The sequence below is a fragment of the Tenrec ecaudatus genome, chromosome 10, assembly GCF_050624435.1.
Source record: "Tenrec ecaudatus isolate mTenEca1 chromosome 10, mTenEca1.hap1, whole genome shotgun sequence".
Lineage (NCBI taxonomy): Eukaryota > Metazoa > Chordata > Mammalia > Afrosoricida > Tenrecidae > Tenrec > Tenrec ecaudatus.
The window spans coordinates 54768862-54840950 of NC_134539.1; the positions used below are offsets into that span (position 1 = coordinate 54768862).

Genomic DNA, 72089 nt, shown 5'->3' on the forward strand with positions numbered 1-72089 from the left:
CAGGAGGGAAGTGGTTACTAAACAGAGTGCAGTAGAGAGTTGAGTAGAGAAGATCAAAGGCATAAAACTGACCTGAACAGTTAAACCGTGGTCAGCAGATGCCCCCCAGGATGCATGAGGACCTGACCTGGTTTCCAACATGTTCTGGATGCTCGGTTTGTATTGTTTTCTTTGTCCATATTAGAGTCTTTCTCAGAGGTGTTGTGACATTGGGGGCTCACTTTCTTTAAGTTGTGTTATATGTTTTTCTTTTTCTCGGTATATGAAACCCAGGATTGATGAACCCATAGGGACAGCAAGTAGAATAAGGGGCTTGGGGGCAGGAAGTACAGTGGTGGGGGTGGGGCATAAAATGGAGATGATGTCAAGGAGTCCAGGAAGAAAAAGAATGTTTGGAAACTGTGGTAGCAATTCTGCTTGATGTGATTGAGCTATGGAATTATATGATATATGTATTAACTCCGAATTAATAATAAATTTCTAAAAAGAGATAAAATTATATTGGTGAGAAAAAGGCCAATAAAGTCATGCCACAGATTTCTTTTCCATCATGAAATTTCCCTTGCTCATTTCTCAACTCCAGTGAGACATGTCCTATGAGAATTTTGTTGGGAAATCTTACCCCATCCACTCCACAGACCTTATTTTATCCCTTCAGCCTCAAAGAATATTTAAAAGGAAGATGATTTGATTCCCCGAGGATGTCCAAGCTACCATTGTGACATGGTTTAAATGGAATAAAAATGGAATATTTCCAGGGTTATATTTTTGTTTAATAAATGTTTCTGTGATTTTTATAGCAATACCTTTAGGCTTACTTTCATAAGTAAGAAATTTAGAGTTTAGGTTAAAATGGAGGCAGCATTTTAAAGGGCGTAATCACTCAGGAGGCAACACCATGTTACCCAGTGGGACCGCCCTAGCCCCTCCCTTTTTCTCGCTACCGTGCTGAGCTGGACATGACTTTTTAATGTGGTAGATAGCCCTGAAAGTGCAGCTTCCAGTTAGGGAACAACACATGCCCTTATTTTCAAAATGTTGATACTGGCAGGTGATGGTTACTTAATAACTGCTTATCAGAATGGAGTGTTTCTAAGCATTTAATTAATCTTTTTAGAAATTAATCTTAAACTTTCAGCAGCATGTAGCTCTGAGCATATGTCAGTAGTTTTGAACTTCATACCGAGGATGGAACTGTTCTAAGAATTGGTTGTACCTCTGGGTATAAAGTAGTGAGAGAGATTTGATTGAAGTTGTTTAAATGTTCTGACACCTGTATTTAGTATGACCTACTTTCTGTTGCTCACTGAATTCATTAGTAGTTATATCTGAGATTAAGATTTATAATAAAATGTGTGAATAAAGGAATAAAAATGTTAATGTTTCTTAAAATCTCGTAGAAGCTGATAGACTCCACAGCTGTGACTGTACAAAGGTTAGGATGCTGAGTGTTTGAATCCTTAGTCTTTTGCATCATTTGATTGTAATTAAATACAGAGAATACAGCAGTTTTCAACAAAACCAGGGTGACGTATACAACCCAGTCACATGACTCATGCTCATCATGTTGAGCAGCCGTCACTACTGCCCTTTTAAAATGTTTCCATCCCTCTTTTAAAGAAAACCTCAGTGTCCCTTAAACAATGTCTTTTCATTTCTCCTTCCTACTCGCCCCTGTACATGCGTATTCCTATGGACGTGACGTAACTCAACACGGGCCCTTTTGTGTCTGACATACTTTACTCAGTGTAATGTCGTCAAGGTGGATCTATGTTGGAGCATGTTTCAGAATCTCATTTCTGTTTATGACAGAATAGTAGTTCATTATATGTAAAGACTTCATTTTGTTTCCACTCATGTGTTGATGTACCCATGGGTTATTTACACCTTTGGTGAGTAACACCGCCCTGAACACTGGTGTACATGCTTGCTTTCTAGGTTGGTGACACCAGAGTGAACCTAAGAGAAAGGCCTGTGGACAGACATGCCTGTACAGTCTCTTATGGCTTACATTGCATAGGAAGCATCGTGCTACAGATAAAGACATACGTCTCTGGTTCATATAAAATAGACATGTGACTTCAATGCTGGAGCCTGGGCCATCTCTTCTCTGTTGGGTCTTATCCTGAAGATGATCTTGCTTCAATAAGCTGTTAGGCAGATTAAAGTAATGTGAACTAAAAAAGTAATTCTAAATCCAGAATTGTGACCCCTTGCAAAGTCTGTAGAAAGCAGACTCAGCATGTTGGTGAAATTACAGGCGAATGAGGCTTGGCTAACAAGATCCAGTCCTCGGCCCCAGAGCTATCACATCCTAACTTCACGATTCTCAGCAACTGACATTCAGATTGATCCCTACATTGGAGAGACCAGTGACCTCTACCTCAGAGACCAGTTGGGAGAACTACAATGAGTTATATGTACATGTGAAAAGCATTTTTGAAATTTCAAGTTGCCATATATGATCCTCCCCCCTTAATATCATCTAGGGAATGTTTGCAAGTTTAATCATATTTTATACCATCACGTGGACACTGTTGATATTTAAGATATGAGGATTTCTTGAAGATACGGATCCCCAATTAAAGGACCAGTGAATTTAGTGAACTTTGAAAGAGCCCTCTATGAACTGAGCTGTACACCTGCCCTTTTGTATTCTGTGTTTCCTTCAAGTAGGTTGTCAACAATGATCACTGTTTATCATCAAACATAAAGAGAAATACTTTGCTTCCGCTTCCTTTCTATCAAAAGAACCAGTGAAGAAAAGCTTCCCAGACACCCTAACAGGGATTTCTAATTTGGGCCCAGATAACTGTTTTACAGGATCTGAGAGCCACGCTCTCACTAGCGAGCACGATGGAGATATCCTTCCAGAGGAATGCAAAGAGACCAAACATTTACTAGTTCACTGAAGGCGCTCACATTTCATGCGCCATTACAAGTGGTTCTCAAATTGACCTTGGGCCAAAGAAGTTCTATAACTTTTACTTTTTAAAAATTAGATATAGGCATTGATAATCTTAAGTTATTTACTTACATTCTTATTGATGGTAATGTAAAGAGATGTCCCTCATGTGCATCCCCTTTAACTTCTATGTCAGTGGTCATTTCAGAAGACCAGGCTGCTTTTAAGAATAGTAAAACACAGCTTCTACCTGCCTCATGCCAACAGATTCCAAAGAAGGAACCAGAGAATGTGGTTCATCATGTTTTCTGCCATACCGTATACTTGAAAAACCATACAACTCCTTCTCACTTCAGCGTTCCCCATCCTTGCATATTTCTCCAGCTTCCAAATTCCAGACTCGCTGCCCTCAAGTAGAACTGCCCTGGTGGGTGTGTGAGTCTGGAACAATTCGTAGGGCTAGAGAGCCCATCTTTTTCCTACAGAGTGCTTACTGAGGGTTAAGTGGAATAATTGAAGCAGAACTGCTTGCTGGCTGTTGAAATTGATATTATCCAAAGAGACCTTATTAAGTTTTGTCTGATGTTTTAGAATCTGAGTGGGAATACCACTTATCTACTATTTCTCTTTTACCTCCCTAAATCTCATCTATGAGAAACCCTGGAGGCACAGTGGGTTACACATTATGTTGTCAGTTGTAAGGTCGATAGTTCGAAACCAGGAGTCACTTCCCTGAAGAAAGATGAGATTTCCTCCTTGAGGTAGTTGGCTTATTGTGCCACACTGGCCGGTAAACACATGAAGGGAGGAGAGATAAATGGCTCAGTGAGCCTCGCCTTTCTTGTCTCTCGCTCTTTGACTAGTGTGTGGCTGCCTTGCTTGTTCTGTGCCTCAATTTGCAAGCTACACTACCCATGGGATACCTAACCTGTGGACTGTGTCACTGTAATTTGAGGTTCCTTCAAAACCTGCTTTGGCACACAATTGGAATTTACATCTCTTAAGCTGGGGACTGACTGTTGGTGACCTGGCTGACTGTTGGTGACCTGCTTTGCTGTTTGCTGCCTGCACCGAGATAGCCTTTATCTCTCTACAGAGGACTACCTGGTGACCCTCAAGACTTGAAGGACTTCCAGTGTCTCACAACTCTTTCATGGGAGTGAGTTGCACTGAGCCATTTGTACTGCTTTATAATTTAAATATTCATTTCTTGAGTTATATATCTATCTGTATAAATACACATATATATGTGTTATATTACTATCTATCTGAATAAATAAACATATATAAAATTGTTAGCAATCTGGCTTTGTTTCTCTAGAGAACCCTGTCTAACACATTTTGGTACCAGGAGTGGGGTGTTCAAGAAGCATTACTAGTTTTAAGACTAATCAGGCTGGAGAGCCAATTTAAGAAGCCCATGTTTATGATTTTATTTCTCTCGAAGCACTCCTGTAAAGAGTTACAATATTAAAAACAGTAACTCTGTAATACCAGTAAAATCTCAGTTAGAGTGGCCACTCATTAATCAGATTTGCATGGGATTTATGGTAGAGGCTAGATTTAATGGTGACAGCACATCTACCAACCTCAGTATTAGTGTTAAGAAGTGTTTTCTGGACCCTGCTTCCCATTCTATTAATGTTTCAATGTGTACTAGAAGCAGTGATAAGCCTGTTGTGTCTCACTCTGCCTTACTGTTAGGATAAGAGATGTGATGGGAATATTTTAATCCTCAATTCATTAGGATCACATCCAGTAATAATATATGCACTTAAAGTTGGAAGGGAAAACTTACAGACCAAGTAATCATTAATATTAAGAACCTCTATGTGGTAGGTGTAGGAGCCCTGGTGGCATAGTGGTTACCCATTGGGCTGTGATCCACAAGGTCCAATGTTTGGAACCATCAGCTGCTCATTGAGAAAAAGATAGGGAATTATATTCCCATACACAGTTGCTCTCTTGGAAATTCAGAGGGGCAGTTCCACCATGTCCTACAGACTCTATGAATTGGCATCGACTCGATGGCAGAGGTGTGAGTATGTGGTTGGCCTCATGCTGTGGACTGGGCAGACAATGATGAAATGCTCACTTTACTTTTCTTGCATGCTACAGCTCAAAGCCTGGGGAAATAATATAAATTCTATATTTTATTTAAGTCATCTATTAGGTAGTGGTCAGATTGAAGGAAATAAAAGCAGCACACACTAAGTCAGACACATGTGCAGGTAGTTGTTTCCTCCAGAACTCTTTGGAAATATCTGGACATTGTTTTCTAAGGCTTGTATTCATTTCTCTGAATTTTAGAGTAACATGCACAGGAATACTTTGGCATCATCATTCATGGTTTGTTAGATGGCCGGGTCACCAGTCTATGTTAGGAAAGGATGTGGTGGAGAGGATGTCGTGCGTTTTGGAATGAGCCCTGTTTGCCTCCATCATATACTTGTTATGAGGCCTTGGTAATCATTTCATCCCCGAGAGATTTTTGTTTTCTCTTCTCTGTAATAAGGAGTACTAATATGTACCTGAGAGGGAGGTGGAGGAAGTTGAAATCAAATAATATATGTCAAATTGATAGTGAAATTTTTAGCACAAAGTACTTTCCAAAAAGCCCAGTTAATCCCCAGCTGAAACAGCCTAGTAAGAAACCAGGATCTTTCTGACTCTGATATGTGGTTTCCGTCAGACCTCAGGAAAGAACCGTTCTCTTTCCTAACCCTCATTTCTTCCTCTGAGTAAGGAAAACCACCCCCATTTCTTTGGGGGCGTTATGGCTTTTAGCTGTCATCAAGTCGACACAGACTCATACACAGCAGAAGGAAACTGCCCGGTCCTGTACCATCCTCGGGGTGTTTGAGTGAGTTATTGCAACTATTATGGAGTCCTTTCCAGTATACAGGGCTCATTTTCCAGAGCTACATTGTGTAATGTTCTGTTGGGATCCATACAACTCTCATTAACTAATTATCAAAAGCAGATTACCAGGCCTTTCTTAGTTTGTCTTGGTCGGGAAGCTGGCTGAAGACTGACCACCATGGCCTGCTTTTAAGTGAAGTACTAGTGGCACAGCTCCCAGAATTGAAGCAACACACAAGCTACCACAGCACTGCAAACTGATAGGGCTAGTGGGGGTTTCCATTTATTTGTCCGTTTATTTAATGTATACATGTTCAGCCCTGATCAGGTACTAGGAAATGTTCAGCAGGGATAAAGGGGATCTAATACATGTAAAGCACCTGAAAGATGGTAGGACATGAATAAATAAAAGCTAACCTCGTGTTATTAATAATTATAGTGCATCTGCTTTTAATATTCAAACTTGGCTGTAATAATAATTAGCATTAATTTATCTATTCCAAATTACAGTTTGCCCCATTAAACACATTTATTGCCTTGTACATGTGGGATTTTAATACACTGATGGTATGAACGGTCCATTGCAGGTTACAAAGACCACTGGGACCAAATATTAGAATTTGCAGACATTTGCGTGTATTTCAACCTCCCTGGGACCTTGCATTTGACCTCAACTCCAGCTTCTAAATCTCCATTTAATAAGAACTTGAGTGGAAAATCAGACCTTCACCCAAGGAAATCCCTATGCTTTCATGCATGTTTACAAAAATTATAGTGCATTACAAAGAACTTGCTACTCTCAACCATTTTCTCCTGACAATATTCATGGAGGATCGGCAATGGTAATTCAGTTCTAAGCCTTATCTCCCTTGATTTAAATGGTTGTGCTGGCAACTCCGAGTTTATTTTTCCCCTCAAGTACATCTATCTACCTTCAAGTGTATAAGATATGTATATTATCTCTCAGGAAATACGTTGGGCACCAAAGGTGAGATAATGCAAGGGCAGGAGAAATCTTTCTCTGTTACTCAGGATTGCCTTTATATTTTAGCTGACGGTAGAGCCACCCACAGATATGCTAGATCCCAGTGTGGAGCTGACTTGCAAGTTAAATGGTGCAAGCACTGATCCTTATCTAGTTTGCTGACCCTTATCTAGCATGTCTTATACATCAGACCCTGGTACATGATTAATTTGCTTACTTGGTTTAGCTAAATATAAGGTCATAAGGTCAGACCACTTCCCCTGTGGCTCACACATCAGACCTCAATTGAACTATAAACACAAGTGCTGTTGATCAGTGGTTTACAAATTAGGACTCTGAATTTTCCTGTTCTTCTCAACCAAGTTCTCCTGAAAATTTGTGTTGAGGATCAGCAATGTTACTTATCCCCCTTCACTTAAATGGCTGTACTGGCAACTATGAGTTTATTTTCTTTCTGGGAACATCTCCCTCTAGATGTATAAGGTCTGTGTATTAGGTCTTGGAAAGCACATCATTAGGGATCCAGGGTGATCTACTGCCTAGGGCACAGCATTGTTATCATAACATTGGTGTCAAACAGTGATGGGGTGTGTAAGTTCTCATTGGTAATCTTCAAACCATCCTTTATGTATATAACATAATGCCAAGCCAAAAACCAAATACAACACCATTGTTTGATTCTGACTTACAATGTCTCCATTTAAGGGTTCCAAGCTTACATAATTCTGGGAGCAATCTTTCTCTCATAAAGTCAGTGAATCGCTGATCTCATTCTCTGATAGCATCCCAGAATACCATTATCTCAATTCAGGGTTTTAAAACTTTGGGCATCCACAGAACTTGTGAATGATTTAGGACTTAGTCAGTAATTAAATAGGGTGTGTTTTGTGCAAAGGTGTTGCAGAGCAGTGATTTGTTCAATATGGCCATAATCTTTGAAGCTCTTCCCAAATGACTGTTTCCCCTAATGAGTCTGGATAGGAGAAGGTGGGGGAAGATACTGACAGGATTCAATTGTAAGAGCTTGCCCCCTATATTTTTTTGTGATTTCTCCTACTGTTGGGTATAAAATGAGCTATCTCAGAAACATGCCTGGAATATCATGGCCAGCAAATTCCAGGAGTGGAGAATGTCCTCTAGATCCCAAGATGACTGTCCAATGTACCCTCTACGATCCAGGGGACAGCTTTGACCCTAGAGGAAGACAGAGCAGCAGCAGCTGAACCAGGTACCAGAGAATGAGACAGTGGTAGATATTCCAGCCCACAGAGCAAGCAAAGGTGAGTGCTTTTGAGGAGGAGACTGGTTTGTGGGTGGGGTGCCTCTGGGCCCTTATTTGGTCAGCTGGGTTTGCTGACCCGTGGAACTTGACCTGGGTGCATTTGGGTTGTGGTTTAAAGTGGAATAGCATAACCTTTGGGCATGTATTTTCAACCACAGAAGAACAAGTCAACCTATCCTCACTGAACAACAGCATCCTGAGCATTACTCACTCGAACTATATACCCGAATGCATTATGTACCTGTTAACTTCCTTGATAAACCCCCAAACCCTGTGCATTATCTGTGAGCTCTGTGTGGCCATTGTGCTAAATTATAGAACCTAACCAAAAAGTAGAGTGTGCTTCGGAATCAAGTATCTTGGCAGCACAGTCTCATAGAATGATGCTGCAAAGCAAAACAAAAATAACTACCATGTGAAACTTCCATTATGCAATCTCATGTTTTCACTCTTTCACTACCTTAGTCCAATCAGATGTTGCACCCTATTGATCATCTGACTCTCACAATGATTCCAGCATTTAATTAACTGGATCCCTGTTTCCTGTCTTGAACCTAAAACCAAACTCACTGCCCTGGAGTCAATTCTGACTCCTGGTGACTCTATAGCCTACCTCAAATTCATTCTATGCAAGGTTCTACTTCTTTTTTCTGCACTAAGCATACACACACACACACACACACACATATATATATATATACATATATATATATATATACACAGGGTTATATAAATGAGATAATATCATCCACATCTCCGGCAATCTGCTTTTTGCCACCCACAATATGTTATTTTTCCATGTCAATAAATGTAGACTTACAGCATCCTGCAATTAACTACTTACTGTTTCTATGATGAAATATTCCTGCCATACTGGGAGACATTTAGATTGTTTTCAGGTTGTTTCTCCATTTTTAAAGAACACTGTGATGAATATTCTTGTACAGATATCTTTAGAACTTGGACAAGAGTCACCTGAGAATTTTTTTAAAATTAAGGTTGTTTTTATTTTGTCTTATACTTCTGGAATAATGATTATTTAATATGTTTTCAAAAACATAAGCACATTTTAGATGAAGCACTGAGTGATAATATATATGGGGGCTTCAAGAAGTTTGTGGAAAAGTAGAATTAAAATATAATAAAAGTTTTTCATAAATGTTTTGAAGCCTCTGTGTACTATTGGAAGTGTTAGAGAAATATTCAACTCCACCATCTGTTATTTAGTTACTTTCAGAAACTGAATTATATGATTGCTTTCCATTACATGAAAATTAATAAAGTACTTATATTATCATTAATGGAAATTAATAGAAATAAATTTTTCTTTTTATGGAGTCATTGCTTTTTATACTTTTCTTAAAGTAAACATACTTCTGGAAGATTTCAATGTACTATGGCATTTTCAGAGAAGTTTGTAAAGTATCACTGAGGGATGGACTAGGAAGTGGTTTGTTCATATGGGACGGGTTTGATACTGAGCAGGTTATCATGGTTTTAGATGCCATTCTTCTTTTTAAATAGTCTTTACATACATTAATGTTTTCAGTCTTCATCTACAGACCTCCTCCGTTTTAAAAAATTTTTTTTAATCATTTTATTGGGGGCTTTCACACAGACCTCGTCTTATTATTTTTTTAAATGATTCAAGTCAAACCATCATTTCATATCCTTGAAACTTTATATTGTCCCATCCTTCTCTCCTCTATACCACAATTATACTGAGGACTATCAATTAGACAACCCAACAACAAATTTTTACTTGATATGTTGGTTTTTATGCCTGCTTCTGGGGTTATTTGGATTGCTTGTTCAGAAAATTGCACTGGATAGACTGAATCAGCTCTGGTTTCTTAGACATGGTGTTTCCATATGTTTTCAGCTCTTTTATTAATTTATTAAATATGAGAAGAATCCAGACCTTCAAATTATAAAATAAGACAAAAAAGGTAAGATATATTTGAAAATAATTAGGTATTGAGTGACTTCCAAGGGAAGCTGTATTTGGACCCATTGTGGCTAGTTGGGTATGTTTTGAGCTGCCAATCATAAGGTCAGTAGTTCGAATCCACCAGAAAATCTACAACTTTTAAGTGATCTAAAGGTTTGGAAACTCAAAGGGGCAGTTCTTCTCTGTCTTACAGGGTCACTATGAGTTAAAACCAATAAGATGACAGCAGGTTTTTCTGATTAGTACAGCACACGGTGAAGTATATATAAAGACTATTAAGTTGGACACTGCAAAGCTAGAACACAGCTTCAGAAGAGCAGAAATGAAATAGAAAAGGCACATATATGGAAAGCGTGATGGCAATTTAGAGTCTTGAAAATGTAAAAATTTATAGCAATTTTAATAAATATTTTGAAATCTAAATGTTTCTTTTTCAAGTAATGCAGTAAACATTTCATAGCTCATTTTAACACATAGAAAGCAATGAATGCTTCATACTACATGTTTCAGAAGTGAGCTTGACACCAAGTGTCTTTATAAGAAAAAAATACTTTTCTGTTAGGGGTTTTGTGTACAGGTAGAGAAATTCTTCAATCTTACACCTAGATTGACCATTTTAATTTTAATAAATGAACTGATTACAATTAACAGAGGTTCAAATATTTTGAAACCCAGAATAGGACTGGCAGAGTTCACTATCAGTCAGTCAATTATGACTCAGCATAATTCTACAGGACAGAGTGGAAGATCTGTGGGCTTCTGAGGGTGTTATCCTTTATGTGAATAGGAAGTCTCATCTTTCCTTTGCAGAGTGGCTGGTGGACTCAAATAGCTGAGCATGTGGATAGCAATCAAACAGACAACACACCCTGCAATCAGGGACCCTTATCTATTATGTAGTAAATCTTATTTCTGGCCTCTTTTTAAGATAGCAAATTGATACCGCCTGCTATTTAGTTCCTAATAAAGGTGAAGTGAATCTTGGGGTAGATTCTAAGTTCATATAAGTTTCAGTGTTCAAATATATCTTTGGGTTGAAGAGGAGTGGCATGGTTTCAAAAAAGTGACACTAGTTTTCCCCCATCAGCTCCAGTGTTTAAGATTCAGAACATATACCATATATAGCCATTCACTTAGTTCCCCATAAATAAATCAGGATATTTTAACCACCCTGGCGTTAATCGCGAGTGTGGCTGGGGTAAATATTAACTGTCAGAAGCGGTAACCCTGAGCCACACTCGGGATTACAGTGCAGAGAAGTCCCTTATCTGCTCCCCGGTTGAGCAGGGTCCTCCACTGTGATCGCAGAGCGATCTAATTTCCTCATACCTGAAATGTCTACTAGAGAGATTAAAATGAGTAGTTTCTTAAGAATCACAGGCCTACAAAATAAAAGAACACATTTTATGCAAAACAATGTACCCCTTTGGGTACAAAGTTACTGACATAAGTAGACCACCAGGGAGGTTAATGTAGCTTTAGCTAGGCAGAGATAGAAGAAGGACACACTGGTTTTATTAAAGCTGTTTGCGTGTACTAAATATCTAGGTCAACTTATACTTCACATGTGATAGGGGAAAATGGTGTCATTTTTTGAATCAGCAAGTCAAATATACCCAGAAAAAAGCTAATAGTTAAGGCCCCCAAATATGTGTTGTTCAATGTTGTGAATCTGGAAAATAAGGCATTCATAAAATATCTCACAGTGGGGGGGGGTGTCAAGATGGCGACCAAGTAACACATACCAGCGGGACACTGCAGAAATCAGTGCTGGAGAGCCACTGAGAGGGAAATTCTACCAGATCACAGGAAGAGTATCACAAAGATAAGAAGACACAGATCCACTAGATTTTTGAGGAGTTGTGGGCTTTTGGCTTACCACTGTGAAGACCAGCTAAGCCTTAACCTTAGCCCTGCTATATTCTTGGCTAGAGCCGGGCTCCTTTGGCTGGCTCAAGGTCTCTACTTCAACACAGCCATAGCCCGCCACCACCTCTGGGCAGGGTTTAACCCCTCAAACCCCACAGTTAGATGATTGGGCTCAGCTAAATCTGTACTCTGCTTTCTCTCTCCTCTCTCTTCCACCCCTCAGTCTCAGCAGGCTCGTTTCTTTTTTTCTCTCTCTCCTCTTTCCTCACATGCCATTGCCAGCTTCTATACCATTCCTCTTTGCCTAGGGCAATTATGCCTGCCCTCCACCCAGCTGGAGAAGCTCCTACCCTTGGCAGCCCAACATGCACACCTTCTGCTTCAGGGGAACTCATGTCTACCCTCCAAGGCCCTTTAAGTGGCTGGGGGAAATCCTGAACCCTTGCTCTCTGCAGTGTTACACATGGCTGGGGAAATCCCACCCACAGTCTTCCACAAGAGAACCTCTGCATACCCTCCAAAGCCCTTTAAGTGGCTGTGGGAACATCCACCCACCCCTTGGGGTGCTCCACTTAGAGAACCTCTGCCTGCATTCCACAGCATTCCACGTGGCTGGGAAGCCCCTGTCTGTCATTGGTGGTCCCAGGTGACTAAAGGAACTTCATCCCATCTTCCGCAGTGCTTCAAAAGGCCTAAGGCAGCTCCGCCAACACTCTCTAGTACTCCATGTGGCTGTGGGAAACTCTTCCTGACTTACGTCATGACCTAGCCAACTAGAGAAATAAAAAAAAAAAAATCAGAAAGCAAAAAGGGTTGGATAGGCTGTGGTGAGATAGGAATTCTCATCCACTCCTGGTGGTCCTGTGGGTATGTACAGCCACTCTGGAACTTGATTTAGCAATATCTAAAACAGATGGAAATTGAGCTACCATGTGACCCAGCAATCTCCATATATGGCCAGAAATCTGTGCTCCAATGTTCATCACGGCATAGTTTACAATTGCAAGGAGTTGGAAACAACCCAAATTTCCATCAACAGACAAATGGATTAAAAAACTGCGATACACACATACAATGAAGTACAATGCAGCCCTTAAAAAGCAGTGGTGAATACATGAAGCACATTGCTGCATAGGAAGAACTGGAGGAAATTATGCTAAACTAAGTAAGCCAAGCACGAAAGGACAAGTACAACATGAGTTCACTGAGGTAAGCTTACAGATGCAAGAGGGGCATAGGGGGAAAACTACTGTGTACATACATTCCTGGGGTAAGGTTCAGTTAATATGACACAGGCCAGACCCAATCCAGGGATATATATGACATCCAGCTAAAAAGGAGGGGAAAAGAAAGAAAGAAAGAAAAAAATTCCCAAAAAGACATGAGTATCATGGGAATAGGGTACTAACCCACCCAAAGGAGATTGTTGTTTTATTTCCACAGGAGAGGGAGAGAGGGACCAGAATTCAACCCAGTGTGGCACGACATGAATGCAACATATCGACATGAAGCAGGGAATCAATAGAAAGGTCTGCAGGGAAGGCTCCAATCCCAACTACTTGAACACCCCCCACACCCCACCCCCATACACACTGAAGAATTAACTTCAGAGGCTAGCACTGAAGGTGCAGCTCTGGGGGAGGGGCACATCTGATTAGAGAGCACACAGGAGTAAACACAGAGGGAGAGAGAGAGAGTGGAACACATCCTTGCCCACCAAGCCCCGAGGAAGATATTCCAGCTCAGAGCAGCCAATGCACAGAGAGGACCATAGAGCTGGCCCCATTATGAGACACAACATCCCTCACTGACCCATAGCTCTAAGAGGGACAACACTGGAGGCACAGTGAGACAATTGTGCCCGATCTGACCCCACCACACCTGGGTGAAACATTAAGGGCATGCAACAGAGTAGTAATGGGAACAAAGAATTGAAATCTCCAAGGAATACCAAAAATAGACTTTGGGGCCAGGGCATGGCACCCCATCAGATTCAACTAGAAAACACTTTTAAAGGTCAACAAACAGGCCTGGAACTATTTTAGGCCTTTCTTTTTTTGTTGTTGTGTTTTGTTTTATTTTGTTTTGTTTTGCTCTGTCTTGTTTTTGTGCTTATTATTGTCTCTGCATGTCTTCCTAGATAAACAGGATAGGCAGGATAAACAATCCAGAGGAGAAAACAATCCGGAGAGGGGACACAGGAGAGAGGGAGGTAGGGGAAAGGAAGTGGGTATTAACAAACCCAGGGACAAGGGAACAACAAGTGATCTAAAATCGATGGCAAGGAGGGTGTAGGGTGCCTGGCAGGGCTTGATAAAGGGCGATGTAGGTGAGAGGAAGTACTAAAATCTGAATGAAGGCCGAACATGATATTTGGAAAAGAAGAAAATAAAAGGAAATAGGGGAGAACTAGGAGGCAATGGACATTTAGAGGTCTAAACACAGGCATGTACATATGGAAATATATTTAAATACAATAATAGGGAAAGATATCTATGTACATATACTTATAGGTTAAATATTAAGTTAGCAGACACACACTGGGCCTCTACTCAAGTACTCCCTCAATGCAAGAACACTTTGTTCTAATATCCCAACATTCCGTAATGCTTACCTTCTGGACACAATCACTGAAGACAAAATGGGTGCATAAGCAAATGCGGTGAAGAAAGCTGATGGTGCCCAGATATTAGAATATATAGCATATGAGGTCTTAAAGGCTTGAAGATAAACAAAGGGAAATCTAGCAGAGAAGCCACAAAGCTCACACCAAACAAAAAGCACGCCAGCTTGTGTGGTAACGAAGTGTCGATGGGATCAGGTGTCAGGCATCAAAACCCAACAAAATATCATATCATTGTGAATGAGGAGGAATGCAGAACGGAGACCCAAAGCCCATCTGTAGATGCAGTAGGTAGATTTGTTGTGCCAACATGGCCACTGAACACATGTGAGTTTGGTTTAAGGGCAGAGAGATAAATAGCTTGGCAAGCCTTGCTTCTCTCTCTCTTACTCTTTGATTATCAGACAAGTGTGTGGTTGCCTTGCTTATTCTCTGCCTCCATTTGCAAGCTACACTACCTGTGGGACACCTAACCCTGGGCTAGGTCACTGTATCTTGAGTTTCTTTCAAGACCTGCTTCGCCATGCTACTGGAAGGTACATCTCTTGAGCTGGGGATTGTCAGACCCTGTCATCTAGCTAACTGTTGGCGACCTGCTTGCTGTTTGCTGCCTGGGGCTGGATAGCCTGAATTGCTCCACAGAGGACTACCCTGCGGCCCTCAAGACTTGAAGGACTGCCTGCCGGTGTACTAGCTGTCTTACGGAAGTGAGTTGCACTGAACCATTGTACTACTTTATAGATTAGTTAACTATTTATATCTTATGTTATCTATCTATCTATCTATCTATCTATCTATCTATCTATCTATCTACACAAAATTATTAGTGTCCTGGTTTTGTTTCTCTAGAGGACCCTAACACAGTAGGCAACTGGTCATCCCCTTACACAAGAGTCATAAGGAAGAGACGAGTCAATCAGGGTGTAGTATAGCACCGATAAACATACAACTTTCCTGTAGTTCTTCAATGCTTCCTCCCTCCCACTATCATGTCCCCAATTCCACCTTACAACTCCAGCTAGACCAGAGCATGTACACTGGTACAGATAAGACTGGAAACAGGGAATCCAGGACAGATAAACCCTAGGACCAATAATGAGAGTATTGATACCAGGAGGTAAAAGGGAAGGTGGGAGGGAGAAAAGGGGAACCGATAACAATTATCTACATATAACCCCCTCCCTGAAGGACAAACAACATAAAAGTGGGTGAAGGGAGACATTGGTCAGTGTAAGACATGCAAAAAATAGTAATAATTTATAAATTATCAAGGGTTCATGAGGGAGAGAGTTGAGCTAGGGATGGAACAAAATGAGCTACTGATACCAAAAAAAGAAAATGTTTTGAAAATGATGATAGCAACATATGTACAAATGTGCTCGACACACTGGATGGATGGATCGTGGTAAGAACTGTACATGCCCACAATAAAATGCTTACAAAGAAATAAATAAATACTAGTGTTTCTCATGTTAAAAATAAATATATCTTACAGTGATTTTAAATGGAATTAAAATATACTAGGCCATTACCATGTTGGGTAGAATCCCCAAAGATTAAAGCAAATTTCAATTGTAAAATGAAGACTGATAACATTGTGACATAAAAAAGGAGGTTCAGGAAGAAAATCACTTTTGATTTGCTCTAAGAGAGAAACAAAAACAGATGGCTTTCTTTCATGAACTTTGAAGTTACCAACTCTCTTTATTTTATTTGTTTTCTCTAATGTAAGCATGGAAATTCTAGATTAAAAACTGCATAATGACATACCATTTGATTTATGGAGCACTCAACTCCATAATATATTACTGTGTTACACCCGGGCTATGTGAATGGTATGATCTCATTTATAAAACACTGTATAACATGTTACATAAAGGCCAATTGCATTTATGTAACATGTAACCGTATGTGTTGCACGGTGTGCAGCAAGATAAATAAAAGCACACGTAGGAAAGATTTGAGATCTGGTATCCAGAGGCAGAAACTCAGTTAGTGAACACTAATGCGGCATCATTTTTTGGGAGCACAACGTCTATAGGCTATCCAGCCCTTCCCTGTTTCATTATTGTGTGCTCATTGGCAATAGAATTATATTAGTTTCCAGCAACTTCCTGAACACTTTTAAAAATTTCATTATCTTGCCTGGCCTGATTTTCTTTTTTTTAAAAAGCTTCTTTTTGCCCATTTGGTCATTTTATTTCCGTCCAAAAAAATGTATTCATTCACTCACTATTCATTCTGTTTCCTTTACATTCTATCTGCAACACTCTCATTTTCTTTCCGCCTGTTCGTGTTTCATAGTGCGTTGCGGTCCATTTCTCTTTCTCATGTGAATACTCACACATCCTTCTTCTCTTCCTCCTGCTCCTCGCCCTTCTTTCCCTTAGATTCTCTTTATGTTTCTCTGTCCTCCCCCGTGTTATTTCTTTTCTTGTTTATTCCTCCCCCTCCCTCCTCTCTTTGCACAGGCTATTTCGCTCTTCCCAACTTGTGATGGTTAAAGTTTTGTTAACTTGGCTGCGCCAGGCTTCTCAGTGGTTTGGCAGTTAAGATCTACCATTACCCATGATAAGATCTAAAACAATGAAATCATCTTCATAAAAAGGTCTGCTCTGAGCAATTGAAAGAATGTTTTCCCAGGCACATGGCCTACTTGCAATCTAGGTGGGCGCTGTGGAATGATTCACTTGCTTTCTGCTGGGTCTTGGTCCGGTTTCTGGCTTGTTCCCTTTGGTCTCTTCACTTGAGCCAATGACCTGCTGAGGGTGGGTTTGCCAGTGGCCTACCATCTTACACACTGACCTTGGTGTCACTCACCTCTGCAGCCACACCCCTGTTTTCTTTCTGCAGACTTTGGGTTTATTCGTCTCCCACACTGTGCAAGGCAGGTGAAGCCTCCCGTCTAACATCTGACTCAGGGACTTGGAACTTGCCTGCAGCTACAATTTGTGAGCCATTTTCTTGATGCACCTTTCTGGATATAAACATATAGAATCTTCACTGGTTTCATTTCTATAAATAGCCCAACCTCAAACACTGCTCAGATCATACTGTCCCTTGTGCTATCCTGAAAGAAAAACTCTCTTCTTTCCTGTCGTCCTTTCCTACAGAGATCCCTCTAGATGGAGATGGTTTGTGTATGCATGAGATGCTTCAGAGCAAGGCAGCAGATGGTAAGCAACTTGCCCCAGGGATAAGATTTATTTTTTGTGGAAACCTGACCCATACTCCTTGCTTTATTTTTCGTACTTTGTTTTCTCATGAATGTCTGCTTGCACTTGAAATTTTACTGCTTGACATCAAGAAGCTTTGCTGTCAGCCTTCAAAAGGAATACAGTAAGTAGAGGGTATTTTCCAGTCTAGCACTGAAAGTTGTGGAGGCTCAAGAAAGTCACGAATAGGCAGGTTTCATTTTTAATTATTTGATTGTTAATTTGATACAATAATAGAGTCTATTATTTATTGAATTCTAACTGTGTGCTATTTAATTCCCATAACAGTGTTGTTAAGTAGGTACTTTCAGTGTCCCCATTTCATACATAAGAACCTATCCTAAGAGGGCTAGAACCTCTCTGTGGCTCGATATCATAGAGCAAGTGCTGTAACAGTTTGGGAACCTCCTTCCTGACAGATGTAATTTATGCAGAGCAATTTGAAGTTGGGTCAGTACTACCTTTCTGTGACTTCTTATCTGGGTGAAACAGCATGCTATAACAGAATCATCCAAACCTGGATTCACACTTTAGTTTTAAGGATGAATTACTTAATATACAAGTGAGCATAGGATTACATGTATTTACATATTTACATAATAAACTGTAGTGAAAATTGCATGAGTTTTCTTTTATCTTCTTTTAAAAATCATTTTATTGGGGGTTCATACAGCTCTTATTACAATCCATACATCCATCCATTGTGTCAAACACATTTGTACATATGTTGCCTTCATCACTTTCAAAACATTTTCTTTATACTTGAGTCCTTGGTATCAGCTCATTTTTCCTCTCTGCCATCCTCCCTCCCTCACGAACCCTTGATAATTTATAAAAATAATTTTCCATGTCTTACATTGACCAATGTCTCCCTTCACCCACTTTTCTTTTGTCTGTCCCACTGGGAGAGGGTTATATGGAGATCATTGTGATTGGTTCCCTGCGTGAGTTTTTCACCACATCACTACAGATTCTTATGTCAGCACAAGTAAGCTCATTTGTACTGGGTAGTCCATGCCTATGAGAAACTCTGAATTTGAAAAAGGACATTAATTCTCCTTGACGGTGCTATGGGGCTGGGAGGGGCACAGATGCCAGCCATAGCCAAAAGCAGAATCTTTGATGTAGCGGAAAATGTGAATTCATCCACTACAGGTTAGAACGAAGGACCGCAATGATTACCTTAATTGTTGGATAAGCCAGCACGGTTTAGGTCTATTAGTAACTAATCACGGACCATAGGGCATTCTTTTATTTAATTCTTGCAATAATCTGTTAGGTCCGTATTGCTTCACACATTTTGTAAGCATGAAATGTAAGGTTCAAGGGGTCTAGGTATCTTGAAGAAGGCCAAACAGCTCTAAGTCTGAAATTTAAATGTTCTTCACTACATGATGTGGGATTTATGAAAAACAACAATTTTTCTAGAGAAAATTCTCTGAGCACAGAGTAGAGGTTGTAGTCTAATCACAAAGGCAGGAAAAAATGATATTAGAAAAGCAGAGGATACAGGTCTTTCAGGATTATTCCAGTAGTTGAGTCAGTCATTTAATCTTTGTATATTGAAATTTCATTTTATGTGTCATAGAGATAATATCTATCCGCATAAATTTTACAGAGATGCATAAGCATCAGAAACTCATTGATTTTAATATTATTTTTACCAACTATTTTTCTTAGTGAAGTAGCATACATTTGGGCATATAAAAATGTCTTAGTTAACTATTGCTACCATAATGTATCATGACAAGGCATCCCCCAAATCTAAATGGTTTAACAACCACAACAAAAAAGTGATTGCATTATAAGACTTCAGGTTCATTGAGGACTCTGATGTAGGCTGAAGGCTGATCCATCTATCTCTCACTCCAGGGTCTACCTCTAAGAAGTGTCTGCAGAGTCTGTCCTGTTAGGGTGTTGGGCAGGATCCCAACAAGAGACCAGGTCAAAAAATACAAGCAAATGCAGAACTTCTTGCTGTTATTTCATGCTTCACATTCACAGACACACGTTATTGATGAAAGGAAATCACGTGTCTTGCTGCAAGTTTTCAGAGTGAGAAAGTATTATTGGTTCTCAATGAATGATGGCAAGGATGGGGAGTGATAAGGCATTATGATCCAATATTATAAGCAACCACTGAGAAATCACCTGAGATGGACCTCATAAACCCTATTTAGTGAAAGACAATATGACTATATCTTGTAGAAGGAATAAGAAATGGGAATGAAGTATTAAGCTTAATGAGTACACCCATTACCACTGCATGGTAGAACTATATGCAGGATAGATCTGCATTAGGTAGGATGGTCACAGGAGGAAATTTTCAATAGCACATTTACAATTTGAGTTCCTATCATGCAAGCTGTGTATGGACTCATATTTTCACTTCTACTTCATTATGTTAATGTGTGTGAAGTGCTGATTAAGGAATAATACAATTGAATGCTTGCGCTGATGAAGATGGTGGAAAGGATGGTGATTATGACAGAATCTTTAAGTTTCCTGTATTTTTAAAAACACTTTTATTGGCACATAATCCACATGTCACACAATTAAATAATTCAATCATACCAATAAGAGTTGTACAGTCATTACCATAATCAGTTTTAGAACATTTTCTTTACTTCCCCCCATGGTTTAATAACTTTTCAAATGAGCTACGTAATCACATTATTTCTAGTGTCCCCTACCCCCTCTCACATCCAGTTTGCCCCCCAACCCCCTTGCTCTCTGTCCCACCCCCACACCTACCCCCCTTATTAAGCCTTGCATCAGTGCTTATCTCCATGCAGCTACTCATTCTGGGCTTCACAAACTGGAAAACCCAGTGGGAATTATAAAAAACAGAAGCAAATTAAAGTGGTAAGACAAAAAGAATTATAATACAGAGATAAGGATACAAACAGTGAGTATGATAGAAAAGACCACCAAGGATATTCAAAAGGCCAGGGAAGAAATTTTTGGTGTGGAACAAGCAAGAAATACTTGCACCTACAAGAATTTCAGGTTGGGTCAAGAGGGAGGACAACTGACCAAGCATCAAGCTCAATCCAGTATAACCACACTTACAATGCTCTCTATCTGACGGTAAAGCTGTCGAGACCTATGCCTTTGGCTAGTGGGCATCTGCCAGTGGCTTAATTTAACTAGATAGTCTGCTGGTGGGTTTTGGGCTCCCATTGTCCTCCCTTCTACAAACTGGGTATTTGCCATTTAGGTTCTAATAGTTCTTCCCTTTGTCATATTTGAATTTTGTTATTGTCATTTTGGATCACACAAGCTGGTGTGCTTCATCCGTGTGGACTTAGTAGACTCTTCACTTAGATGGCTGCTTGTTTGAATACAATCCTTTAAGACCCCAGATACTATTCCGATTGATAGCCAGGCACCATCTGCTCTCTTCACCACACTTTGATGGAGCACCCTTATCTTCAGTAACCATTTCATGAAGGTGAGTATTGAGCAAGACCATGTGATCCGAACCAACTGTTCTTAGATTGGGACTAGAGTGCAGTGGAAGTCCAGAAGCCATCTGCTTGTCCCTGGGATATGAATGTCTCAGGTTGACTTGGTGGTTGTATTTTGACAACTTTAAAACCCCATAAGACCAACTAACCCAACAACAGCAACAAGCCAACTAGCAGACAATAAAAGACAAACTTAAAACAAAAACAAGCAAACTAAGGGCAGGAAAAAAACCCATAGAAATGGAAAAGTAAAACATTACCAATCATCATTTTTTATATTTTGTACATCTCCTTGTACATCAGGTAGTGGTTCTGCAAAAATAACCCAGAACCCTCAAACTCTACAATTCTAATGGGCAAGATATTTTTCTAAGTTACAACTCCCGTAATGAAAATCTATAATAACATGGCAACTTGTGGTGGTGCTGAGCATTTCCTGTTGTTGTTGTTGTTTCAGCCATCAAGTTAGGTCTAACTCAAGCCATACTCCATAAAAGAGAGGGCAACCCTATCTGGTCCTGTGCCATCCACACAATTAACGCTATGTTTGAACTCATCGTTGTGTCAATCCATCTGACTGAAGCTCTCCTCTTTTTTAAGTAGTATAATTTTCTCTAACAAATGATGTTAATTATTGACAAAGAGACTTGGAAATTTTCACAAGAGGCGTGTATATGTCTTTCACTCACATCCAGTTTGAGCTACTGTGTTAGCCCGGGTAAACGAGAGAAACAAGTCCATAGGAACTCACATGTGTACAAGAGAGAGTTTTATATAAAGGGTAATTATACATTAAGAAAGCATCCCAATCCAGTCCAGCCAAAGCCCATAAATTCAATATTAGCTCATCTGCCTGATACCAATCCATAATCTTATATCTTCAGACTCATGAGACACATGCAATGATGCCAAATGCAGGATGATCACAGCTGCTGAAACATATACTGAGGTTGAGAGCAACTTTGACTTACTTACAGGGTTTCAGAGAGGAATGTGATTCTTTGAAATGTGTCGGAAGGTATGGTGAAAATCTAGGTCAATCTGAGAATAGTATTAGAAATGAAGTTATATACACAAATAGTCTTTTAAATTACACAATGAGGACACATTTTTAACAAACTATCTAATCTTGTACATAACTCCATAAAACTGCCAGTGTCCCAAAATATTCAGCCAAAGATCCTTGACCTTGGGAATTCCCCACATAGCAAGAAAAGAGAAAGCATTTTAAGAATTAAGTTGTAGTGTCCAAACAGAATCAGGGTTTTAAAAATCTAGGATAATAAAAGATTCAAATGTCATGGTGTTTCCTTTCTACTTGAGCTACTAAAAGATTTGTTTGGTGGGAAAATATCATACTCATAAGATTGAGATTAAACCCAATGCAATCCATTCTGTTTGAATCTCAGAATACTAAAGTACTTCAATGGAAAGCTGTGTTAGACAGGGTTATCTAGAGAAACAAAACCAGGACACTTATGGTTTTATATATGGATAGATATATAAAACAGTCAGCCAGATGACAGGATTGGACAGCCCCAAGCTCAAGCAATGTATATACCAGCAGCATGACTAAGCAGGTCTCGAAGGGATCTCAAGCACTAGTGACACAATCCATGGGTTGGCTGTCTCACAGGTAGTGTAGCTCACAAATTGAGTCAGAGAAGTAGCTGAGGCAGCCCCATGCTGGTCTGATCATCAGAGAGAGAGGGGGGGGGATGGAGCTTGCTGAACCATTTATCTCTTTTTCATCCAAACTGTGACTTTATTAATCCCACATGTTCCCATTGGCTAGGTTGGCACACTGAACCTACCTGTCTCAATAGCTCATGAAGACCAAAGTGAGAGAGTGAGATAAAAAAAGGCAATGCCATTTTCCTGTGTTCGTGGTAGATGAGTAAAGAGTGGGGACAAGTCACCCAGATCTTTTTATTCCAAGCTCAACATCCCGCATGGGATGGATTTTATATAGCTTTGTTCCCAACTGCTTACTTTTTAGAAAAATCCTCTCAATGTTATCATTTCTTTGTCAGCAAAATGGAAGGGTGATCTCAACAAGTGGTGTCAAAAGGAAAGATGCTCCTTTCATTCCTATCTTTTTATCCACTTCTTCTGAGCCATTCCCAGCAGAGGCATGCTTCCTCCACCCGGTCTTTATCTGTGCAGTGGTTTCAAAGATCAAACGAACCGCGAACAATTTGGGGAAGAAAATTATTGAGGCTCTCTCATGTAAAATGTTGAACAACATCAGATTACTTACTCATTTTAATTTTTTCCAAACTGGTTCTTTTCTCTGGAAAAAGGTTTCCACTGAAATTGCTTTTAGCAGTGAACTTTAGGAGATAGCCTACTGAGGAAAACAAAGTCTTGCCAAACCAACTGGTGGAGTTGTAGAAAAATAGTTAAAAGACAATTATTCAATACACATCTATTGGTTGATAAATCAGTGCTTTCAGATCTGAATATTGCTTTTGGTGACTTTTTAACATGGGGTTGACTCTCTGAATCTGCAATAATAACTTCATCCTGTTTTCTTTAAGTGTTCATGGTTTTATCTACTGTATTCATGATCTAGAAACAGATACTTAAAAGTATTAAGTCTTTTCATACAGCTAAGAAATGTTGATATCACCTTGCCCCATTTTTAACTTGTGGACATTGAAAGAGAGTCATTAAGTTACTAGCTCCAGATTACAATCTGATTTTTCTGTTTACACATTTTTGCTTCAAATGCTCTTGGGTTTTCTGCATGCCAGGAAGTTTTCTTAGGAGCAGCATTTGGGAAAGGCGACTCCTTAATCTTTGTTGCACTTCCTTCAAGGACAGAGAGAGTTTCATTATTAATCTTTTATATGTTATCTCTGTACTGCCTGCCTCTTTATTAATCACCTCCATGGAATCTAATGCTATTAATCATCAGATGCGTGTGTGAGTATTACCGGTAATTGCCTCTGATTGTTTGTTACCTGTCATTTTAATTACTTGTTTTTCACAAGAATTACAAAGTGCTCCAAGTTATTGTTTCTGTCGTGTGTAGCTGTGTGTACACATAGCTGTGTGTAGAGGTGCACATGTGCGCCTGGGTGTGTTTATGTTATATTTAGACCTATTGTCTGTCCCTGTCCCACCTTTTAAACTTCCACTGTAATAGCATAAGACAAAACTCTATTTGGAATAATAATTCTGAGCACATTTTTATGTCTAAAATTACATGATTCTTATTTTCTGTGAAGACAGAAAATCAAGTATAGCCTATGATCCTTTTCATTTAATGTTATATCTTCTACAAAACAAAAACAAAAATAATGAAGCCTTATCTAAACTAATTGACTTTATTTCTCCAGCAAATAAGCTCTGTGTGTTTCATGGGTTTTACATTAATTAGCTACTGGGAGGAGATGGGCAGTATTACATGAGCCCAACATTCAAAGTCCATGCTCAGTAATTGTCTCCTCTTGTAATGGTAAGTATACGGAAGAAGAACCTATATCCCCAATTCTGCAAGTGTGTGAGCACACAGATAATTTCTATCTGGTAAGAGTACTTCATTCCACAAAACAAACCTCTGGGTCTGTTCTCCACCACTCTACCTAAAAACTCTATGCTCTCTGTCACTGAGTTAATTTCATTATTTAAAAAAATCATTTTATTAGGGGCTCATACAACTCTTATCACAATCCATACATACATCAATTGTGTAAAGCACATTTTTACATTCATTACCCTCATCCTTCACAAAACATTTGCTTTCCATTAAGCCCCTGGCATCAGGTCCTCATTTTTACCCCTCCTTCCCCGCTCCCCTCTCCCTTATGTACCCTTGACAATTTATAAATTATTATTTAGTCATATCTTGCCCTGTCAGATGTCTCCATTCACCCACTTCTCTTTTTCAGTCCCCCGGGGAGGAGGTCCCATTTAGATCCTTGTAATCGGTTCCCCCTTTCCAACCCACCCTTCCTCCACCCTCCCAGTATTGCCACTCCCACCACTGGTCCTGAAGGGATCATCCACCCTTGATTCCCTGTGTTGCCAGTTCCTATCTATACCAGTGTACATCCTCTGCTCTAGCCAGATTTGTAGGGTAGAATTGAGATCATGATAGTGGGGGAGGAGGAAGCATTTAGGAACTAGAGGAAAGTTGTATGTTTCATCATTGCTACATAGCACCCTGACTGGCTCGTCTCCTCCCCAAGACCCTTCTGTAAGGATATGTCCAGTGGCCTACAAATGGGCTTTGGTTCTCCACTCCACACTTCCCCTCTCATTCACTATGATAAGATTTTTTATTCTGATGATGCCTGATACCTGATCCCTTCGACACCTCATGATTGCACCGGCTGGTGTGCTTCTTCCATGTGGGCTTTGTTGCTTCTGAGCTAGATGGCCGCTTGTTTACCTTCAAGCCCTTAATTCCCCAGAAGCTATATAGCTGGGCACCATCAGCTTTCTTTGCCACATTTGCTTATGTACCCATTTGTCTTTAGTGATCATGTCATGGAGGTGAGCACATAATGATATGATTTTTTTGTTCTGTGATGTCTGATAACTGGTCCCTTCAGCACCTGGTGATCACACAAGCTGGTGTGCTTCTTCCATGTGGGCTTTGTTGCTTCTGAGCTAGATGGCTCCTTTAAAAAAAAAAAACAATTTATGAGGGGCTCATACAACTCTTATCACAGTCCATACATATACATACATCAATTGTATAAAGCACATCTGTACATTCTTTGCCCTAATCATTTTCTTTTTTTTCTCCTCTGATGGCTGCTTTTTTTACCTTCAAGTCTTTAAGACCCTAGACACTACATCTTTTGATAGCCGGGCACCAGCAGCTTTCTTCACGACACTTGCTTATGCACCTGCTTTGTCTTCAGCGATTGTGTTGGGAAGGTGAGCATCATAGAATGCCACTTTAATAGAAGAACGTATTCTTGCATTGAGGGAATACTTTAGTGGAGGCCCAATGTCCTTCTGGTACCTGAATACTAAATCTATAAACATATGCTCATAGATCTATTTCTCCATCCTCATATATTTACATATGTACATGCCTTTATTTAGACCTCTATAAATGTCTTTTGCCTTCTAGCTCTTTCCTCTAGTTCCTTTGACTTTCCTCTTGTCCCACTATTGTGCTCAGTCTTCATTTGGGTTTCAGTAATTCCTCTTGGTTATATTACCCTGGATCACTCCCTACCAGGCCTCCTACACTCTCTTCACCACCGATTTGGATCACTTGTTTTTCCTTTGTCCCTGGGTTTGCTAACACCACTACCTTTCCCCCCGTCTCTTCCTCTTTCATGTCCCCCCAGGGACTGTCGGTTCCATTGTTTTCTCCTCCAGAATTTTCATCCAGCCTATGTTATTTAGACAGACCTGCGGAGATAATAACATGCACAAAATCAAGACAGAGAAAAACCAAGCAACAATATACAACAAAGCAACAAAAACAAACCAATGTCAAAAAGCAACATTGAGTCAATTTCAACTCATACTTGAAATAGAACATAGTAAAACAGAGTAGAACGTCTTTTGTGAATTTCAGAAGCTGTAATCTTATGAAAGCAGGAAGCCTCATTTTTCTCCCCAGGAGTTACTAGTGGCTTCAAACTGCTGACCTTGTGGCTATCAGCCAAATTGAAACTCATTACAGGATATTTCATTTTACTAGAAAAATGCCCATCATCTAAGATCATAGAGTCAGATAGGTAAGAGGAAGAGATTGGGATAAGAAGAAAGAAATTCATGTCTGTTGGATAGCTACTTGATTCTATATACCGTATATACTCATGCATAAGATGAGTTCTTCAGCACAAAAAATGTGCTGAAAAACTGGGGTTTGGCTTATACATGGGTCAGTGGTAACCCAGTGAGGTGTAACATCTCACTGGGGCCCCCTGATGTAATGGGATGAGCACCCGTTATCTCATGGGTGATTGCTGTTTCTCCACTGCTCATTCAAAGCCCCGCTGACACTGTAGGGCTTTGAATGTTTGTTTACTTACATCTAACCAATCAGAGCCATCCTATGACATGGACGGCTCCAATTCACAGAAGCACCGGTAGAGATTCACTTACACCAGCAGCTGAACTGGTAATGAAGTGTCTGTGGCTGCACTCCCTCTCTCCCCTCTAGTCTCTGTGTTAATTCACATCCTGCATCCCCCACCTGCATGGACGCCCCCCACCCCTCCTCCCGGCTAACACATCATGGGGCGTGGGTAGGGGAGCATTATCATGAAAGTTATTTTTCAAAGTCTTGTATTTTTATCCTATTAGAAATGGATACTCTTGAACCAAAACAAAAACACCAGTCATATGAGGCTGGTTTCAAAATGAAGCTGTGTCAAGAGCAGAAGAGAGCAATAACAGTATTGCAAGTAGGGAATTCTGTGTTGAAGAAAAGCAAGTGAGGGAGTGGCAGAAAATGAAGGCTGCCTCGGAACAGATTCCAAAAGCTAAAAAAGCTCATCGTGGTTTAACGTCTTTTTATGGTGCTCTAGAGAATGAATTGCATAAATGGGTTATGGAGTGTCCTCAAAATGGTTACTGCATAACACGAATGGGAATCGCATACATGCTCTACAAATGGCTCAGGATGCCAAATATAAAGTACCAGGCATTGAAAAATTTGCTGCATCAGCAGGATGGTGTACCCGCTTCATGAATAGGTTTGGCCTATTATGTTTGAGACAAAGAACAAAGATTTCCCAGAAATTGCCACAAGACCTTAAAGAAAAAAATTATGTCATTCCAATCATTTATTATAAAACAAAGAAAGATTTATAATTATGACCTGGCAGATATTGGGAATATGGATGAAACTGCCATGACTTTTGATCTTCCAAGCAACAAAACTGTGGCAAGTTTAGGAGGAAAAACCATTTTTCTCAAAACCACAGGAAATGAATAAAAAAACTAACACTTTACAGTTCTTCTATCATGTTTGGCTAATGGAACTAAACTGCATCCTGTCATTATTTTTAAAAGAAAGACCTTGCCTAAAAAGATCAATTTCCCACCAAGAATTACTGTGCATGCACATGTTAAAGGCTGGATGATGAAGACGGAACAAAAAAAAATGGCTGGTAGAAATTTGGAAGTGACGACCAGGAGCAGCCTTAAAGAAAAAGCCATTGTTACTTGTTTGGGATATGTTCAGAGCCCACCTATCAGATGACATAAAAAAAAAAAGGCAAAATCTAGTAAAGTTACTTCAGCTGTTATTCCAGGTGGGCTTATATCTCTACTGCAGTCTCTGGATGTATCTTTGAATAAGCCTTTTCAAGTCCATGTACGAAGGGTGTGGCATGAATGGATGTCATCTGATCAAACCCGACTAACAAAAGGAGGAAATATCATGAAGCCTGACATAGAGTTAATAGAAAAGTGGGTTCAAGATGCATGGGAAGACATTCCAGAAGACATGGTGTGACATGTCTTCCAGAAATGTAGTATTAGTAATGCTATGGATGGCAGTGAAGACTGCGCTTTGTATGAAAATGACAGCAGTGATGGTGATGACGGTGATCTCAGTGAGGACAGCATCTATGTTGACCTCACACAAGCTGACGCTCTGCATTGAGATACGAGTGATGATGAGGAATCCAGTTTTGAAGGATTTTAACTCTTTACATTTTAGTTTGGTTGCTGATTGAGCTCAGGGAATAGTACTCTTAAGGTATCATTGTTGATACCCTATTGTTTTTGTTGAACCTATTTTCCACTTACTGTGCTGGTTTACTAATGTTAAATGACTTGTTGTCCTTTTATTTATGTTTTGTATTTAAGATAAAGATTGCAATACATTATCCCACTGATGTCTCGATTTTTAGTAATTTTATTATCATTTGTTTTGATTATTGAAACTCACCAATTGCTTCTGCATTTTCCACCCTAGGCTTATACTCGAGTCAATCAGTTTTTCTAGTTTCCCAGGTAAAAATTAGGTAGCTCGGCTTATTCTCAGGTCGGCTTATATTCAAGTATATATGGCATGTTCAATTTTTCTCCAAAAAATTAAATGCTTTGTACAACTGTACTCCAATGATAAGTAGTAGAATTGGAGTTTAAACCTACTTCTACCTAACTCTAATGTTGATGCTATTCTACTACACCATGCTTCCTTAAGATGAGACATGTATACAATTTACATCAGATAATTCATGACCATAAAAATTAAGTGAAGTACAGATTACAGCTTTTAGGAACCAGAAAGGAAATGCATATACTTCTAAATGGGCTATTCAGAAAATGCTTTATGATGGTGAAATTTGAACTCAACAGCCTATAGAATGCATAAGTATATGCTAGCCTAATGTATATCCTCATGTACCTCCATAAAGTATTCCTTACTGGAGTTTAAGGACATCTCTCTGGGACAGTTCTCTATTGGATTTGAGTATTGAATGCTGAGGAGCACAGACACATAAGCCTATGGGGAAATGTGTTCTTTCTGTTAGCTGAATATTGTTTTGAAAAAGTCCTAGTTGAACACACACACATAATTATTTAATTTATTGTCCTTTCTCTTCCAAGTAGACATTTATTTTTTCACTCCTGTTGAAGACGCATGGTGAAATCATTCAATGTAGCCTGATAACTGGAAGGTGAATGGTTTGAGCCTACAAGTAACTCTAGGAGAAAAGACCGGGTGATTTGCTTCTATAAAGGTTGCAGTCTCGGAAAACACATAATGCAGTTTTCTTCTGTTATATGGCGGTCACTGTGAATTGGGATTTATTTCATGTCACACAACCATCACAACCTGACTCTGAAGGTCTTTATCTGACAATATATCTCTATAGCCAATTTATCCACAAATCAGAATTGAGTAAAGAGAGGTTCACCACTGTGACTAAGGGCATGCAGTAGATGAGAAAGCAAGGATCGAAACTTTCACGAGTCAAAAGTTAAGATACATGCATTTAGTATCACTCTGAGATCATAGAACAATGCAAGAAAAGGAGACTCATTGATGAATGAAGGATGAGAAAACAGAAGCCCACATTTGTACTCCAAGGTGAGTCACAGTATGTGAGCAATAGAGGCTAAAGTGAAGTAAAAAATTAATAACATCTCTTCTGCTTCCACCTTCTACATATTAAAAATTAACTCAGAGAAGTGACCCAAATTTACACAATTGGGAAATTGTGAATCTGAGAGTCAAATTCAAATTGACCCGATTCAAATCCTGCCCTATTTCCATTCTAACATGGTCCCATCAATCACGAAGAATTGAATCTTCTATATGAATTATTCTGTCAATCTCATCAATAATTATACCCAGATTTGGCAATCACCAACTTACCAAAGAACTAAGGAATGTATCTTAACTGCTTCCAGGAGGAATTACTTTCCAGACTATTTAAAATTTATTTCTCCCTCTAAGGATCCCTTTCCTTCTATAGGTAATGTCACATGTCCTCTGAACAGAGAAGAAATTAGATGAAAATGTATTCTGAAGGTCAGATGCTTGATTTGATGATTCAATATTCCAAATATGTCCTTAGGAGGTATCTTCTTGATATCAGTGGAATTCAAAAGATTATCTGGTATTTAGCACAAATGATTGCTGGCAACTGGTTCAGAACTCTGGCCTACTATGGGACATTCTAAATATGAGCCATTCAAGCATCTGGGAGAAGTTGACTATTCCTCAATTTCCCTACTATAGTCAGTCATTGTACTTTTAATCCTGCATGGAAAAATTGAGTATATTTTACAAAACGTGTCTGTTATTGTGGTTTTATATGTTTTTGTTTACAACTGATAACTTCTGACAACCTCTGTTTAAATGAAGATTATGTTTGGCGCAGAAAAGGAAATGAATTCCCTTTCTTTCAGAATTATCCAGTTCACCTTCTCACTCTTTCCTCTTCTTGTTCTTAGGTTGCCTATTTAATTGAGATGTAAAGGTCCCTCACAGTGCTGAGTGGCAATTTGAAACCAGATTTCTCCATAGATTTGAAAACTAGCAGCATTTGTGAGATGAGGCTGATCCAATTATCTGGGCTGAAAACTCTGGAGATATAAGATTTTCCAAACTCTGATGTGTTATGTCCAGTGTGCTCTCTTTGTTAAAAATAAATGTTTCTATGTTATAGGCTCTTTGTTCAAACTGAATGTGTAATTGGGGGAAGAGAAAGAATGTGTCCTTTTGGAAGCTTAAATGGGGTGTAGCATCTTATAATCTTCAGCTTCAGCCACTTTCCCTTTATACATTTTCAGCAGATAAAAAATGTCTTGCCTTTAATTTTTTAATTGTCTGGGAATTTTCTACCCATTCAATTTGGTTTCATTGCAGGTCTCTTTGCAAACCAGGCTAGGCTATCTTAGCAGGGAAAGAACTTAGTAGGCTTCCTCCTTTACACATGAAATAGTTCAAGTAGGGATTCAGGAGTGACCTACCACGCATGCATTTTAAAGACATAAGGAATAAAGTCTGATCTCCCTATTCTGTGTACTGTTTTCTCTTCTAAGACTAACACATTATTTTTCTTATGTTTCCAAACTGATAATTTGTACATTTTATTATTTGTGTGATCACTGCGGTCAATGTCATGCATTCATTTCATGTTCTGAAGACTAACCATATTACTGTGCCAGTGTTTCTCTATCATATACATATATGTATGAGTACACTGACCCACACATATAATCTTCAAAAAGTTCATGGAAAAATAAAATTGAAGGACCATAGAATTTTTGCACAGAGCTTTTGAAATAGATGTATGCTCTTGATTTTAATGTTCTGGGTCACATAAAAGAAAGAAAGGCTCTGGAAGGCTCTCTGAGGGCAGTCCAGGTGGAGTAAGCAGGGGAGTAAGCAGGGATTCTGGAGTGGGGGGCAGAATCAGGAGGTACAGCAGCGGTGCTTTGACAGAGCAGAGCAGTCAGAGTGCCAATTTTACTGTGCATTCCACTATGAAGGGAATTGAAACTGATTGCATTTATACTTGGGTCCCATGCTATTTTTCAAAGGACCTAGGAAAAATTCCAAATGTCCAAGCATCGGTTATTTTCCTTTTTGGGGTGAAAAGGAAACATTCTAGTATCAAATACTTTCCCATCCAAATTGTTCAGTGGAAGGAGTTATTTTCCCGAGGAGGTTAGAATAACATTTAGAAGTAGCCAAGAACATTTTGATTAATGCAATCCAATATAATTCTCCACCGATTATTCACAATGTTTTTTTTATTATAAAAGCCATTTTTGACTATTAGAAATGAAGTATTTCACTAAGTAGAGAAAGACGTAATGGGGAAAACTACTTATAATTCCATTACCTATAAATAGCCACTTAACTTGTTAATTTTCTCTGCTTATAAAGTATACAGATACTTGTCTCATCTAATTTATAAATACGGTATGTACAATTTAATGATATGTTATCATTGAAGTAATTCTGGTTTGTAGAATTTTGTAAACTGCTTCACTGTATTATAATTATTCCTTTTGCTCAATAGCTTTTTAAACATCTAGCATATGAGTGGAGTTGCAGGAAGTAACACAGGGAATGTCTATCTATGTAAAGATGAGCCCTAGTACTTTGTCTTGAAGAGTAGAGCAAATGAGATGTGTCCACAAGCCATTACAACATCAGAAACAAGTGATATATTTAGTAAGGGAGATTCACATAAATTAAGATAGGTCAGGGACTAGAGAGAATAAAAACCTAGGCACAGAAGAGGAACTCTCTATAGAAAACCTCAGTGGTGAGTGCCAGGTGAAACTAATTGGGCTGCCAACTGCAAAGCCAGTGGTCAGTGGTTTAAATCTACCAGCTGCCCTGTGGGAGAAAGATGAGGCTGTCTATTCCCATAAAGATTTATAGTCTAGCAAACCCTAAGGAGCAGTTTTCCCCTGTCCTATGGATTTTTAACGGGTAAAATTGACTTGGTGACAGTGATTTTCCTGAAGGAAGTGGCTTTGATTCTGGTCATCTGGAAAGTTTGTGCATGTTGACATGGAGATGGAAAAACAAACTTTTGGGCAGAAGTTCTTCACACATGGATAAATGAACTAATTGGTTGATGAAAGGCCAGAATGAGACATATCAACATTAGGTCAATTGCTCCATACACAAGTTCATGCTGAACAAACTTGACTAAATATGGCTCTGTGCACTTCCACCCTGTGTGTGTGTGTATCTCTGCCATAGGGTCAACGGCCAACTCACAGCAATCGTATCGGACAGTGTAGAACTGTCCCTGTGAGTTTCAGAGATTACAATTCTGTGTGAGAGTAGAAAGCCATATCTTTCTCCCAAGGTTTTGAACGGCTGACCTGTGGGTCTCCACCCAGCTCACAAGCACTACGCCTCTAGGGATCATACATATTTATATTACAATTTCTTCCTCCTCTATATGTACTTTTCGTTGCTGCTAACTTTTCCTTTCTTCTTCCCTCATTTCACTCCTGTGTTCTGTTCTTGCCCATTGTTAGGTGGAAGGTACCAAGTTTGATGGAGAAAATATTGCCTTTTCAGGAGTGCTGTGATAGCTGTGTTGTATCTTGTGATAAAATTGCCTCGCTGACACCTCACCTGGACCTCAGTGACAGCAATAGCAATCACGACAAGAATTCCATTCACATGTTGTACTTCACAATTCAAAGACCCTTCCCCCTGGTCTTTTTTTGGTTCTGTGATGTTTCTTCTTTTTTCTTACACTAAAGACACAGTTCACAGACTAAATCCCTAGCGCTAATGATTTTCTTCATACTGATCTACATCTTACTTCACCAGGACCAATTCAAGGATGCTCTCTTAGGAGCCGCATTTCCCTTGTTAAGGACTGGTCACTCAAAACTCCCATTCCACAACTAGCTTTTGTGTAAAGAAAGATGGAGGATAAGCCTGAAGATGTTATAGACCAGCAATTAGCCATCTGAAACCATTTACTCCCCCCTACCTTTGCCATATGGCTCTGGGTCCAACTTCAAATTCCCCCTTCAGCACATTTAAAGGTTAAAAACTTAGATTGGAATGGGGGGAATCACTGTGGAAAATACCTTCCGTGGGAATAAAAGAGATTTTAACGGTCAACTCCAAACATGTGTTGGCCAGCTGGGCTGTGACAGAGACAGTAGTAAAGGCTTGCGGTTGGTGGAAATAAAGCAAGTGTCCCTTGAGAGGTTCAAGACAGCAGGCTCATTGACTCTATCGTATCTTCACCAACTGTGAGGTCCCTAGAGCCCCTTACTAGAAGGAAATGGATAGACTCTTCATTTAAATTGTTACAGAATGGGATTCTCCCTTGTTTTCTTTCTGCTACATTGTTTTCCAGTTTCCTATTATGTTATATTGTAGAATCTAATAATTTTATGTTTTGAGACAGTTATGCTAAGGATCATTGTTCGGTTTTTAACTTCATTGTAGCAACATATCTATTAAATAATCAAAGTTTTTTTCTTCCTTTCTTTAATTAGTTGTTCTTACTATAAAGAATAAAGGAGACCTAATGGCACAATGGTTAAGTGCTTGCTTACTAACCAGAAAGTGGTGATTCTAAGCCACCAAAGAGCAGATCCAAAGGAACAAAAAGGTGATTTATTCCCATAATAATTACAGCCAAGAAAGCTCTGTCCTAAAGGGTTGCTTTGCTATACGTTGAAATCAGGTCAAGAGCATACAGCAAAAGCAGAGCAAGATGCTATGTAGAAAAATCCATGCTCTCTATTCTAGAGAAGTTCATGATTTTGAGGAGTTTAGGCTCCAATAAAATTCATTCCGATGCATGTCCGTAGCCAGAAGGACCGTGACATATTTCTACACAAATCTAGAAAAATACAAGCTGATTTTGACCTGGGATGCACGTGTGTACATCTGGAAGCAGAGATAGTGCTGAAGGAACCAGACAAGGTTCTGTGGAGAAGACTCACTGTGAGTTGAGTCCAGAACTTTCTGGTGATCAATATCTTTCCAAGCGCACTAGGTCACAGTCCCGTTCACAGTACATTGCATACGACTAGTGAAGGCAACAGAGTGCACAATTACAGAAGAAAACAGACTGCAGGGATTGAATTATAACATACAAAATAATAGGTGTTCCATCAGCCATTTGCTTTGTATCCTAATATGTTGTGAGAGTCTCCAAGTAACTAAAAGTTATATTAAAAAATCAATGCAGAATAAATCACCCGTGAGCAGAAAAGTGCAATAGATGTTAACGTTCCACTAATGATGACAAGTCTTTATCTAATTTTAACATGAACCACAAGACTGAATCTCTCACCTACTTCATCTCATTTTCTCCTCGCTACAGGTAATGCGCAGAGGAGGGAACTTGGTTCAACAAGTCTACACGATTTGAATGGACAGAACAAATATTCGACGTGAAGGCTTCCAATCTAAAGCTTAGGTTTTACGTTTTGGAAATTAGTCCCCACCAGTTTACCAAAATATTCCTTCATTCAGGAAATATTTAATGAATATTGATGTAATCAATGCCTTGTGTTGAGCTCTAGATGAACTAATATGTAGACCTAGCTCCCTTGACGTGGTTTAAATGGTCACAGACAGGTTAGAAACGCGAGTCTTACCTCAAACTCAACTCCTGTTCTGAAATATGGCATCTAGCATACTACCTACCTGTCTCTCATTCTTCTACATCGCCTTTGTCCCTGGCCTCAGTTTTCCAAGTGTCAGGCATTAGACAGAAACTTTTCTTTTTATTCCTAATTTGACTCAAGGCAGGAAAGAAGGTAAATACCTAAATAAATACAAACTATAAAATGTTCATCTGAAAAGTGTTTTGTCTTCACCATGTGAACTGATCCATTCTTTTCTTAAATTCTATTTTATTTTTCCCACCTGGTGATTAGTCTATTACAAGGATTTCTGTATTCCATCTTTTATTCTCAGGATCTGTAGATTTCCCCTTTCTTTGACCATGTATAACACCAAATACAACAGAGAATAACTAACAACCCATCTTCAGGTATGTAGCCAATAGAATTCCTGAAATTTGGAAAGGATGGAAGATTAAGGATCAAGGTTCTATGTGGACAGCAGAGAGCATTTGAGCAACAGGGTTGGAGCATGAGACTCTCTTCAGTGGGAAGTTTGGCTTATAATTAGGGTTTTCCACAAAGTTTAGGAGTAAATCTGGGGATCTCTGTAAAGTCTGTGGGATTAATTAATTCCGGTAGGGATGACATTCCAAATCCAATACTGTATTTTAGGTCAACTTATATTCCTTTTTTTTGTTTTTTTTTAAACAATTTATTAGGGGCTCATACAACTCTTATCACAGTCCATACATATACATACATCAATTGTATAAAGCACATCTGTACATTACCTGCCCCAATCATTCTCAAAGCATTTGCTCTCCATTTAAGCCCTTTGCATCAGGTCCTCTTTTTATTTTACCCTCCCTCCCCACTCCCTCCTCCATCATGTGCCCTTGGTAATTTATACATCATTATTTTGTCATATCTTGCCCTATCCGGAGTTTCTCCCCCCCCCCCTGCTTCTCTGCCGTCCCTCTCCCAGGGAGGAGGTCACATGTGTATCCTTGTAATCAGTTCCCCCTTTCCAACCCACTCACCCTCCACTCTCCCAGCATCGCCCCTCACACCCTTGGTCCTGAAGGTATCATCCACCCTGGATTCCCTGTGCCTCCAGCCCTCATATGTACTAGTGTACAACCTCTGCCCTATCCAACCCTGCAAGGTAGAATTCGGATCATGGTAGTTGGGGGGAGGAAGCATCCAGGATCTGGGGGAAAGTTGTGTTCTTCATCGGTACTACCTCGCACCCTGATTGACCCATCTCCTCTCCTAAACCCCTCTGTGAGGGAATCTCCATTGACTGACACTTGGGCCTTGGGTCTCCACTCTGCACTTCCCCCTTCATTCAATATGGTATATATATATATATATATATATATATATATATACATGTATATATACACACGTACACACATATATCTTTTTTTTTGCATGATGCCTTATACCTGGTCCCTTTGGCACCTCATGATCGCACTGGCTGGTGTGCTTCTTCCATGTGGGCTTTTTTGCTTCTGAGTTAGATGGCCGCTTGTTCACCTTCAAGCCTTTAAGACCCCAGACACTATCTCTTTTGATAACCGGGCACCATCAACTTTCCTCACCACATTTGCTTATGCACCATTTGTCTTCAGTGATCCTATCATGGAGGTGTGCAGCCAATGATATGATTTTTTGTTCTTTGATGCCTGATAACTGATCCCTTCAGGACCACTCGATCACACAGGCTGATGTGTTCTTCCATGTGGACTTTGTTGCTTCTGAGCTAGATGGCCGCTTGCTTATCTTCAAGCCTTTAAGACCCCAGTCACTATCTCTTTTGATAGCCGGGCACCATCAGCTTTCTTCACCACATTTACTTGTTCACCCACTTTGGCTTCAGCAGTTGTGTCGGGAGAGTGAGCATCCTGATGTAAAGCATTCATTGGATATTTTCCAGTTTTTCCTGCTTGTATATATGCTAATCATATATCTGACCTAATCATCCCCAGATTTCAAGATATCCTCCCTGTGGAAAACAGGAGAAAAAGAGAACCGCTTGTGGTCGACAAATTAAGCTTATTTTCATCCCCATTCCTGTCAAATGTGAGTGTGGTAAAGGCTTGGGTTCCATGAGCATGTGGTGCCCACAGTGATGTGTTGCAATGGGGTTCAGAAGGACAGCACGGGATGACACTGGATACGACCTAAAAGGATTTTGTCCTGGGCTGACCTCTATCAAAAGGAGCAGACATTCCTTTGACCTCAAAATCATGTTTTTCCATGACATAAAAAAAACCCAGTTGTTTTGGAAGGTGCCCTAATGAGATAAAGATGGGTATATGACCAAGAGAACTTGCCTGCATCCATCAACTTATCACAGAGACATCTTTGAACATGTTCTGTTAGGAATGAACCCAGTGTTGGATTCAGCCCATTCATAATTGTTCGGTAGAACAAATACCTTATTATTATTATTTTTATTTAGGAGAACTGATTGTTAACATTGTACTTGTAATCAGGTCTTGTTCTGTGGTTGGTGGCTGGACAGAAGCCCACTATGGATATACAAAAAATGTATGTTCCTTACTAATTTTTTAATGTTCATCTGTGTAACAGCACATTCTAAGCACCCATAGTAATGTCCATACAACCCATAGGCATAAAAAATTAGATGGAACAATGATTGTAATATTCAGTTCTTCATTTCATAACACTCATTATACTTTTGATGAATTACTGCATTTTTATTCCCTTGCATTTGTAACTTCAGTAAACAAGTATCCCAATATAAAGAGAAGTGTTGAGCAACCAGAGGGTGACCCATTGTCATTTGCTTCAGCTTTGTGTTACTCCCCAAATTCCCAAGAGCTGTTATGAGTGAATTTTGCAATTCCTGAAAGTATTCAAAGAGCTAAAAGTATTATCAGATCAATTGCTACATGTTCAGCAGAAGTAGAAAGGGATTTTTCAGAGATGACCATCATATGTTCAGAGAAGAAAAATCATCTATTTCTAATAAAGCAAACACAATGACTATTGTCTAAATGGCCTATCTCTAAAAGAATAAGATCTTACTCCTACAGTGAAAAGGATAAAACTGAAAAAGTGAAAAATATTACAAGTGAAGATACCAATCAAGAAGTAATATGGAAATATCTTAATACTTTTATTCTTTTTGTCAAGTATTATTTAATATTTTTAACAGTTAAAAACTCATAATGTAATCTAGTTTTATGTACTTTTTAATGTTCATATTTAAATATTAACTATGAAATAGTAAACTACCTTTCAATATATTGTTGTTGTCGTTGTTTTATATACTGAAAATGGTCATTAGGGCAGCAAACTATTTGTTAAATTTCTGAATGCCACAAATGATTCAACCCATGTACATATGCACAGAAACTCTGGTAACTGTATATTTTCTATTTATTTTCATAGGCTCTAGTGTATGTTTAGTATTTAAACATACATTTAGTAAGTGAATAAAAATGAGTAAGAGTCAACTTTGTGGAAAGTTATAACATTTGCAAAGTATGTCTGCATACATAGGTACATGCCACCCAAATAACATCAATTAGGCCAAAATATTATTTGAATTGTATAATTAAGGAGACTGTGAATTAAATAAATCATACAACTAGGAAATGATGATGCCAAGAATTGCATTGGATAATTAAATATTTTTAAATAAAGTACTCTGCATTACATCCTGCTTTACTGGGGTCAGAATGAATAAGCAATATTGCCTTTATAATTGGAAGGAGGAGGAAGAAATAGGGAGGAAAGCCTCTTGGTCATAGTGAAAATGCTCCTGTCTTAGATTCATAGGTAAGAAAAGCTAAGAAGATTTTTCCAACCAGGGTAAAAGTACACTGTTTCTTGTACCAGAACTTTTGTCCTAATCCATTGTCTTTGATTCTGTGCTCTGTGTTGCCAAAACTAGCACCTATGTGCCCCTGGAGAATTGAAGGAAAGAGCAAAGTACAACCGAAGCCCAATTGTGATCAATGGCTATCTTATAAAAGAGTCCGGCCATTCAATATGGAAAACCGGCAACCACTGTAAAATAGCATGATTGTCATCAGGGAGTTTCAAGTCAACTCCAAGTCAGCAGTCTTGCTCAGCACTATGCCATCCTCACAATCGTTCCAGTTGAGTCCGTTGTTCTAGCCATCGCATCACAAGGGTCTTCTCTATTTCCGTGAGGGCCTTGTAATGACCCTCTAATCTACCAAACATGATGTCCTTTTCCAGGGACTGAGCTTTCTTGATAACGTGACCAACTCTCACCATTTTTGAACCTAAGGGGCATTCTGACTATACTTCTTCGAAGATAGATTTGTTTATTCCTCTGGCAGTCCTAGGTACTTTCAATCATCTTTGCCAACAGCACAACCCAAAGCATCATTATTAATTGTCCAGCTTTCACAGACATATGAGGCAAATATAAACACCAGACCTTGGTTCAGGCACACCTTAGTCTTCACAATAACACCTTTGTTCTTTAACACATTACAGAGGTCTTGTGCAACAGATTTGCCCAACACAAACCATCATTTGATTTATTGGCTTCTGCTTCTATGAGTTTTGATTGTGAATTGAAGTAAAAAGAAATCCTTGATAACATTTGTGTTCTCTCTATTTATCATCATGTTGTGTATTTGTCAAGTTGTAGGGATTTTTGTTTTATTTACATTGCATTGTAATACATACTGTATATTTTAAACCACAAACTGTAGTTTTTAATCTTCATCATTAAGTACCATGATCATGCTTGGCTTTCAGCAAGCAAGGTTGTGTAATCTTCATATCATAACTGGTTGATGAGTTTTTCCTCTATCCTGATGATGCATTATTCTTTATACAATCCATATTCTTGAATTATTTGGTCGACACACCAAAAAAATAAATCACTGCTATTGAGTCAATTCCAACCCAGAGAAACCCAAAAGGCAGGGTAGAGCTGCCCAATGGTTTTCTTTGGCTGTAACTCTTTACAGGTGTGGCTAGCCGCGTTTTTCTCTCATTTGCTCAATACAGAGAGTGAATAAGCACGGTGAAAGGATACACTCCGACACCAACATTTACACCAGGGTATGTTTATTTTTTGGCCAATAATTAATCTAATGCATCTTGCTTAGATTTTTGATTAATTTCACACTGACAGCATTGGTAGAATTTTTCAACGCCTGATTCACGAGTTCAGTGGTTGGTGCACGCATTTGAACAATAGTTGCATTGATTGGATTTCCTTGAATGGGGATAGATGCAATCCTACCCCAGACAGCATCATACTTCAAGAGAGATCTCGAAAGCCCCTTTTAGATGATGAGTGCAGAGCCGTTCTTGACAGCGCCATTCTCAGCTCCAGAAACCATGTGATTTTCTCACGAGAAATGGCCACTACCAGTCCACTTAGGCTCATTAACGCCTAGGATACAGACATTTATTCACAGATTTCATTTCACTTTTGACGTCTTCCAACTTTCTTAGATTCATACTTCCTACATTCCCCATTCTTTCTATTAGTAAAATTTTGCAGCCATTTCTTTTCATTTTGATTCATGTTCCATCAGCTAAAGAAGGTCTCAAAGCCTTTGCTCCCATAGGTGCAATTCACTTCCTTACTTCCAGGTGACCCAATTCCGGCCTTTACTTTGAGAATCAGCTCTTCCTCAGTCATATTTTGCGTGCTTTTTGATCTGAGGGGCTAATCTTCTGTCATTATCTCTAACGTGGAAGCAATTATTAAGAAATTAAGTGAGATTGCATTAAGCAAATGCGCTTCACAAGACCCCACTTACAGTGTTAAAGAACAAAGATGTCACTCTGAGAACTAAGGCCTGCCTGACTCAAGCCATGGTATTTTTAAAGGCCTCACATACGTGTTAAAACTGGACAATGAATAAGGAAGAGCACAGTAATATTGACACATTTTGATTATGATGTTGGCCAAGAACATTGAAAATACCGTGTACTGCCAGAAGACGTGGTAAATCTGCCATGCAAGAAACATAGCTAAAATTCTCCTTAGCTGCTGGGATAGCAAGACTTCATTTCATGTACTTTGGACATGTTCCCAGGAGAAACCAGTCCCTGGGAAAGGCTATCACGTTAGGTAAAATAGAGGGCCAGTACAAAATGGGAAGGCCTTCCATGAGATGGATTGACATGGTGGCTGAAACAATGTTTTAAAATTTCACAGTACTTTCAAGGATGATACAGTGCTGTGTCACGTTTCGTTCCATGGTATGTAGGGTCACATTGAGTTGGAAGGAATGTGACGTCATCTAGCAACAACTATTACCACTGCTTTGAGGAGACGTCTCTTCTCTCGTCATCTTTAAGTGTATGTAGGGACGTAGCTTCCAACCCAAGGACATCATCCTTTAGCACTATGTCAAAACACATCCCATTGTTATTCATGGGATTTTCAGAGTCTAATTTCCCAGCAGTGGACTGCCTATTCCTTGTTTCTAGTTTGTTCTTAGTCTGGAAGCTCTCATGAAACTTGTTCACCATGGATGACCCTGCTGGTATTTGAACATCAGTGATGTAGGTTCTAGCACAGCAGGAACATGATAGACACTACAGTATTAAAAAAAATAAGCTCGACACATTGCCAGTCAGTATTTTTTTTTAGGATTAGAACTACCGTGATATGTGTCCTTGAATCTCCTACTGTAGTTCTGGAGGAGTTGCTTTTGATCTGATCTGTCTTGTTTTGGTTCAGGAATATTACCTCCAGTGTCATATTAGGAGTACATTGGACAGCTCTTTTAATCATGGCCTCGGTTCTTAAAACTAGTAGAGTAGAATAATTGTCCTAGCTACATGTTAAAATAAATTCTAATATGTTGTTCATGAATTTATTTCTTAACTATATTATGTACCTATGCACTCAATAAACCTGACTACTGGACAAAGCCCCTGACCTCATGAAATGCGCATTCTATTGATAAAGACCATTGTACAGAGATAGACATTTCAGATTAATTTTTAAAAATAGTGTAGCAGATGTCATAGGCATTTAAGACAGAGAAGGAGAAGGCTCTGCTTAGAGATGTTTGCCCTGAGGTCCCTGCAAAGAGCACTCACCAGCCTCCGGTACTAGGAGCATTTGGGAGGGAAATGTTGAGGTATGTAGAGAGAGATTTCATTTGAAGGCCTAATCTTAGAGACCGAAATTGGGTCACCTGGAGCCAGGAGACTACTCTTTACATATCTGCTAAAAAGTATCATTTTCTCTACTGTACACCATAGCAAAATTGGTCCAGAACATGTTAATGGATACTGTCTTAGAATTAAAGAGTTGCCTGGGTCAAAAACATTGAGAAATATTGAGGACTCTACCTCCTTTTGTAGATGCAAAACACATACTAGACTAATAAGTAAATGTTCTAGACTAATAACATCTGGACGACATATATTTTTTGCCCATTGCTGCCTTTGTGCACTTGAAGATAATTTATTTTCTCTTATTGACTAAGTGTCTTTACTGAATCTAAAGCTAATTGTATGTGAAATGTACCATTAATTTATTTGCCACCAAAAAAGAAAAGAAAGGGAAAAATCCCACTGCAAGTTATAATTGTAGTTTAGACATGATATGAATTAATTGTGACATATCAGTGTTAATTTGAAATACTTTAGGACGTGAGAGGTTTCAAAATGGATGCTCTTTGAGGACCACGGTGTGCCTGACTCCAGTCAGAGCATTTTTCAGTCATCTCATATGCGTGAGCAAACTGGAAAATTAATAAGGAGGACTACAGAAGATTTGATGCATTTGAACAAGACTGTTGTCAAAGAATATTGAGCGTACCATACCATGAACTGCCAACACAACAACAAAAACCTCACTGCCATCAAGTTGATGCTAACTCAAACTACACTGTGATTGACCATTGCTATTAACCACTATGAAGTGGAAGTTTCAGGTGTGTATAGCTCACTGATGACCACCACTTTATGTTGCTCTTCCATAATATGGAATTGATGCGTCAAAATGGTGCCACGCATGGTTTATCGATCTTTGGGAGAGTTTGGAATGGAAGCTGAAGGCTTGCGACTTCGGCTATAGAGAGCCTCGGCAAAAGTGAGTGTGGTTTTAGAACTAATTTGAGCCTATGGAATGAAAACAGAGGTGGGATGATGGAGTCAAGTCTCTGAATGTCTTTCCAGACTCTTTACATCTTCCTCAGAAAACTTATAAAAAATTAAAAATTTAGAGGCAATGTGCTGGATAGGACAAAATTATGAGAAAAATAATCTGAATCTATGAGTGACCTTAGAATAATCACCATTGGAATGTCTTTGTTAGACACTCAATGATCAAGTATAAAACTTTTATTGTGTTTAACTATTGAAATTTGGAGTTTGATACAAGAATTAGTGTATCTAACACAGGTCATGTCGTTACTAAATTTCTTTACTTCTTTTTGAATGTAATGACTAGCAAGAGTACCAAGGGAGAAAGATGAAGCTTTCTGTTCCTGTAACATTACCGTCTAAGAAATCCAGACAGGTGGTTCTAGCTTGCCCTGTCGGTCGGTATGAGTCGGCAGCATTGACCCTATGGCAGTGAGTGAGGGTGCGAAATAATACCAAACACCGTTTCTAGATATCTGGTGAATATGAGGTCCCTCTATTGGTAGAATGATGCAGACCTTGATTTGAACTTGCTTTTTATAAAAGTGATGGAACACCAAGCAGCTTCTGAGATTTTTTTTGAATGAGTCTCTGCTATGTTCTTTCAAAGTGTGCTCATTATTCTACTGCAGTGGAAAATAGAGATTTGTGATAATGAATGATTACACTCTCTTATCTCATTGTCACCTTGTAGTGATGGTAGGATCATAAAAAGAGGCAAATAAGATTTGATAACAAAGTTGCTTAAAAATTATCATTTATATTTCCCATGTAGCATCTGTTCCAGAAGGGAACCCAGAGCTTAGATTTCTTGATTAAGGTCAGTAGGTGACTTTCATTTCCCATGAATAGGATCATATTAATAAGACACTATCAGTCATTCTCAAGTCCCGGAATTTTCCAGATGTAACAGTAAAACACATCTAATAAAACCTCAGGAGATACAGCTTGGAGGATGGCTGGGGTCTGCTTGGACATTTGATCTCAGGTCTCCTCTTTCCCATCAAAGAGTTTCTTTTCAAATGGTGGGAAGAAAGAACATTTGCTCCACTCGTCCTTATGTTACTCTGTTCACTTACACTCTGTTTCTTCATAACAGGCTCCAGTTATGTCTACTTGTCTCAGTCCTTCAGAGCTGGACTGTCTGTATCTTGGGGCGTGGGTAATAGAGAAGAAGGTATAAAACACAGCTAAAAGTTCAGCCTCCGTCTCAGTCCAGTTCAACATTCTCCCACACAATTTGGCTCGAGACATGATGGAGTTGAGGGGCTACAATTAAGCATCTTTGAAACGATGTGCTTCAGCATACACGTTGCACTTGCTACATACCAGATATGGGTTTCACAATTATTTCCATAGCAATATGAACTCACTCACAGTCATGGAGTCAATGCTGCTGCCTAGCACCTTACAGGACAGTGTAGATCCCGTAAATCTTTGCAGAAGTAAGGCTTGTAGTTCTCCTGAGGAGCTACTGGTGGTTTTGAATGGTTGACCTCGTGGTTAGCAGCACAAAGTGTAACCTACTATTCCTCCCAGGCTCCCATGGCAATACTAGAAAGCATATATTACTGTGATTATCTTCATTTTATCCACATTCTTAATTACCATAAAAGATACCATGTATACAACATTATAATGAACCATGTATAAATTATTATCAAATATTTTAAGTGGCCCAAACAATGTCACATGGCCATGAAGTCATCAGTTGTGGATCAGGACTTCATCCTGAATCCTAATTATTACAAGTCATTCCTGATCTTTTCAAACAAGGTCCCACAGTAGCTTTATTTAAAAATCATTTCCATGCATATTACCTTGTACACATTTCCTGGGAGGGTAAATAAACTTCAGTATAATGAGGGTCTTCAAAAAATCTTGGGAAAAAGAAATTCCTATTAGGATTCAACCCAACTTTTCCATGGACTTTCTGAAGCTCCCTCATAGTCCAACATTTGCAACTCTCTGTCCTTGAAAATCACACGGGCTGTCTAACCAGTTTCATTTTTTCCTTAAGTTCACTAATGCTAGAGGTCAGATGACTTCCTGGGAGAAAAGCCAACTTCCTCTTGCAGTTACTCCAGTCCCTGCTCTGCGGACTCTTTTCTTCTTCTTCTTCTGACTTCCCCTCTGTGACCGGACAGATAAATATTAGAGAAACAAAAGTTCTGAACGCTAGCACTACCAGTCTCACTTCCTCTCTCCGATTGCCCAGCTCTGCTTTAAATACAGTCTTTGCTGTGGGGCAACAGGTTTTGGAGAGAAGACTCCGGAGCCTCAGAGCTGCCCAAACAAGTTTTTGCCTTTGTGCCATGTTTTCAAAGGGTCACTGCTACTCCCAGAAAATGCCAGGATGATATCTAGCTCGTGCCTGGCTAGGACTCTGATACCAGCCATGGCCTTCCTGTCCTGCCTGCGACCTGAGAGCTGGGACCCCTGCACAGAGGTAAGTGGTCAGCTCTTTTCCCATGAGCTGTGCCTTATTTCGGGGCAGGGGTGGGGGGAAGCTACTTCCCTTTATGTTCCTGCTTAACTTATTTTTTAACAAGGAGTCAAATTACATCAACGATCTGAGAAATTACAGGGACCAAGTAATTGTGGGCAACTCACAGGCAGTGGAAGGGGTCCTGTGCTAGTTAGGACATGGAGCGCTAGTTGGGGGTTTAGGTCCGATAGAGCTAAGAGTTTCTGGTTGAGTGACTGTGAGCAAGTTAATAAACCTTTCTGAGACTAGTTATTTAACATAAAAAAGGATTTTCATGATTTTTGTCATACCACATTCCACAGAGTTGTAAGAAGGCTGCTTGAATACCATTCCTTCCTGCTTCTGGTTTGTCCTATCAGCTTTTCCCGGACAATCACTGGAAAAAGGTGTTTTTATTTTGTTTTGTTTTGGTCTCTCAATAGAATGTTTTAGACTTCTGTAACCACACATATAATTATAGCCTTGTATCCAGAAATTGGGAAAAAATAGAGGGATCAATGATTTTCTTCACCAAGTCTGGAAAAAGAAAAACTAAATAAACAAAGATGACAGGCAGCGATGAGAAGGGAGAGGGAAGAGAGAGGTGACACATCAGCTAATACACTCACTGTGGGTGTTCTGTGTGAAGCACGGGTCCGTTGGGTGGAGAGCCCCTTCTTTAGGAATCTTTCTTGTTTTTCCAGATGTGTGGAATTGTTGGCAATTGTCTTGAAAGCCTTTAGCAAAAATGAACAGCCTGAAGATTTTTGTGGAATTCAAAACAGGGCAGGGTCAGTGAGTTAAGAGAAAAGTAGAAAGGCAAAGTCATGAAGTTGAAAACAGAGTGGGAAATTTGTGTACTTAAGTATGTAACAGAGACGAATTCCTCATCGCTGCCCACACTTCCTTGTTCTCTGTGCATGACTCCTCCTGACGAGCCTTCCTGTCTGGCTCTCACTTGCTGTAAGGCTAATGGAGGCTGATTTCCCAATCAGGGGCAGCCCAGAGCAGACACACTCTCCTTTTCTCTATGATTCATTCCCCAAAGCCTTTCTACTTCCTTGCTCGTCTTGGGCTGTCCTTCCTCTCATTTGATCTTAATTCTTAGACAGTGTCAGATTTCCTGTTGTTCTTTATTCTGTACTTTTTTTGGGGTTGTTTACTTGTTTATTATATTTCCTATGGCTTAGATTTGACATATCATTCCCCTCCGTAAAAACCCATCAGGAACTCGCCGTTGACATGTGGATCGTTTCCTGTCACACAGCTTTTGCAAGCTTGCCCCATATGCTTAGAGTCCTTTCCCCCAATCCCTTTTCAACAGTAAAGATACATAATTTAAAATATTCATATAGTCATATTATAGAACTAAAAAGAAAATGGGTTAGGTTCATTTTAACAATGCCTTTCGTTAAGCCAGAGGTTGAAAATATTTCAGCATTTAATGCATATTCAAATTATTAATTCAATATTTTACAATGCCTTTTTATGACTGTATCTCAAACATCAGGTGCATGGTTTGCATATACAGGACAAGCCTGTTCACACAATCCACATTTCTGGTTTTCAGTAGCCATGTGTGACTCATGCCTATTATATTGGATGAAGTAGGCCTAGCTATTTCCGTAGCTTAATTTATTATTCAAATCTCTGCCTTATTCAAATCTCACTTCATTCAATGCTCAGCTCAGATGCCATCTCCTCAGGAAAATCTTTCTGATTGCCCTGGGTAATAGTACTTCCAGGCTCTCTATTACTGTATGGAGCGCCCTTAGTTGCTATCGAGTTTATTAAGACTCCTAGTGACCCTATGCATAACAGAATGAAACACTGTCCCATCCAGTGCCATCCTCACAATTGTTCCTTTGCCTGAGACCATTGTCGTAGGCAAGGTGTCAATCCATCTCCTGGATGGATTTCACTGTCTCCACTTCACCTGCTTTCAAGAGTACATCATTATTTCTACCATTCCTTTTTATTCTTACTAAATTTGTCTCTCATTTTTGTGGTTCTATATCTATTTTATATAAAAAGTTTTATTCGGATATAATTCACATGTCATACAATTCAATAGTTCATTCATGTCTAGAAGAGTTGTACATTCAATCCTACAGTAAATTTTAGAACATTATCTTCTTTCTTGTACTCATCAGTATTAGGTCCCTATTGCCCCCAATTCCCCTCCCATACCCTCAAGAAACCATTAATCCAGTTACTGTCTCTACAGATTTCCCCATCTTGGATTTCATATACAGAAAAATATAAGAAACAAAACCAAACAGAGAAACAAAAAGCTAACACAAATAACAAAAGAAAACAGAAAAACCTCAATTGAAAAGAAAAGAGAAACTATTAAAAACTAAAGCAACTTTAAAATGGGTCAAAAGCGAGACCAAATGATAAGGTGTTAAACTTTAACCTCTCTACATTTTCTAATGCACTCTGCATAACAGCAAAGCTCCCCACATACATGGTTATGCTCAGAGGGATTCACTGGATATTTAATCCACATGTATTTACCCTTCACTTTTTTTTAACGGAAACATTTTTAAATGGGCCCAAATGGAGGTAAAGTAAGATATCACATTGTAATAACTAAAGCCACTACAACTGTCTTTATAATGCTCTCTGATAACAAGGCAATTCACACCCTTGGATTATGGTCAGAAAGGATTCTCTAGAGGCTTACATATGTGGACCCTGGAAATCAATTCTGGCTTCCACTGTAGTCAAGAGCCTTCTGCAAACCAGGCGTTCACAAGTTAAACTCTGTTACCAGATTCTCCTGCAGAGTTGGGTCACATGATTTGCAATCCTTGGATCCCACCAGCTGGTGTGCTTCTTCCATGTGAACTTAGTTGATGCTTCACTTAGACGGCAGGTTCATTGTCTGTTCCTCGGATTGGAATATGTAAGAGGACATGACCATTGCTGCTCTATTTATCACAATGTTATTAGTGCCTCCAACATAGCGACAGCTCAGTTACATATGAGGTGGCCTCTGAGCTGATTCCAGCTCCACGCCTGCTTGCTCATGCCACTTGTCAGCAATTCCCAGCTACTTTTCTAGTTAGTAAGTGAGTGCCACTTCTTGTTCACACGGTTGCCTGCTTGTGAAACAGCCTTCTTCCTCTTTCCATATATCCAGAACTTCATCTTCATTCATGACCCGCTTTAAAATCACCTCCCTCTAGGAAACTTTCTAAGATGTCTATACTGAGAGCCAGAGTCCTCTGGAACATAGTCTCCAACGCTTTTTTTCATGGTACCTGTTGATAGTGTTAATTGTCTTCCTGTCCTCCCTATTCCTTTGGGCTGTGAGCTCGCTGAATTCCGAGGTTTACTTCCGTAAATTAGAAAGAAAACAAAAGCCCAAGCAACGCCAAAACTCTTGCTCCAAATGTTGCGGAAGAAGTAAGATGAAATCTAGAGCTTTCAGACTTCAGAGACTCAGCTCTTCATCTTTCACCTCCATTTCTCTTGTCAAACTATTACCATAGTTTATAGTTTCTGCAGAGATTATAATACTGTGTACACAGGGGTTGCCTTCCCCCCTAATTCAGAGTGGGACACTTAATATGAGTGGCCATGAAGTGAGTGGATACATAACTGAATAAATAAATGGGGGTGGTGAGGAAAACAAACAAAAAGGTTGATCAGTTCCTGTGCTTGTACGAGAGGCACCGCCGATACTATCTCAGGAGGAGGGCATTGGTCTGATGAAGTACTTATGCAGCACGATACTGCAGCTAATTGTGATCTTTTTAGGTGGTTCCTAACATTACTTACCAATGCATGGAGGTGAATCTCTACAAAATACCTGAAAACCTTCCCATATCAACCGAGAACCTGGACCTGAGTTTTAACTCCTTGAGGCACTTAGGGAGCCATAACTTCTCCAGGTTCCCAGAATTGCGTGTGCTGGACTTATCCAGGTAATGAATGGTCTTTTACATACTGATAAGGTGAGCTGTTCACTGTCCTTTCACCCATTCTAGAGTTTCACCTTCATTTATTCCACAGATGTATTTCTTGTTACATAATTTTGGGCAGGTTACCCTCTTTCTCCAGGTCTCAATTCCTCCATCAGTAAAATGGGCAGTTGGTAAGATGGTCTCTATGGACCATTATAACTCAAGATTTTTAAGTCAGGATAGAAAATTGGCTTAAACGTGTTTTTCCCTACGAATATATTTATTGACCACTAGTTATATATTGTACATTTTACTGTGGAACAAGAGTACATTGATGTGTAATATGCCACCCCCTCTATCAATGAAGGCATATTCACTTGAAACATACCATCCTTCTATAAGGAAGTCAAATTCGCTTGAAGGCATATATATATATATATGCAATGCCCCTAAATTGTAACACTTCATATGATGCTAAAATTGTATGCCCCATCTGTTCATTTTCCAGGGGTGCTGAGAAAAAAATGACACATACCAAATAATTTATAAAAATGATTTTGTTTTCACATACTTTTGGAGAATACAAATTTAAATCAACATGGCTGTCAGTCCACGTGCCTTCTACAGTCTCCCGTGGGGGATACTTTCTTGTCTCTGCAGCTTCTAGCAGCCCCAGGAAAGAGTTTGTAAATAGAGTTTCACATGGTCATCCTTCCCCTGTCTCTTCTCACCCTTATGAGACCAGCACTCAGAAGACATTAGTCCCACCTCATGTTAACAGATAACATCTTCAAAGTCCTATTTTAAAATAACTTTGAATTCACTTGTGCAAAGGGTTGGGACTTCAGCCTATCTTTCCTGGGGGAGATGGGGGGGGTCACAATTCTGGCTATGGCGCTCCATGTTCTATCTTCCCTGGGGAGATGGGGGGTCACAATTCTAGCTATAGTGCTCCATGTTCTATCTTTCCTGGGGAGATGGGGAGATGGGGGGTCATAATTCTAGCTATGGCGCACCATGTTCTATGACTGCCACTCACTTTGGGCCTTTGCATCTGTTGCTCACATCACCTCTTTCTTTTGAACCCGCTGTCCCCCTTAATAAATCATTTTATTGGGGGCTCACAGCTCTTATAACAATCCATACATCAAGCACATTGGTACATATCTTGCCAGCATCATTTTTCAAAATATTTTCTTTCTACATGAGCCCTTGGTAACAGATCCTCTTTTTCCCCTCTGTCCCCCCCCACCACTTTGAACCCTTGATAAATTAAAAATTATTATTATTTTCATCTCTTACACTGTCCGCTGTCTCCCTTCACCCACATTTTGGTTGTTCAGCTCCCTTGGTGTGTGTGTGTGTGTATTTTATATTGATCCTTGCTATTGGCTCCCCCTTCTCCCACCTTCCCCGTACACTCATGGTATTACTACTCCTATTGCTGTTCCTGGGGGGGTTATCTATTCTGGATTCCATGTGGTGAAAGCTCTTATCTATACCAATATACATGGTCTAGCCAGATTTATAAGGTAGACCTGGGTTAATGATAGTGGGCAGGGGGGGGAGCATTAAAGAACTAGAGGCATGTTGTGTGTTTCGTCAACGTTATACTGCACCTTGGCTGACTCATCCCATCCTTTTGGCCCCCTGTGATGGGATGTTCCATTGTCTACAGATGGGGTTTTGGTCTCTACTCCGATCCCCCTTGTTCACATCAATATGATTGTTTTGGATTTTCTGATGTCTGGTACATGATCCTGTGGGAACCTCGTGAACACGCAGGCTGGTGTGCTTCTTCCATGTGGGCTTTGTTACTTTTCTGCTAGATGCTCACTTGTTTAACTTAAAACCTTTAAGACCCAAGATACTATGTCTTAAATAGTGGAGCACCATCAGCTTTCTTCATACAAAGTATTCTTGTTCTAATAACCTCCTATAAAGGGAGACCATGGGTTAGGCCCAAAGTCCAACTGGTACCTTAATAATTAACATACACCTATAACCCTGTGTTAGTCTAGGTTGACTAGAGAAAGTAATTCACAGATAGTCATATGTGCATAAGAAAGAGATTTGTATACAAGAGCAATTGTGTATTGAGAAAACATCCCAGCCCATACCATATGAAGTCCATAAGTCTAATATTAGCCCATATGTATGATATCAGTCTATAAATTCCTCTTCAGACTGACACAACAAATGCAATGATGTTGAATGCAGGAAGATCTCAGGCAAGTGGGTGGAAAGTCTTATGGATTCAGTGGCACTGGAAGCATCTCAGCGCTGGCAGGGATCTCCACGTGGCTCCTTCAGTTCCAGAGTTCTAGCATAGCTCCATGTTGTCTTCTCAACAGGAATGTCTCACAGAGAGTGAGTGAGTGAGTGTGCCCTGCCTCCAGTAAACTATTTATCTCCTTAGCTCCTCCAAATGAGACCATCAAGCTGCAACCTGGTTGACAGGCTGAGCTCCACCCCTTCACTCTTAAGTCTCAAAAAGACAAAAGATTATGTAACCACCACAATCCCTATTGTTATATATTAATATATTTCCATATATACATACCTATATTTATAGTTCTATAAATGTATTTTGCCTCCTAGTTCTTTCCTTTATTACTTTTTACTTTCCTCCTGTCTCACTATCATGTTCGACCGATATTCAGCTCTCAATACTTTCTCCCAGCTACCTTGTATTGATCAACCCCCACCAGACATTCTGTAACCTCCTTGCCATCAATTTTAGATCCCTTGTTGTTCCTTTGCCCCTGAGTTTCTTTGCTACCTCCTCACTTTCCCTCACCTGCTCCTCTCCCATATCCCTCTGGAACCATCGGTCCCATTGTGTTGTTTTCTCCTTGGGATTGTTTATCCTGTCCATCTTGTATATAGTCATAAGAAAGCGAGAGAGGGAGTGAGGGAGAGAGAGAAAGAGAGAGAGAGAAAAGAGAGAGAGAGAGAGAGAGAGAGAGAGAGAGAGAGAGAGAGAGAGAGAGAGAGAGAGAGAGAGAGAGAGAAAGAGAGGAGGAAAAGCCTATAGATAGTTACATGTCTGTCTGCTTACCCTTATGAATGTTTTGTCTGATGAGGTGCCAAGCCCTGCCCCCTGAGCCAGAAGTCTGTTTTGGGGATTTCTCAGGGACTTGGTTGTTTTGTTCCCCTTGGTGCTCTGTTGCATGCCCTTCATGTTGTGTGGTGTCTCATGGTGGGGCCAGCCCTACAGCCCTTTCTGTCCATTGGCTGCTCTGAGCACGGATGTCTCCTTGCGGTTTGGGTCAGTATGTGGTCCCCTCTCTCTCTCTCTCTCTCTCTCCCTCTTAGCTTGCTGCTGTGTGGTCTGGTAGACCCACCACTCTCCCCGGACTTTAGATTCAGTGCTGTCCTCTGTAGTGCATTCTTCTGTGGAGGAGGTCAACATAGCTGGACTGGGCCGCCCCTGCAGAACTCTGTTTGTTTTTTGCTCCATGCCAGTATGTTGCCTTCAAGGCTTGGTGCACCAAGACGAGGTCTCTTTGTCATCTTTCATATTTCACCTTAAGTGTTCTCAGAGAAACCTGGTTTGACCTACACTCCCTTGTCTAGATCAGTTTTCTTAATATAAACTTTCATAGCACCCTTACTACTGCCCCCAGAAAATTCACTCACATCAGATATTACAAACATTTATTTATGATCGTGGCACCTTTCAAATGTCCAGCTCTATTCAATAACATTCATAAACATTAATGTTATCCCTGACACTTGTAAATTTTCATGTCTTTGAAATTGACCTTCACCAGTCACTTATCCCTGGGGCCGGCTCTTTCTCTCATGTGTATGGATCAGACATATAATCACAGTTATTGAAGATGACTAAATTTCATCTAAGGATATCACATACACTACCAACCACGCCATTGCCATGCACCCCAGCCATTATTCTTTCAATGATTTTCTTCTGGTGGTTTTGCTGTCTCTGCTGAGAATATGTACCAGGTATCATAAGAAGAGTGCCCCGATGAAGCCAATATGACAGTGCTGGGTCAGTGAGAAGTTCTTATCTGTGCGTGATTTCCTATGTTCTGTTTGAGAGTTTTGCCTGGATACAATCATATGGCCAGACACATTCTATGAAGAAATAAACTGGCTTGGTTATTCTAATTTGGGCTTGTATTGTGCAGAAGTATACCTAATCTGTGTCTCTTTTACATGTAGGTGTGGAATCCAGATAATTGAAGATGACACATACCAGGGACTGAACCACCTCTCTACCTTGATTTTGACGGGAAACCCTGTCCAGCATTTAGACCTGAGAACCTTCTCTGGACTATCAAGTTTACAGAAGTTAGTGGCTGTGGAGATAAACCTAAATTCTCTAGAGGACTTACCTATTGGGCATCTTAAAACCTTGAAGGAGCTTAATGTAGCTCATAATTTTATCCATTCCTTCAAATTACCTGAATATTTTTCTAACCTGTCCAACCTGGAATACATGGACCTTTCCAATAACCAGATCCATAATATTTATCATAAAGATTTGCAGGTTCTCTATCAAATTCCCTTTCACAATCTATCTCTAGACCTGTCCCTGAACAAGATAGACTTTATCGAACCAGGTGCCTTCAAGGATATTAGGCTCCAAAAACTGGTTTTGAGGAGTAATTTTGATAGTATGGACGTAATGAAAGCTTGTATGCAAAGTCTGGCTGGTTTAGAGGTCTATGAGTTGGTCCTTGGAGAATTTAAAAATGAAAGACAATTGAATGAGTTTGACAAATCTGCCTTGGAGGGACTTTGCAATCTGACCATTGAGAATTTCCGGATAGCATTATGGGATGAATTCTCACTGGATGATATTGGTGTATTCCATTGCCTGGAAAATGTTTCTGCAGTTTCTCTGGTAAATCTCTATGTGGACCATTTAGAAAGGATTCCTAAGGAATTCAGATGGAAATCCTTAGAATTGATTGACTGTAAATTTGAGCAGTTTCCCACACTAACCCTCTCATCTCTGGAAAGGTTTGTTTTCACTGCCAATAAAGTTACTAACACATTTGGAGAGCTCGAGCTACCAAGCCTTGAGTTTCTAGATCTTAGTCGGAATGGCTTGAGTTTCAGGAGTTGCTGTTCCAGTCGTGACTTTGGGACAGAAAGGCTGAAGCATTTGGATCTGAGCTTCAATGACATCATTAGCATGAGTTCAAACTTCGTGGGCCTGGAACAACTAGAGCATCTGGATTTCCAGGACTCCACCTTGAAACAGGCCAATGCCTTTTCCATATTCCTATCTCTCACAAAACTCCGTTACCTTGATCTTTCTAATACCAATACCCATGTTATTTTCAAAGGCATCTTTCGTGGCCTGTTCAACCTGGAAGTCTTGAAAATGGCTGGCAACTCATTTCAGGGCAATTCCCTTCCAAATATTTTGACAGACCTGGGTAACTTGACCTTCTTGGACCTCTCTAATTGCCAGTTGGAAAAGATAGTCCCGACAGCTCTGAACTCACTGAGGAAACTTCAGGTACTAAACATGAGCTATAACAAGCTTTTGTCTTTTGATCTATCTCCCTATGAAAATCTCAGCTCCCTTCAGGTTGTGGACGTTAGTTTCAATCGTATAGTGACCCTCCAGATACAAGAACGATACCATCTTCCAAGTAAACTAACACTCTTAAATGTTACCCAGAATGACTTTGCCTGTGCTTGTGAGCACCAGACTTCCCTGCAGTGGATCAAGGACCATAGGCAGCTCTTGGTAGGTGTTGAACGAATGCTTTGTGCAACACCTGTGGATATGAAGGGCCTGCCTGTGCTGAGTTTTAGAAACACCACCTGTCAGGTGAGCAAGACCATCATCAGCGTGTCTGTTCTCATGGTGCTCATGGTATCTCTGGTAGTAGTTCTGGTCTACAAGTTCTATTTCCACCTCATGCTTCTGGCTGGCTGTAAAAGGTATGGCAGAGGCGAGTGTACCTATGATGCCTTTGTGATATACTCTAGTCACGATGAGGACTGGGTAAGGAATGAGCTGGTAAAGAACCTGGAAGAGGGAGTTCCTCCCTTTCGGCTCTGCCTGCACTACAGAGACTTTATTCCTGGGGTGGCCATCTCTGCCAACATCATCCAGGAAGGCTTTCACAAAAGCCGGAAGGTGATTGTCGTGGTGTCAAAGAACTTCATCCAGAGCCGCTGGTGTATCTTTGAGTACGAGATTGCCCAGACCTGGCAGTTTCTCAGCACTTGCTCTGGCATCATCTTCATCATCCTGCAGAAGGTGGAGAAGTCCCTGCTCCGGCAGCAGGTGGAGCTGTACCGACTGCTCAACAGAAACACCTACCTGGAGTGGGAAGACAATGCCTTGGGGCAGCACATCTTCTGGAGGCGACTCAGAAAAGCCCTGCTAGCTGGTAAACCACAGAATCCAGAAGGAACGCCAGAGGCAGAGAACACCCCGCTGGAAGCTACATCTGGCATGTAGAAACTTGGGGGACTCTTTCCTGCCCAGCTTTCCTGGGCCCAGCAATTGTTCACTTCGCAACCCTGAAACCAAACCCAATTCCAATCAATTCCAACTCAAAATGACCCCATTGCACAGAGTACACTTGCCTTATGGGATTCTGACGCTGTGAATCTGTCCAGAAACAGGTAGATCTTTTTCCCATGGACTCGTTGGTGATTTCAAACCACTGGTCTGATAGCTGGCATCTGAGTGCTTGAATTACTAGGCTACCAGGGCTCCTTATTCTGTGAACAAACACACAGCAGATGTTGCGATGCACTATGCACTGTTCCAAAGCCAGACAATTCAGAGGTGATGTAAGACACACAGGGCTGCTAATCAATCTCAGAGAGGGAATAAATGCCATGGTAAAATACAGTATCTTGAAGATTAGTGCTTTTGTTATATTTTGTTTTAAGATCATCAACTGATCCATTACAGGGAGTCAATTCAACTCTTCCCACCAAATCAGATTAGAACTCAGAGGGAGATCACAAAGGAACCCTGTTTGTGTCCTGCGTTTTCTGAATAGCGATCACCTCGTGTCTTCTATTTTGTTGTTAATGTGCCTTGAGTCTGCCCGGACTCATGGTGACCCACCCCATAAGCTACAGAGTGGAGCTACTCTATTGGGGTTTCTCGACTGTAATCTTCATGGAAGCAGTCTCCCAAGGGCTTTCTCCCTTGGAGCAGCTGACGGCTTTGAACGGTTGCCTTTTACAGCTACTTAGAAACCACTTACATCACTTAGGCTCACGATATGTTTAAATCAAAATAGATTTTTTTAATAGTTTCAATGGAACTGGGTGTTTTTTTCATTTTTCCTTTTGTATTAAATGTAATTTAAATTCTACTTGATTCTTTTGAAGGCAAGTGATTCAAGACCTTCCTTTTTCTTTAAGACAGTTTTCTTCCAAAGGTAGAACTCACATAACTAATTCCTGAGGAATTGTCCACACTCACTAATATGCTGGTCATTTCTTAGCATGTTGGATTTGTGCATTAAAAATCTATGATGTATATTTTGCCTTTGTACGTCAAGTTCTCATTTTACAAAGTAGTCCATCCTCCTGTGACATAAAGAAGCATGTTGGGAACATGCTGGAAATATCCATATTTAACCATTACTTTTTAAGCATATGCATCAAATACACTGACCTTATATCATCCGATGTCATACATAATAAAGAATTACCTTCAGGGACACGGCAGTGAAATGTTTGTTGAAAGAGGCACTTGTTTAGTAGGGAAATAAGTCCAACCTCCTGATCTTATGATGGGCAGTTCTGATTAGCGACAAGAGGAAGGGCAGGGTGACTTTAGGACAGGACACGTTATTGTCTCAGAATCACATGGGCTAATGTACTTGGGTGATCACATGACCTGTGTTGCACAAATGGCTTCTTCTCAGATAAGTGTTGTTTGATGGAAACTTCAATCCCTTTTAAGCATAACTATCATTCCCCTTAGGAAATGCATTTCCACCCAGTTATACTAAATTAGAAGCTACCATTGATCAGGATCCCCAGGTGGCTCTTTTTAGAGCCATAGAAGATCTTGGCCCACCAGTTCTCGCTGCCAGGAAAACTGCTTACGAAATGATTCAAGAAAGGGAACTCACACTTTTGCTTTCGGTGATGACGTTGCTTCTTGACTCTATTTCAGAACCGTGGGAGTTATTGTTGAGAGAGCAATGTCCTTAGGGTTACTGGTGGTCATTATAAAGGGGAGTTCTCAGAAACTCACACTCACCCAACTTCCTCAGAGCTGGCGCAAAGAAAGGGCAGTGAGAACACATGGAAAATCCCATTGTCAAACTCTGGAGATAAGACCACACTTAGGAGTGTGTCTATCACACTTGTAGTTTGAGCACAACTGACATTGCTCCTGGTGTGTTTATATGTCTTGGGTGCTGATGAAACTGGGAATATGCATTTGTACACATGCCTCTGTGTTTGTCAGTTTCAGGTGTATGTGCTAGTAGGTGTGTCTGTGTGAACATAAAAGGAAAAGTGATCATATTGCATGGGGAATATGTGCATTCATTGTAGATATTTACAGCTGTTTGATATAGGTTCTTCTTGCTTGTCTTTGCACATGATTGCTTATATACAAATGTTTGAGTTAGTTTCGGATTGCTTGAGGGTTTGTGTTTGGTTAAGTCCATGCTAGACATGTGGGTGTGCTTCTGCTTATATTTGAGTATGTATTCTGCATATCAATGTTAGTTCAAGCAAATACACAAAGCCCCAGGGATTAAAATTGAAATACAACTGGAGTGTTTTCTTTATGCAAGGCTGCCACTGCCCCCTTTTCCTTGAGAATCCTAGAAATTGCCGCTGAGGTAGACAGGAAGGCAAGGGTGATATGGCCAGAAACAGAAGTCAGAGAAAGAGAAAAGCCAGAGCTTGGATGGACGACTTGGAGCTGTTTAAATCTTTTGGATGAGAGGAAAGGTAAAGAAGAGAGATATCAATTTTAATTATAATGCTATCCATTTATGTCAGACTCTACAACTCCTAACATAACCACACAATAATACACAATTAGATACCTCATTAACCAGCCTAGGGAGGCAGATCAAGACTCATTATCCCCATCTTACTGATGTGAAGCCCGAGGCTCAATAAAGTAAATTTCTTGTCAATAGACTGCCCACTGAGCCAGAGGCAGGGGCATAACCTGTGTATCTGGCACACTCAGGCCGGTTACTTTCCACTACACCTGTGGCTTCAAGTTGGCAGCAGCAGAAGTGAAACCCCTGTTGTTCCACCTGCAGAGCCCTGCAAAATGCCCCTTGTGGTTGGCCTCAGTGGAGGTGTTTTCACTAAAGCCTTGACTTCTTAGTGAAATACAGATCCATAGATGTTATATATATATCACGTAACAATATGTGTGTATACCTATCAATATGTATGTGAGTGTATGTATACCAAGTGGTTTATAACAAAATTGAAAAATTATAGAAAACTCACGATGATCTTGTGGGTATCAGAGGAGAATGGGGCACCATCATTTTACCCTGAGAATTTTCAGAAACAGACCACCCGATCGTTTTATTGATTTCTTTGTATGGTGCCCCCACGTGGACTCCACTTTCAGTTAGCAACTGAGCACATTGAGTGTTGGAAGCACCACGTGGACTCCATCTGGATGAGAGCTACTCCGTTAAAAGACCCCTTCCTCCCACATGAGACCCACTGGCCTCTGATTCTGCCTCGTAGCAACCCAACACCGGGCTGCTGAGGCTGTAGATCTTTACAAGCCCAGATAGTCTCGTCGTTCTCCTGCAGAGCAGCTGGTGGGCTTCAACTATGAGTCTTGCATTGGCAGTGCCATGCTCATCCCAAGGTGCCACCAGGACTTCTCAAACAACAAAAAGAGGAGGAAAGGGAACTAAGGACAAGCTTCAGCATCCTTTTTCTAGTGCTAACTTGCAGAGATGCCTCTGGGTGTTTGATCATGTGGCCCTTGGAGAAAGTCCAAAGGTGCCTTGTGCCTCACTTCTTCAAAAGCCCAATTAGCATAAAGGATATACAGTGGGAAGAACATGACTCTGTAAGGTTGATGCATGGAGTGAAAACCAGGGACTCATTTTTCAACCCAAGGGACACAATTCTCTAATGAATAACCTCTCCTCTGGGGAAAGAACGCTGGCAGCCTTCTTTACAAGAGCATTACAGCCGGTCTCCCCAGCCTGTAGGAACACAGGAGAGGATGTAGCTGCAATACGTTCTTTCATTCTGACTCAGCCTCCCCCTTCAGGGTAGTTAGAAGTCCAGTTTCTTTCTGAGCTCTGCACCCCTTCTGGAGGTTACTGAAGGTAACCCAGGAGGTTACTGAAGGTCTTCACGGACTCTGAATGGTACCCACTAGATTGACTGGGAACTCTGATAGGGCAGAGAGTATGTTTGCTCCTCCCTCCAACGTCTCCTTCCGGAGCACATGCTAAACAGGAAACAGCTATTTATTTGACAAAGTAACAAAGAAATAAAACTCCTTTTCTACAGATGATGTGTTTTGGGTGCCTCCTCAGTTATGGCTGCCAAGTCGAAGACTGCCCACATCACCTTTGGGACTCCAGGTTCCCATGATTGCCTCCTATTCCTGCTCCTGCCTACAACTTCCTACACCTTGCTTCTTTAAGGACAAGAATTCAAAAACATCCTTGGTGGTAGGGCAGAAATGGCTGTTGGTAGGTATCAGTGAGCTGGTTGTGATCCATAGCAACTTTGTGCACAGCAGAAAGGACACTGCCAAGACCCAGTTCACCTTCACACTTGTTTCTCTGTTGCACCAATTGTTGAGGCCACTGAGTCAATCCATCTCCTTGAGGGGCTTCCTCTGTTTTGCTGCCCCTTCACATTACCAAGCATGATGCCCTTCTCCTGGGACTGATCTCCCCGGACAAGATGTCCAGAATATGTAGTTGAAATCTTATCATCCTTGCCTCTAAGGAGTACTGTGAACATACTTTTAAAAGACATATCTGTTTGTCCTTTTAGCCATCCAATTACAAGGATCAAATGTAACAGGGTCCCTTGTAATAGGCATGCTTAATGTCTAGCTGTAGATCCGATTCTGTTTGATGTCTGATAGCTATTCATTTGTAAGTGAACTGACTCCTGGTGGAGTGATCACTTGGCTCTTAATTTACTTCTTGGAGAAACCTAAAGCTTACCTCAAGTAGGGGGTGGAGATATATACTTTTTTCCCTCTCAGCATACCTCACTGACTATATTGATAATAATAGTAACACAAATTTTGAAAAGAACCCTGTTGTGGTGGAGTTCATTCTGACCCATGATGGGTGACTCCACATGTCCTGGAGTAGAACTGGGACATAGAGTTTCCTTGGCTGGAGTCTTCATGGAAGCAGGTCACTAGGTTCCTAGATATGTGAATTGAGAAATTATGTTGTTCAAAGAATTACATGTATTTGTATCATTTAATTTGTCATATTAATGACTTAGGAAGATATGAAGTTATTTCCAATTTACAGCAGAAGAGACTGGGCCTTTAAATCATTATTATTACATGTCTGAGGTCACCTACTAAAGAAAGCCAACTCTGGAATTTTGAAATATTATACTATGCCAAGAGCACCTGTGTCCCCTCTACCTGCAGATGATTTTATCTCACCACTATGAATTTGATGTTAATAACAAGAGCAAAAACTCACTTCCATCAAGTTGATTCCAACTCAGGGACCCTACAGTGGTTCTCAACCTTCCAAATGCCATGCCGCTTGAATACAGTTTCCTCATGTTGTGGTGACCCCCTCCCACCCAACTATAAAATGATTTTCATCGCTACTTCATAACTGTAATTTTGCTACTGTTATGAATCGGGCAACCCCTGTGAAAAGGTTGTTCAAACTCCAAAGGGGTCGTGACCCACAGGTTGAGAACCGCTGGTATAGGACGTGGTAAAACTGCCCCTGTGGGTTTCTGAGACTGTAATTTTTAATAGGAGTAGAAAGCCTCATCATTCTCTTGTGAAAGTAGGAGGTGGTTTCAAACTGCTGATCTTCTGGTTAGCAGTGCAACATAATAGCCTACTATGCCAGCAAAAGGAGTTACTATTATTGCTAGTGATGAAGTAATGGGGGCTCAGAGATGAGTAACTTTCCCCAAATTACACAGCTTGAGTGTATTACAAACAATAAGAACTACCATGTGCTGAGTTTGATGTATATGTGGGGTAAATTGAATTGATATATTGATTCATTTAATTATTAAAAATGACCCTATAAGGCAAGCATAGGTTGTGTTTCCATTTTAAAGAGGAGCATATGGATATATAAGGCATATATTGTTGAATACCACAGTCTGCCACAAGAAGGTGAGGATCAGGGCTTGGACCCAAGTGGACTTGCTTCTTAGGACTTTATTCTTTTGACCATGTGATGGGTGTCATAACACCTTGGGCACTCTACAGAGTAGTGACTGGAGAATCATTTAGATAGGTCAGTAGGTCTTATGCTATCTAGGAACTGAACGCTACCTTCCTAGATTTCCACAGCAATAGAGATATTGCACGCCTATGCATAGCTAAGTAACAATTCTGATTGTAAATGTGGTTCTTTTGGCATTGATTATCATTTCCTAATAATCTTGTAATTACAAAATAGTGGGTTTCTAAAAGATTGCAAGCAGTTCTGGGGATGGTAACAAGGGTTTAGAAACAACATGTTGCTTCTTCAAGAAGTATTTTGCAAAAATCAAACCCAAATTTAGCAGAATGGATGGTGTTGTAGGCTCTTAAGAAATCCTCACTGTAATTAAATCAAAACCAGTCAGTTGCCAATTTAAGCTCTTGTCTCACACTATAACACTCCATCTCCCATGTGTCAAGCATGGCAGGACTAGCCTGAAATAACCACAACCCAGTTCTCTTCTGCTGCCTCCACAGAACCTTGTGCCCCTCATCTTCTCCGCCCCAGCTGGGAGATGTTACCGCATGTTCCTTCTACTTCTCAGGGGCACTATCTTTCCCTCTTCGATTGTGTCTCAGATGTCTTCTCTATTTCCCAAAAGGAATGTTATTCTCATTTAAGGATTTATTGGGAAACCCAGTATGGAGACATTTTTATTGTTAGTTGTTGTTGGGTTAGCCTCTGACTCTTGAGACTCCGTGCGCAATGCAACAAATGCTACCTGGTCCTACACTATCCCCCTGATCACCTGTGGATAGGATTGCTGTTATCCATCGTGTTTTCATTGGCTGAACTTCAGAAGTAGATTGTTCATCTTGCTTCCTAATAGTTCTTATTCTTGAAGATCTGAAATTGGTTTTGCATCATACCACCACAATCCTATAAACATGCATTCCTCTCCAATAGAACAATGATGGCTGGGGGTGAGAGGTGTTGTCTGGGAATCAAGCCTTCCACATGGAAGTTGAGAATTCTAGTCCTGGACCAGCACTACCCACTATATGGAAATAGTGAATTTAAAACAAACTATGTGGAGAAATTTTAAAGCTTCAGACTCTCTAAAAAAAAAAATCCGCAAAGATGCTAACCTTAATTTTCTTTCTTAGATAATAACAGATGTCTTTCTTCAAAAGTTGGAAAAGTCTTTCTTTCAAAACCCAGAAATTAGATTAAATTACTTGCTCTAATTTGTTTTCTTCTGACTCTGTCTTTCTCTATTATCTGTTATATTTTCTTACCTCTTCCTTAGCCTCCAAAGACTTAGGGTAACTTACAGTTGAGATTGTTCCAACGGAAATGTTAAAATAAAAATAACACATTAGGATGGTAAAGTTTATCAGTCTCCAAACTCTGACATTCAAACAAGTTTAACAATCAATTAAGAACATGGGGGGGAGGGGTTTTTTTTTTTTTTTTTGTATTATCAGAGCAATGTTGGAAATTGTGAGTGAGCATTAGAGAGTGGAAGAAGAAATCTGTGTTTTAAAATATTCTCCAGTTGATTTTGATGCACAGATTTTGAGATTGTTGGCACTCAACTTATGAGTCTTTGCTTTACTTTAATAGCCAGCTCAAATAAAGCAGACACGGTGTGTGAGAGAAACAGAAAGGGATTTTATTGTCTTCACAGACAAGGAGTAGTTCAGGATCTTGTAGCCGAAATACCTCAGGTTCCCTGAATTGGAGGGCCCTCGGTCCCTTACCTATTAGACTTGCAGGAGTCTCACTTCTTCCCACTTCTCTCCACCCTTTCACTTGCTTCTGTCCATAATTGGAGGTCAAATTCTCTTGAATGCTGTCGAGATGGATCACTAAAATATAGGCTTGGAGGGAACAAGGGACAGATCACGTGTTCGCGTCCAGTGGCACATGCACCCAAGGTTAGTCAGAGGACACTGTATACGGACTGCCTATGCTCTAGAAACAAGTCCAAATTGGAAAGAGCCTGAGGTCATTCTTTGCAGAAGGGCCTTTGTGTGGAATGTTGATGACCAGGTTTGAAAGACGGAAAACTGAGATAATAGAAGAGTAGGTACACAGTACTAAGTATGGAGTCATAGAAAGAAGATATTGGCCTAAAGCAGTGGTTCTCAACCTTCCTAATGCCATGACCCTTTAATACAGTTCCTCATGTTGTGGTGACTCCCAACCATAAAACTATTTTCGTTGTCACTTTATAACTGTAACTTTGCTACTGTTATGAATCAGGCGACCCCGGGAAAGAGTCTTTTCACCTCCAAAGGGGTCACGACCCACTGGGTGAGAACCGCTGGTAAAGGTTTCAAAATGACTATTATAATGGAGAAATAGAGGATAATGTACTGAGTTTAATATTGTTATTAGTTTCTTTGTCCCCATGAGATTTATTGCTGAAATACCTGTCAGTTAATTGGATGAAGGTCAAGCAGATAGCATAAGTAATTGTTCCATATTTGGTTTGACACTTTCTCTTTCTTTAACGTTATATAAAAGTGTTCCTTCTAGATTAGACTTTTGGTGATACTAGCAGTGGTCTAGGAGATCTGTTGGCGTTGTGTGTTAGGCATTGAGTGGCTAACCATAAAGTCAGCAGTTCAAACCAACTAGTGGCTTTGTGGGGGGAAGATGAGGCTGTCTGCTCCTTTAAAGATTTTCAGTCTTGAAAATTGTATATTGGGTGACTATGAGCCTGAATCAACTTAATGGCATTGATGTTTGGGTTTTTCGCTTAACAGTGGTCTAAGGAGCCAGCATGGTGCAATGGCTAAACTTTTGCCTGCTAACCAAAAGGTTTGTGGTTTGAACCTACGATCATTAGCTTTGTGGAGTCAGGTTTTCACAATTTGCTTTCCTAAAAAGCCTCATGCGCAGCTCTACTTAGTCAAATGAGTTTGCTCTGGGTCAGCGCTGTTGTGTTTGTCAAGAGGCTAGGGACGATGTGCCTCCACTGCAGGTTCAAGTCTCTCTCACTTGTAAAGTGGAAATGTTTGGATTAAATCAGAATTTCCAGAGGGGACTTTGTTAGTGAGAGCAATGAGTTTATATGATTGACAGATCAACATGGTTATGTGGATCTTACGTCTTACCTTTCATGGATACGTAATCATTTTATGGTCATTTTCTCTTTATAATGAGCTTTGTGAACAGTAAGTGATCAATGATCCCTATAAAAATGTATTTCCACTCATAATGAGGCTGCATTAAAAACAAATCATGAGGTTAATTATGCAATAGGCATGCAGATGTGGAAAAAATAACGGAAGGTGGCAATAGAAAAGACCTCAAATTGGAAGGCATTGGGCCGAATGACAGCGGGGTCAGCCCAGCTGTCTGACATTCTGGCACTTTCACGTCTCCAGGCCTGTTTCCTTATCTACAACATGCAGACATGGAATAAATGCCATTCCAGCACCTCTATTCTATGACTGGGGGTGTAATTCCATCATTCATATGTTCATGAATCTTTAACACTTGATTCTAGTATTTTAAAATTCCTGACACTACATGAAAAAATGGTATGCATTAGTCAAATCATAGCTTATTCATGTATTTATAATTTTTCCCACAGTTTATCATTTTTGGAAAGGATTCAGTGAGCAACTGCATTGGGTCAGGAAAGAGGCTTGAGGCAAGATTATTGGATCATGAATTGGGCTCCATCGTTGACTAGCCATATTAAAAAAGCAAGATTTTTTATCTCTCTGTGTCTTGGTTTCACTTTGTCCATGAGGTGAGGTGGTTTATGCAGTTGCATCTGATAGCTTTGAGAAGTACATGGGACAGAAGATTCAAGAACATTTAGGGAATTGGTAGATAAAGTAGAGGATTTGTTATCGGACTTGTTTGAGAAACTCCCTGATAGATGAATTGATCATCTCTAAATCCTAAGACCACCTTCCATTCTGCCTAAAAATGTTGGCAAGTGAATTCATGCCACAGTAAGATGTAGCACAGAGTAGCACTGCTCTGCTGGATTTTCTCATCTGTAATCTTTGCAGTAGCAAATGGCAGGCCTTTCTTCAGCAGCACCTATAGATAGTTCAGAAGCACCACCTAAGAGCAGATCATTTGCCACACCCAGGGCCCTTCTCCACCCTGCTTACATATTTGAAAACTTTCAAGTAAAGCTACATGTTATTTTTATAAGATTCTCCTTTATTTCAGCAAAATGTCTATTTGGCTACCGTGAGAGACCCTACGGAGAAAAATATAGTTTGTTGAATCCGAACATTTTCTTGGACAAACGCTTGCAATTATCCGTCCCCTATTCTGCACTTGACATTTCAAATGATATCTCACAGGCTCCCCCTCAGCAGTTAGCTGTGGAGGCACTGCCCAACCCCATGTGCCTCTCACCATCTGTGAATTCTTGCCAGTGGATAGTAAACACCCTGAATAAATTTCACAATTGGAGATTTGTAATGTCAGGGGCTTCTGGGTCCTCATCCCCTTCTGCTTTCCTTCTTAAAATGCCATCCGTGATTTCCCCATGTTTCGCTGGGTACTGCCATCGTCCCTCTTCCACATGCCACTGCAAGCAGCCACCAAAGGTGCGCGCTGCGGCCACGTGGCCAGACCTCCCAGGCGCTTCCCATCTCAAGCAGCAGGGGTCAAGTCGCTCCCTTCCTGCGCGGTGACATCTGCCTCTGAATCATTCTTCCTCCTTTGCTTGCTGCAGAGCCTGTCTTTGCCCTTCACTTTTTTTTTTTCTGACTCCTGAAACAGTTTTGGAGGAAACATCTCCAATTATCTGGGGCTCGATTCTGGTGCCATCCTAACCTGTCTGAATGTCACCACAATCCTCCTTCCTTGGCATCCACTTTGGACACTAGTTTGGTTCATGCCTGGTAAGCCGTCGCCCTCTCTGCCTTAAGTTGTCAGTGTTCCAACTTTTTATTCTTTGTTGAACATTATTTTGCCTCTTTCCTTTCTCTTATCTTTTAATGACATCAATGATTCCAGCACATGACAGCATTCATTTAATTTCTCAGTTTGTGTATCTCTATCTAACATATTTGAAGAAATATGAACTTCAGAATCGACAAATCTATGTTCTGATCTGAGCTATAATAACATCTGCTTTTGTTTGTTTATTTGCGGTAAAATGGAGATAGTCAGTCCTGCCTGATAAAAAGCACTCATTTCTCCCTTTTCTCTTTGAACATTTTCTAGATTTCACACCACCCCGCCACCCCCATCTAAATATATGGAGAAGTTGCTACATTGTAAGCTGACCCTGGACAGTGCAATCACTTAATGTGTTCCGTGCTATCTGAAAGGCTAGTGGTTAGAGTCTACCCAGGGGTGCCTCAGAAGAAAGGCCTGAGGATCTACCATGGGGCAGAGGGAGGAAATAGTAATTGAAGCCCTAGGGAGCCCTGTTCTATACTGACATCCATAAGTTCTCCATGGTTTGAAAATTCGACAGCAACTGGTAAACCTCATCATAAACGAACTACAAGACATATGGGGATGCAGAGATAAATAACTGGTGAGCTTCAGATTCAGTCTGGCCCCTTGCTGTCAACTCTATTCCACCTCTTAGTGACCTTGAAGAACAGATTAGAAATGTCCCCAAAGATTTCCAAGACTTTTATCTTTAGGGAGGAAGGCTGCCACATCTTCCACCTGCAGAGTGGCTGCTGGCTACTGGATTAGTAGCTGAGCACTTGGTAAAAGGGTCATGATAAACACATGTACAAACTGAGGTGTCTACATGAGGTGGTGGGGTGGGGTTTCTTCTTGGGGGCAACTGGGGAGGCTTCACAGAGGGTATGCTTGCTGAGTGCACTTTTTAAAAGAATCACTTCGTGGGTGAGCCGTCGTGGAGGATGCAGGAGGGAGATGTTCCGCTGAAGGAATGGCTAAAAGTAAAGGGCAAGTCTTGGAACGAGCAAGAAGGAAAGCAGCATGACATCACAGCATAGCAGGAATTTGTTGGCATTAGTTGACCTTGGCCATCACTGATCAGAACTGAGCCCCAGTTTCCTGATTTGTTGGATGAGAATCAGACAGTGCAAGATATGACAAAATAATAATTTATAAATTATCAAGGGCTCCTGAGGGAGTGGGGAGCGGGGAGGGAGGAGAAAAATGAGAAGCTGATGCCAGGGGCTTAAGTGGAGAGCAAATGTTTTGAGAATGATGAGGGCAATGAATGTACAAATGTGCTTTACCCAACTGATGTCTGGATGGATTGTGATAAGAGTTGTATGAGGTTCTAATAAATGATTTTTTTTAAAAAGAAACAAACTACCACAGAGAGACACTCAATGTTGACTCAAAAAATATTAATAATAAGGTGCGTTTTGTTGAGTGGTAAGGAGAATGTGATTAGAAGCGGTCTCAGGACGTATCTGAGCATTTGGCCCTCTGGTTCCCCACACTGGGCTTCAGGCACAAGGGATCGAAAAGTTCTCATTTGTTGTGGCGATCCTCTGAACTTCTCATGTGAAACAAAAGAAATTATCACGTGAACTTGAGATGCTGGGACTTGCTATTTGCTTCGTTTTGTTTCTTAAGAGACATTTTGGAATGAAGGCGACCCCACCCAACCTTTTGAGAAACAGGTAGACATCCTGGAATATTACAACATCCGGGATAATTGCTCTTGTAATGCATTCCACTGGTTAAAAAGCAAACCTTGTCAGTTGCATAACAGGGTTAGGCAACTTCTCCTTCCTTGTTTTTATGCCAAGAGTCAAAGATTCATGACCTGGCATTTTGCTTCGCTCGATTTGACATGCCATTGAATAGAATCATTACCTAGGAATTACCAACAGAAGAACTAGCAACAAGAGAGTATTCGCTGCGTTGAGAGGATTTATACCAGAGAAGGAGAAAGCCCAACGGGACGAGATAGTGCCTCATGCCCCCACAGCGATGCTGTGTAGATCTGTGTAGACAGAAAGTGAAACTTTCTAAAGAATTTTTCCTGTTGGGGCACATCAACACAGCCCCCTTAGACTTTGTCTCCTCTTGCAAGCGCACCTGGCCGTCTGTTACGTCTGTCTAATATCAGAAGTATGACTTGGAGGTAAGCCTGTTTCCACTCCGTAGTACTAGTTTTGAAGGAAAAAGGCGCCACCATTCTAGGAGTAGTGAAGCTAATAGTAGTAGCAGTGAAATGATACTACTAGTGCTCATGATCATACAACAGGAAAGAGACAGAGGAGAAGGGTTGGAGACGCTCCTGAGGAATTAACTGGAGCAATTCAACTTGGATCTGTTTTAGATGGGGCTTCCTGTTAAGGATTTAGCTTTGAGGCTTAAGTGTTTTTTGCTGTTTTATCATTTGGGGTAATTCTAGAAACTGTTGCTCAGTATTGTATGCAATTAAGAAAAAGCCTCCACTGCCTTAAAATAATAGCAACAATGAAAATAAATAGCTATAGAAACAGATGCTCCTTAGAATCAAGGATGGCAAGACTGTCTTGCTTACTTTCAGGACAAACCAATTGCTGGAGAAGAAGACCATGGTTGGTAAAAGCAGAGGTCAGCAAAAAAGACAGAGGCCCTCAGTGACATGATTGAGAAAGTGATGGCCGCAATGGGCTAGATCACAGTAATGACTGTGAGGCTGGTACAAGACTGAACATTTCATTTGGTTGTACATTAGCTCAGGAGTAGAAGACACCTCGACAGCACCTAGCAACAGTGCTTCAAAATATCTGCAGGCACACAATTGTTGGTAGGTACCCGTCTTTATTATTAACATTGTTACTATTATGATCTTCCCTAAGCACCGTGTAGCAATGGAAACTGAAGACATTTTGAATTTCTGGGAGATAAGCCCTATGTCAAATGCATAGCATGCACTGCAGGTTAGAACGGAGCATGTGCACGGGTATAGATAAGAGATAAGAGCTCAGGACACATGGAATCCAGGAACAGGAATGGGAATAGTGATACCAGAAGGGTAGAGGGAAGGTGGGGAGAGTAGAGGAGGAATGGGAAGCCGATCACAATGATGGACACATAACCACACCCCTCCAGGGGGACAAGCAATAGAAACCGTGAGAGAAGGGAGAGAGTAGTCAGTGTAAGATATGAGAATAATAATAATTTATAATTTATCTAGGTGTAATGAGGGTGGGTGTGGGGGAGGGAAATAAGGGAGCTGATACCAAGGGCTCAATAGAAAACAAATGTCTAGAAAAGAATGATGGCAACATATGTACAAATGTGCTTGATATAATTGATGTATGGATTGTTATAAGAGTTGTAAGAGACCCCAATAAAATGATCTTTTAATTAAAAAATAATACCTAACATGAAGGAATCCAGATCTAGAAGGACCCTTCAAGGTTTTGAAAGCCAGAAAGTCCATTTCATATTTAGTCGAGTGGATCGAAGCAAAGGGAAGTGGCTTGCTCAAGGTCATGCAGCTATTAAATGTAAACCTTATGTAGTCCTCCCCCATTGTATTTATACCATTTTCTCCACATTTGTAAAATTTTCTCTTTGTTTCTATTTTATGTGTTTTTACAAGGTGTTGTTCCTTCAGAGCAGTAACAAGAGGGTCAAATTATTTCTCTAAACGAACTCAAAACTTCTTGAAGTTTCTAGGTGTGATAGAATGAGGGACCACACTTTTGAGGCCGACAGATATGAACGATTTGTACCAAATAGTTCTCTGACCTTGGATAGCTTTCTCTTTTGTGGGGCGGGCTATTAAAGCTTTCCTCTTGGAATTGGTTTAAATCTTGAAATCATTTATTGATGCAATGTATATTTAGCTTGTGTGATAGGTAGGCTTATTGTGCCAATCTGACCAATAAGAACATGTGGGGATAAGGTTGCAGTTTGATTGGAGAGCAAAGAGATAAATTGCTCAGTGAGCCCTGCCTATCTCGCTTGCTTTTTGGTGATCAGACCAGCATGCAGCTTCCTTGACTAATTCTCTGTCTCAACCTGAAAGCTACATTACCTGTGGGACACCCAACTCGTGAACGTGCCACTAGAGCCTGACGTTCCTTCGTTCCTTCGAGACCTGTTTCAGCACTCTGCTGGTGTATATATCGCTTGAGCTGGGGACTGTCAGATCCTGTGATCTGGCTGACTGTTGGTGACCTGCCCTGCTGTTTGCTGCCTGTGGCCGGACTGCCTGCATTGCCAAGGGAACACTCAGATGTCTGCTTCCTTGACCTTGGACCCAGCAACTCTCGTGAGTTGAAGGACTTCCAGTGTATTAACTGTTTCATGGAAGTGAGTGGAACTGAGCCCTGTACTGCTCTGTGGACTAATTAGCTGTTAATATTCCTTCATTCTGTTTATAGCTACCCATCTATATGTCTATGTGGATATGATTTATATATGTGTATATATAGTCATAAGTGTCCTGGTTTTGTTTCTCTAGAGACCCCTGTCTAACAAGCTTGGAAGACCTCTGGTGGCACAGTGGTTAAGTCCTTCACTGCTACTTTAAAGCACCAGCCTGTTCACAGGAGAGCTATGTGACAGGCTGCTTCTCTAAAGAAGCAACCTTGCAAACACTAG

The 72089-nt window shown here is 40.3% G+C and overlaps 1 protein-coding gene and 2 long non-coding RNA genes across 8 annotated transcripts; 2 read left to right on the forward strand and 1 right to left on the reverse strand.

Moving 5' to 3' along the window:
• Positions 1–17331: 17331 nt before the first annotated feature.
• Positions 17332–37082, forward strand: LOC142459138 (uncharacterized). The gene is made up of 4 exons (XR_012786453.1): positions 17332–17428; positions 17591–17653; positions 34597–34712; positions 35433–37082. It is a non-coding gene; the product is annotated as an uncharacterized LOC142459138 (long non-coding RNA).
• On the reverse strand, positions 20453–47228 carry LOC142459137 (uncharacterized). Of its 5 annotated transcripts, XR_012786451.1 has the most exons (6): positions 47144–47228; positions 46912–47039; positions 46594–46834; positions 45636–45695; positions 26441–26541; positions 20453–25793 (listed from the first exon to the last, which is right to left on the reverse strand). It is a non-coding gene; the product is annotated as an uncharacterized LOC142459137 (long non-coding RNA). The 5 variants fall into 5 exon arrangements; XR_012786448.1 differs by having other exon boundaries at positions 46912–47223; XR_012786449.1 differs by having other exon boundaries at positions 46594–46819; positions 46912–47222.
• Positions 45855–57878, forward strand: TLR4 (toll like receptor 4). 2 transcript variants are annotated; one of them, XM_075560404.1, is made up of 3 exons: positions 45855–46264; positions 50051–50217; positions 54388–57878. In XM_075560404.1, exons 1-3 carry the CDS (start codon positions 46172–46174, stop codon positions 56651–56653), a joined length of 2526 nt encoding a protein of 841 aa, XP_075416519.1. In that variant the 5' UTR covers positions 45855–46171; the 3' UTR covers positions 56654–57878. The 2 variants fall into 2 exon arrangements, with proteins under 2 accessions (XP_075416519.1, XP_075416520.1); XM_075560405.1 differs by lacking the exon at positions 45855–46264 and having other exon boundaries at positions 50111–50247.
• Positions 57879–72089: the final 14211 nt, after the last annotated feature.

Bases quoted from the DNA above. Each gene is read 5' to 3' on its own strand.
- TLR4 (XM_075560404.1), top strand. From the start codon at position 46,172: ATGATATCTAGCTCGTGCCTGGCTAGGACTCTGATACCAGCCATGGCC. The intron at 46,265-50,050 runs GTAAGTGGTCAG...TGATCTTTTTAG, and splicing joins GCTGGGACCCCTGCACAGAG to GTGGTTCCTAACATTACTTA. The intron at 50,218-54,387 runs GTAATGAATGGT...TTTTACATGTAG, and splicing joins CGTGTGCTGGACTTATCCAG to GTGTGGAATCCAGATAATTG.